Here is a 72,089-nt window from a genome sequence, read left to right on the forward strand (position 1 = left end):
ATGAACAGTGGCATTTGCTGATATGAACTAGCGATCATTTAACTTTCGGCAACATGGGAATCAGCCATCTGCCATTTGACATTCCCATGTTTGCAGAACCTCCGTTCAACATTTTTACTGTAAACCATATATATATATATATAAAAAATCTCTCTCTCTCTCTCTCTCTATATATATATATATATATATATATATATATATATATATATCTATATATATATATATTTAACGAAAACCCACTTACCCGAAAACAAAATCGAAGAGATGAGATTACCGAAACCTGATTTGAATGAATGACAGTGTTGCCAAACCTTTTCTCAGGGTAAGTATCCAGTCGTCCAACATTTAAAAACAAACACACTACGCTATCTCCAACCCCCTCCCCAACTGAATATACCAACTCTGAGATTGCATTGCAGTGGGGAAAAGAGCAAATTTCCCCATGTTGGATGACTGGATACTTAGCCTAGCTAAAGTTTCGGCAATCTAGTCATTTGTTAAACTAAGGTTTTAGCAGTCTCGTCTTGGAGAGTTCGTCTTTGGGTAAGTGGGTTTTCGTTAATTTGAAGTAGACCCATATGTATATATATATATATATATATATATATATATATATATATATATATGTATATATGGTTTCACTTCATATCGTCGAAAGCTCATTTCATCGAATTTCAAAACAGCGAGACCAAATCGTCGAAAACTCAAATTGTCAAAAACTCATAATGTTGAATCTCAAATCACTGAAAACTACAAAGCAACTAGAAATAACATCCCAGACACTGTTTACTACATTAATGCAGGGAGGGCAAGCCCCCCTGCACCCCCCACATCCCCCGAAAATTAAATATACCAACTCCAAGGTCGCACTACAGTGGGTGTACTTGGAGTTGGTATATTTAATGTACGGGGTGTGTGGGGGATGCAGGGGGGGCTTGCATAAACGTAGTAAAAACTCTGTGGGATGTTATTTCTAGTTGCTTTGTAGTTTTCAGTGATTTGAGATTCGATGCTATTAGTTTTCGACGATTTGAGTTTTCGACAATTTGGTCTCGCTGTTTTTAAATTCAATTAAATGAGCTTTCGACGATATGAAGTGAAACCATATATATATATATATATATATATATATATATATATATTTATATATATATATATATCATGATAGGGAGTTGATATCATTGGAAATCAGTACCATATGTTGTTTTATTTGGAAATAACTCCATTGAATAAAGCGGATGGCAGAAAACTAGAGATACATTGTTTATAAGTAGAGTTTACAGGTGTTTAGTTTCTGTCAGAAGCTGAATAATATTTAAAAAGAGTTAACATAAAGAAAGAAACTAAAGAGTTAAAACTGATAATGCTCACTGATACCATGTGTTCACTACATGGTACAAGGTGTGCAGCCATTGAATAAGAATAAGTACTACCTGTGGAAGGACTTGATGAAATGTGAACTATTTCAGCTGGCAATGTGTGACAGCTAGCAGTCACAAAACATACAAAAAATGTAAAAAATCCAGAGTTGCCCACATCCTAGATAGTTAAAAGTAAATTAGGATTGGGTTATTCAAGTTATTTTCAGTTTATGAAGAGACAAGTTTAAAAGCAAACTACTTTTTCTTGAAACCTTGCAAGGACTCATATAACTAATATGCCTTTAGAGTTTATAACAGATTAAGGGCAGATTTTACTCAGCTTAATATTTTTCTTTTATGTAATATGTTCCCTGTTCCATTATAAAGTACTTTACTGTTGACATTTTACAACAAAAAGAAATAAAATTAGCTCTATACTAATCCAGGCACTCACCACCCTCTCTCTTTACCCTGTCTCCCTTCCTTTATCTACTAGATAAGGTAAGTAAACTAAGAATAAAGGAAGTTTTACTATTTTATATCAAGGGTAACTTATCATATCTGCAATCACATAGCTACTTTAATTTCCTGTAACTACGTTGTGTTAAGATTACTTGGTGCATACCAAGATGCAATTAAGTTTTGTTTAACCATTTACTGTTGAGGCATTGTTAAATACAGTAGAGACTGGCATAATGGTTAAGGTATTTACCTTCCAAATACAAGGTGCAGTGTTTGATTTTCCCATGGGGTAAATTGCTAGGCTTAAAATGTGCCTGAAGGGCAGTTAGTCTAGTACAAGTCTATGAACTACTCCTGATTAACTCTGCTGAAATTTCTTTCAATTTATCACAGACTTGCTAACTGCATTTGTCATCCTATTGTAATTCATAGTGAGAATGGCGTACAAGACTGTTGCCCTTTTGTTTCAAAAGAAAACCTTAATGATAATAATACTAACATGAGATTAAGCTAAGTAACCTTAGAAGTAATAATACTGTGACAAACATAAATGTTCCCTTTGTTTGGCAACAGTGGGCTGGATTCATAAATGACTTATTTCCACTCAGCTATCATGTGCGCATCGCAACTCAACACGCACATGATAACATGCCATTTTATATTTATTAAATGGATCTACACAATGTGTAGATCCTCCAAACAAAGGTAAACAGTACAGTATGCTAATTAAAGCATAAGCAGCTCAATTACATGCAAGTTAACTAATCCAATATGGCAGAGCCATTCAAGAAGCTGTAAAGTAACCATGAAGTGATGGTATAGTTATTGGTTATGAACACCAAAACCTACTGGAATACAGCCACCATCACACTTAAAAAAAATGTTAGGGACTGCTGCTGCTGTCTTGCATGTGTATGTGCAACAGGCTTAAAATCTATGCTGCTGATGTTGCAGATAAACCTTGTCCAAGGGGAAGAAGGGTGTTCAGACCCCAAATGACATATCATGGACTGCATGATATTGAAATAGTAGAGTGATATAAGGCTGACAGGGAAACATGACAGGAAATCTGCAATCTCTGTCACCCCCACTTTAGACCCATGGAAATCGAGGAGAACCTATACCAGTGGAAGCTAAGGTATGTATAGCATTAAGGATATTAGCAACTGGTACATTCCAGAGACCCACTGGGTAAATACTAGGCCTCAGTTTTCAGAATATTTCACCAGTATCTAAAGTCTGTGCTACAACATGCAAGAGAGTACATCTATTTTCCACACATCAATGGAGTGAGCAAGAAAAATGCAGGAATTCTGTGCTGTAACACACTTCCCTGAAGTTCTGGGAGCCATAGACTTCACTCATATAGAAATAAAAGCACCACTTGGTGAACAGGGAAAGGCATACATCAACAGGAAAGGGTCCCACTCAGTCAGATGCCAGGTTGTCTGTAATGTCCAAGAGATCATCCTCAATGTCTGAATAGGCTACCCCGGCAGTTATCATGACCTCACATGTGTGGCACACCTTACGCCTATACACAAGGTTTCATAGAGGTGATATTCCACATGACCAACTACCGGGTGTCACAGGTTATGCACTGGAACTGTGGCTCTTGATATCCATCAGAAATGTACACACACTCACAAAAGGATACAACGATGCCCATGCTCAAACTAGAACATCATAAAGCATGTGTTTCGGATGCTGATGTCACATTTCTATTGCCTAGATGCATCAGGGGGTGCCCTGCAGTATAACCCATGCACCTTTGCAGAAATTCTTACACTCTGTGCCATGTTGCACAATATCATCTTGAGGAAACAGCTACAACAGGGACAGCAAGGGCCAGGACAACACATATTACTGAATCTCAGGCAGGGCCAGAACCTAATGCACATACAGATGAGGAATCTGAGGGGAAACCTCCAGGTGTAGAGGTAGCTGGTAGACATAGGTGTGCACAATATGTCCTTAACTTGGCTAAGAAGCAAAGGATAGCACACACACTTATCACCTAAGACTCAAAGATCAGCGCACAGACCTAGCAACTAAGAGGCAAATGATGGCACAGACACTCTTCAGTGAAGGAATACAAATAACAACCTAAGCACATTTAATTTAATTTTTAATTTTAACATTTGTTTACCAGGAAAGTCTGACTTGGAACAAAGCCAATTTTCAGTGGTGGCCCAGGGAGAAATGCTCCAGATGAATGTCTTTGTAACATGGGAGGAAACAGGAGTACCTGGAGAAAACCCACATGAACGCAGGGAGGACATGTAGACTCTGCACAGAAGGCACTCCAGCCGAGAATCGAACCAGAAAACCATTTCCTGTGAGGTGGCAACCCTACTGCTGCACCACTGTGTGTCATCTCATGCTCATATATGTTACTTACCCATGTGATGTCTGTGTATGAATAGCATCAGACAGAGATGACCCAAAGCACATGACTCAACTGCAGTAATGTCAAGGTTAATCTGGAACCTATAGTAGATGAACAAATGTGTAAAACGATAAACTCCCTACATATTAGCAGTCTCCTACCTATCTACTCTATTCATCACATTGCATATACAACCTTAAGACAAACAGAAATGAAGAAAGCTCATGGCACAATTATCATTATTCTCAAAGAGTGGGGGGTGCACTAAGAACCACCATGTGCGCAGTATAACAGCATTGAAATTTCAGAATTGCATACATCACAAATTGTTTTCCAATGTGTATTAAAATATATTTAAAATGTGAATATGTAAGAACTAGCTCAGTGATTTGTAGAAGAATCTCCTCCAAGTAACTATTACCAATGCTCTGTATCCAATCAGACTCCCCTCCTTCCACTTCCATAACTACACCATTACCTTCCTATACTGTAGATTCAGCCCTCTGAGCACTGTGAAGATGCAAATGAAGTGTGAAATCATTAGCATTCCTGAATACCAAAAATACTTGGGGTAGGGGAAGTAAACATGGTGTAGGTAGCTACACAACTGCATGCACACACCCTACAACTGCAGGGAGGAGCAATAACAATTGTTAGCTGCTCATAGCTTGCAACTGTTTTTGATTGCTCTGACAACAACATCAAGCAATACTGAAGTGACTGGTTTCACTGGAGTGTTTGTATCATCTACAGTAGACCTACAAAAAAAGAGTAAGCACCTTTTGAGCTATGGGGGCAACTTAACAACACTGACATCCTTGTAGTAAGAGAACACTGTCCATACTCTGCTTAAAATTTGTCTGAAATGCTGATCAGCTAAATTACATACTAAAACAAATATGGAAATAAATGACTATGACATTGCATTTTTGTAGTTAAGCTGAGAGGAGGGGAGGATGGTCAGAAAATAAAGAGAAGAAGTAGCTAACAGTGTTGGCAACCTGACATTAAAATGGTGTGGACCATTATTACTATAAAGTATTAGTCAATATGACATTGATCTACACATGTTTAAGCAAATGAGAAATCAACATTTTTCTAGTTCTGTGTTGGCAGCAAAGATGGATAAGAATCACAACTGACTGCATGTTGTTATTGCACTGAGTTAAGGGTTCAATTCCAGATAGTGTGGTGTCTGACAGAATTAATGAATTAATGCATATTGTCTGAGCATATGATCAGGTTTTACCACACACAGACCTAGGAAACTTCTCTGCCTTTTCATATGTATTATCCTACATGTGCTAATAGTGACAATTGTCTATTACTTATTTTTTATGTGTTCCTCGTTTGCGTGCATTTTTGCAGAATGCACTGACTGGCAGTGTTTTGTTCACTGTTTAAGGTAAAAACTGTGAAATGTAAGTGGTCTTGCCATAATATTGCATTACACATTTGCACGTGTGCTTTGATACAGCATTCTGAACAGCAGTAAGATGAACGTGTGTGGAATATAAATTGTTACATGTATTCTTTTGCCTGTGCAATGTCAGTGCTGCTTAGAAGAGCACAAACAGGTCTCACAATTGAAAGTAACAAATAATTTAATTTCTGTAATCTTTATTAGCACAAACATGTTTGGCACTAATGTGTGGTATTTCTAATGCTTGACTAATATGGATGAAAGTGTAAATGCACTGACTTTGGCCCCTTTGTACAGTTTTTTCTGGGATTCAAATTCATACAGTTTGAAGTGATTGCAGAAATTATTACTCCAGATTTAGTAATCACTGTCATCATAGCTTTATATGCTTTTTATTACTGTTTTTGCCTTGTGCACTTGCTCGCTGCTGAGCATTGCATAATAAAGCTTAAGGAAAAAAGATGAAAATGTTATTTGTGCAGCGTTCTGTAGCACAAACAGGATTAGTAGCAATGTGCGGTTGTCATCACTCTGGACAGTACTTGGTAGAGAAAGTCCACTGGCTAACTTAGCTTTCTCTGTGGCATAAGATATAAGTGCCTTGTCTTTAGAAATACCACACAGTTGATCCATAGCTCAAATCCAGATAGCCTTTTTTAAATAGGGTATCAGAATACAGTTTCTAACAATACTTTGATTAGGAAGACAACACTACATACAAATGGCTATCATAATTATGTTTCTTGCAAGAAATGTCTCATTAATGCTTTGATAGATAAATTTGTCTAAGCAGCATATCTCATAACTGAGTCATTTATAAAACACAGTTGAATGTGTGTGTAATTGTTTAAGCAGGATAATTAAGATAATGAATTAATGATCCACTTGCATATCTATGATGGGCAGAATACTTAAGTTAAAAATCATCTCTCATCAATAGGCAGTTTGTCTGTAATAAAGAAGGGTGAAAGTGATTGCTTCTGTAGCACTGCCAAATAATCACCTTGTTGAAAATGTATGCATTAGATATTCCTTAGGTTTGAATCCCACATGTGTCATCCATCTTTTTTGCAGTGTGTAGTTCTAGAAAGTTATGTATCAAGGCACCCTATTTAACCTCCATAACGCCAATCATAACAACTCAAGCTGACCGTCTGAAAAAGTGTGAATATGTTCCGCATCACACATGACAAATCTTGCTGCCATGTCTCATACCTTCTTTGCTGTCTGATACAATACCTTCTGCCTTACTCACAAATGTTTCTTTATACTTGCCATTACACAAATGTAGTTGGCGTGGCTGTGCATGTTTGTGCACTAGCCATTAAATGAAAGATTGGAATTTGCTGCCAATTCAGACTTAAAGTTGCTGTTTGACTTCTGCAGGCATGACTGGTGTGAGAGATGATGGTGCCAAATTTTGAACACAGACATGGGGTGTGGAGCAGTTCAGGATTTTTGTGGCACTCCTTATGAAGTGCTACAGCTCTAGGCTACTTCAGCAAGACTATACTGGATCTCAGGATAAGACTGTGGCTTGGAACAGAGTAGCCAAGGCCATCTCCTGTGCAACTGGCATCCTATGGAGAGAACTGCTGTCACCAATATAGTGACCTAAAACAGCCAAAGAAGGACCTCCTTAGCCATTGGGAAGATGAATTTAGGATTGCTGACATCCCACAGTTGTGTAAGTATACTGACCTGTCAGAATTAAATGATATGGAATACACTAACCAGGTAAGACTGTTATTCAATATGCTTTCATGTCTTTTCTTGTCTTCTTCTGCTTTGTATGGCTGCAGAAAACATTGCAGAAAACTGTGAGGCACACCAACGGAGAATAACTCACCTTAAGACAAACAACAACACAGGCATGGGGTATGTATGCATCAGGTCTTAATGCCTATTAACAATTGTACTTGTGTGTAGTATGGCAATACTGTAATAAATAGTATTTATGATATCATACAGTACAATTGATTAGTGGTAACACCTTCTCATCATACCTGGAAGTGGCAAAGGACTGTATAATAGTAACTGTTCATTGCTTGTATTATATAGTCACATGATATACCATGGCTCTAATTCTATCGCTTTGTTTTTATCTCACCCCACCACTTCTCTCTCTCTCTCTCTCTCTCTCTTTTTCTTTTTTTTTTTTGTGGTGGGAGGAATATTTTATATGTTCTATTGTCATACATTTCTTCTTACAAAGCCTCACATGTAGACTAACCACTGCAGATCAGCCTGCTATCCCTCCACAGGTTGCAACACTGACTCCCAGCACTTCTGGGTCCCACACTGTCAGTGCTGCCTTCACAACCCCTGCCCTACCTGGCCTATCTGCATCAGGTAGCTCTGCCCTGGCAATTGATAAACTGGTACCTTCCAGCAGTAGTATTATTAGAGGTAGTGATTTTGTCATCTGGCAAGAGCAGACAGGGCTGGTGGAGGGTATTATGGATAGGGGCCTTGGTGCCTGAATCAACCATGTTGAATAGGTGCTTCATCACATTATGAAGATTATGCCACGTCAAGCACTGATACAGGAAACAGAGACAGGAGGCAGTGATGACACTTATGAGGGTGAGGATTAGATCCTCACCATTTTCAAGCTTGACATGGATGTGCCTCTGATGCCCCCTACCTATCCTGAATCATGCTGTCCCTCAACCTTTTGTGTAAGCTAGGTGGATTTCCTCCACTAACTACTGTCCAGAGTGTTGACAGCCACACATTGCTATTAAGCCTGTTTGCTCTGTAGAAGGCACACAACATTTAGTGTTTCACTGTTTCCTTCAGCAGAGAACTGTGTTTGCTCACAGTGTACCTTTGCACAAATGGGGAAGGCAAGCAGAACACTTCATTTCTGAACTGAATTTGGAGCTAACATGGAAAGGTATAATACAACATATGGAGCACCACTGAACACCACTAAACACTGGGACTTCACAGTCCCATTTCAACCCATCAAAGTATCATCATGCATGTGCTAACATTTTGTCAACCTCCATGCAAATACATTTCTCAGCATTGTACTTTAGGAAGTGATTTGGAACAAAAATAAGTATTGCTACTGGATGATACTACTTCATTGCCTGAAACTGTGTAACATACTGATATGGAATGTGGTGAACTGTGAGTTAACTGGTCACTGCATTCTGGACAGTTGGCTCTGCACTGCAACAGTAACACTTACAAATGATAGACAATCACATACAGCCTTGATGTACAGAAATCATCATGTTTTATCCCTCCTGCACTGGAACATTAAGTATTGCTTGGTATTGACAGACCACATTGCCCATGCATGAGCACATACCATAGCTAATATCAGTAGCATTCATTAAGGTTTACATGTCATCATCATCATCATAACCAGATTTCTGAGTGATTCATTGTCCATCCTATGTATCACAAGTGCATGTGTCTGATATACACACGACTGGTAGGAACATGTCACTGGTAGTTCTGTATGTATACATTAATGACAGCACAGCTGACATAAGTCCACAGTGTGAATGTATTATTAAGCATAACATTGACCTTACTCCATCATCTCAACAAATATGGATTTGCACAAAACCTTCAACATCACAATATTATCTTTGACACAAAATGAGATGCTAATCCTATCTACACTGCACTATCAGACTGTAAAGTGAGATTGATTTCTGCAGTTAAATGGTGTGTGTGTGTGTGTGTGTGTGTGTGTGTGTGTGTGTGTGTGTGTGTGGGGTGTGTGTGTGTGTGTGTGTGCGTGTGTGTGTGTGTGTGTGTGTGTGCATGTGTGTGCGTGTGTGTGTGTGTGTGTGTGTGTGTGTGTGTGTGTGTGTGTGTGTGTGTCTTGGCCAGCAATCAAGGAGCCTGAATCCTTACCACTGACACTAGGGAAGGATGTGCACTTGGAACAAAAATGGTTACACCCAGTATTTCCAGATTCAGCTCTCTGCATTAACAATAGTTTCCCTTAAGAGCATACTGTCCGGAGCTGTTTTCTCTCTCTCTCTCTCTCTCCACATCCCCAGTAAGACTCTCTACTGGCACAGCTGTAGAGTTGAGTCCTCAGTCAAGTGTCCAAGCCAAGTCCTCCAGCAATCTCTCTGTGTGAAGCCAGTGCTTCGTGTCCCTGCTCCAAGCAGCTGACATACACACACACACACACACACACACACACACACACACACACACACACACACACACACACACACACACACACCTGGGAAAGATTGCCACAGATTTACTAGCTATGTCCCCTTCTGTCCTGTTCTATAAGGTAGTTACTGCCACCAGACACTCCAATCCCAGATACTCTAAGGCTCTTACAAGGGAACCTGATTATACTGAGTGAAATTAATATTAATACAAATGGTAGTTTGACCAACAGCAAGGCTTTCAGGAACGACCAGAGCTGTCAGCAGATATATCCAAGTACTTTCAGAGATTAAAATATTCTGTAAAAGACCAGCCACAATGAAAGGTTTAAATATATTTAATAATGAATAATAAAAGAACATGAAAATACCAAGTATCTATTTATATCAAACACCAAAGTTTCAATCACAGGAATATTAAAATAACACAGATGAATAGATTCACACAGACACAGAAAAACAGTACTTAACTAATCTCGCTGTATTTTCCTGACTGATGTAAATAATTACTATTCCCTGGTTTACATTTTAGAGCAAGGCAAGATGAAATAGGTGAGTGGTCTTTCCTTGTCAGGTTCCAAAAGCAGACTGCTCTGAGACTTCAGTCTCACATAATATTAAAACATCATTTTTAGTGATGGATTACAGACTGATATCACATACATCTGGTCATCTGACTTCTGGTTCCCAAGCTACCCCTTTGGCTATAAGCTGCCAGGATTTAGCATGTGTGTCAATAATACATATAGAGAGCTTGCTAAGTTCTGTTGCAGCTTCTGGACATCATAAAACAATTTTAAACCTCCACCCTTCCAGAGTAGCAATTAGTTCACCCCAAAGACAATACAGAAAGCTTCCTAGTGCAAACCTTTTGTCTCTGGCTGCATTAAGAACTGTAAGATACAACCTTTATAGCCTAAGCCATGTAATTTAATTTCAAACTATTTTTAAAGTTAGCTGGACTGAGATTAACCTCTTCTCTTCCAGTATCCTTTGTTACAATATATACATTTTACCAGTTACAATAATACATGTATATTTCTTCCTCTGTCCAGAAGGACACACTGTTGGTACATTATTAACACAAGCAACTTTACAAATACATTTTCAACACAAGCATCTGTACAAATCAGTTTAGTATACAAATGGCATATAATTCTTTACAAAGTTCCATCTAGTTGTGCTGGCATATGTTACACATCCACTGCCTTACTTCTCCTGGCATAGCTGGCAATACCTCACATTGTCACATCTCTCCCCCTTTGAAGACTTAAGCTAGTTTTTCAAGTGCCCTTTGAGAAACATGGCTTGAGAGGAATGAGCCTGTCTGGGATTGCATCAATCCATACCCTGTCTTGAGAACTCATCTATATTGGCATTGCTGATCCCACTACAGTGCTGCACTGTCATGACTTATGCCTGCAACCACAGGCTCCATCTTAGTAACTTGGTATTTTGCTGGCTGGCTCAATGTAGCCATAGATCTTGCTCAGACTCCTTCTGCCTCCTACTGCAAATAATAAGCACAAGGGCCTCCCTATCATGGTATGGTTTCATCTTGTTAACATGGTACAGTTTGTGTCCCTACCTCCTGCCTAACAGGTCTATAACATCACTGACCTTCCTTACCACTTTTAAGGGTACCTCCCAAGCTGCCTGCAGTTTATTGTGTCTGACAAAAATGAGAACCATAACCTACAGTCCTGCAGCATGCTCTCAGGCTCGACCATTCCTATCATAACAGACCTTTTTCTGCTGTTGGGCTCCTGTCAGGTTTTCCAGGAGCAAGCCCATGAGCTCCCTAAGCCTTGTCCTGAGGTTTGGACATATATCACAACAGACTCCTTGTGGGATTCACAGTCACCCTCCTACTCATCACAAATCAATTCTAAAGGCCCCCTCACACTATGCCCATACAACAACTCAAATGGTGAAAAACCTGTGGATTCCTGGAGTACCTCTCTGTATTCACCAGCAGATGGGGCAAATATTTCTCCCACTCTCTCTTAAACTAATATGCAAATGCTTGTAGCATGGTCTTTAGTGTAGAGTTTAACCTCTTCACAAGACCATTAGTCTGGGGGTGATATGGGGTGGTCTTTAGGTACTTCACCCCACAGGTCTTCCACAGACAAGCCAGCAGGTCTGACATAAAATTGGCACCTCTGTCAGTCAGTATTTCCTTCACGAAACCTACCCTGCTGAAAATTTCTAACAAAGCATTTGCCAACTTCTCTGCCTCAGTGGAGGACAGAGGCACCAGCTCTGGGTACCTAGTAGGACAATTTATTACCACCAGGATATACTTCTTTCCTGTGGAGCTTGTGGTACTCAGAGGCCCCACAATATCCATAGCTACCCTCTGAAATGTCTCCTCAATCACAGGCAAAGGCATCTCAGAAGCTTTGACCTTGTCTCCTACCTTGCCTACTTTTTGGCAGTGCTCACAGGTCCTGCAGTACCTTGTTACATCCATTGCAATCCCAGGCTAATACAATTTCTGCATAATATGTCTCTTGATACATTTTATGCCCATATGACCTACAAAGGAAATGTAATGTGCTATGTCTAGAGGTTCTACACAGTAGGCTGTAGACAGTACCAACTGCTGTATTACCTCACCCTCTAGCCCTCCCTCGGGAGTCCACTCTATACAGTAACCCTTTGTTCCAGTATACAGATTCCACTTTTTCTTGAGAATCAGGTGTTCCCCTAGTGACCTCCCTCAAGCCTCTTAGTGTAGGGTCAGAGAGCTGAGGCTGTCTCAACTCTATCTTTGTAATTCTTCCCAGCACCCCTTTCACAGGAAGTCTGGTATTCTCTGACAGCGGTGCCTCATTGCCAGCCTGGTTACTACCACTCACTTCTGCCCTTGCAGTCACTCTGTCCAAGGGAGCAACAGTACCTACCAGCAGCTGTGTCTGACCTTTGGACTCACTGCTACAAGGTAGCTCCCTCCCTGAAATAACTATCTCATCAGCCCTGGCTTCAGGTGTGGGGTCTGTCTGGATCTCCCCCAGGCTACCAGACCCACATGCCTATCTCCTAGCCTAACTGCATGTAACTGCATGCACAGAAGAGTAACTGCATTATCAAAATCATTCCCTATCAAGACATTTGCAGGGATATTCCTCAAGCATACCTACTTGCGTTTTTCCTTTTCCACCCTCCCAGTCAAGTTGAACCCTAGCCAAAGGCATTTGGAATTGAGTGCCTCCTAAAGTTCTGACTTGAGTGAATTGCCCAAGTAAGTACTGCTCCTCGTTAACCACTGCAGGCTTCCATATGGTTATTCAGAGGGTGTGTCTCACTTAGCAGTGGCCCGTTTTCCATCCACTAAGATGATATATAAACTCTGGTGATAGTTTGGTACCCCTGTTGTCTCCAGACAACGTACGAGTGGCATACTGTTATTCCCACTTGCTGGCTCCCCCACATTTTGTTCCCCACATTGCCTCTATGGACATCTATATGATACATGGCCCCACTGGTTGCATTTAAAACATTTAACCCTTGATCCTGGCTGTGTACTTGAACTAGTGGCTCCCCCTGTTACTGGTGGACTCTGTTGGCATGGTTTAGGCTGCCCAGCATGGGTTCTCTTATATCCATGTTTAACACTGGGTATCGGCTTCTTGTGCAATGATGCCCTGCTTGCTAAGTAGAGATCCTCTTTTTTCTCCAGGTCATCTCTAGAATTACATTCTTGGTCTGCCAACCATATTCTCATGTCCTCAGGCAAAGTGCTATGGGCTTGTTCCCTCACCAAAAGTTCTCCGATCCCTTCAAAAGTGGTGACATGACACCCACTCACCCACCTATGAAAACAAGTGTTTAGCTCAGTAATATAATCATGCACACTTTCATCTGCCTTGCATCTATGCTCACAAAACTTTTTTTCTGTAAGCTCTGGGTGTTAAGTTAAAACATTCATGTAAACATTTCCTTACTTTATCATAGTTTAAACAATCAATATCAGACAATTTAGAAACAGCAGTTACAGCTTTACCATGGAGTAAGGGGGTCAGGAACTGTACCCAGAGCCATTGGTCAACATTATACTGTTTACATACTCCTTCAAATGTATGAATAAAAGTATCAAAATTATCGCTCTCTGTAAATTGTGCTAGAAATTTACTGACCTTTATTGCTGATCAGGTTCAATTATTCCCTTCCCCATTACCTCCATGACACTGCTGAAGAGTCAGCATCACCCTCTCATGTTGATGCTGCTTCTCATTTTCTTTGGCCACCAAATAGCACAGTCTGTTATTTCTTCAGCTTCCAAAGGCTGCACTCTCTGTGCTGATTCTAATTCCAAATGTTTAGTTTCCAGCTCAAGTCTCTTTAAGTCCAGACAGGTTTTTAAGTCATTTGAGGAAAAGGTGAACTGTCCTGTTTCTGATGACTGCAAATCCCCATCACCAGGGTTGTTATCCTCTTGATTGCTGGTGTGAGCTGTGACTAAAGCTATAATCATTTCCTCTTTAGTTAGGTTGGCATGCACCAGTCCTTTGGTTGACATACGTTGGGCAACTGTTTTTTTGTCAACTTGCCATAATCCTCTGCTGACATCTTTGCCTGCTTTCCTTGACTAAACTATACTAACAAAAAATAAATTAAAACTGTTGTGAAAATGAAACTCTGCATGCTTACTTTGTGGCTGCTTGAGAGTACACCCACATTCAGTGACAGCTGCCCACAGGCTACAGAAGTTCAATTAATTATTCACACAACTGCCAGCTATATGTGACATATATATATATATATATATAAATATATATATATATATATATATATATATATATATATATATATATATATATATATATATATATATATATATATATATATATATATGTGTGTGTGTGTGTGTGTGTTTGTGTGTGGGGGGGCATTGTGCAGATATGGCATCAACTACTGCTATCCACAATACAGTAGTAGCCTGGAGTTAATTTTAAACTACAGGGTAAGTTCACATCAGTTTCAGACCCTTCTCCCAACATCATCTTTTCTGCTAAACCACACTGATGTCATCCTGCATAAAGTGCACTGTCACACTGTAAAAATCAGACATGAGTGATTGCACTTGCATTACGCACTGTGTCTTCTAGATTGCATGGCTGGATTGCAGGGGGTTATAATCTCATGGCAGTCAACCTGCGTATGTGTGGCTGTGTGTGTGTGTGTGTGTGTGTGTGTGTGTGTGTGTGTGTGTGTGTGTGTGTGTGTGTGTGTGTATGACATTGTGCAGCTATGACCTGAACTACTGCTGTCCGCAAAACAGTAGCAGCCTGGAGTTAATTTTAAACTTCAGGGTGAGTCCACATCAGTTTCAGACCCTTCTCCCAACACCATCTTCTCTGCTAAACGACACCAATGTCCTCCTGTGTAAAATGCACTCTCTCACTGTAGAAGTCAGACTTCTGTGGTGGCACTTGCATTAAATACTATCTTTTTATTTTTATTTTTATTTAACATTTGTTGACCGGGAATGTCCAACTAGGTTCCACAGAGCCTGTTTTCAGTGGAGGCCCGGGGAGAAATGCTCCAGATGTCTTCTAGATTATATAGTTAGATAGATAGATAGATAGATAGATAGATAGATAGATAGATAGATAGTTAGATAGATAGATAGATGGTTCTAATCAGATGGCAGGCAACTTGAGTGTGTGTGTGTGTGTGTGTGTGTGTGTGTGTGTGTGTGTGTGTGTGTGTGTGTGTGTGTGTCTTTGTGTGTGTGTGGGATTGTGCAGATATGACCTGAACTAGTACGGGCCTCATTAAAATAACAGCTTGGTGTTAATTTGACACTGCAGGGTGTGTCCACATCAGCTTCACACCAACATCATCATCTCAAAAACACAACTTTGATGCCATCCTCTATAAAGTGCATTATCACAGTGTATATTTCAGACTTGTGTGGTGGTACTTGCTTTAAGTGTTGTGCCTTCTAGGTTATATAGTTAGATAGGTAGTGGGTTCTAATCTCACAGCAATCAACTTGTATATGTGATGGTGAATCCACTGTATCAGTGGAGGATTATTTCAGCAAATGTGCTCATTTGATTCCAACTTTTGACAAACATTTACATGGTGAGATCAATCCTACATCTCATTTATACTCTGTCCACAAACACATAGTGTGTGCAAAACACTGACGAGGTCACCATTTCAGTAATGCACTCTCACACCAAAAAAGTCAGATCTCTCCTGTGGAGTATGAGTGTAATACACTTGTGTGTAGATTGGGTCAGTTGATAAGTAGGGAGTTCGAATACAGCAGTGAGAGTCTCCTGATTATGTGTGTGTGTCTGAATGTAAATTGATGCCAGAGTGTGTTATATCTCTTAATATTGACAACATTTAGAATTCCACATAGCTGTAGAAGTCATTTTTGCATACTCACCTCCTTTGCATGACACTGCTGATGTCATCCTTTCAAAGATATAGGTATCACGTGCACTCAGATTTCTCTTGTGGAGTGTGCATATAATGCACTTAGGGTGAGAGGTTGGCATAATGGTTAAGGTTTTTACCTTGCAGACAAAAGGTACATGGTTTGATTTTCATACGGGGTAATTGGCTAGGCTTAAAATGGCACACAAGGGCAATTAGCCTGGTAGTAATCTATGAACCTATTGTGTACAGGCTAAGTACAAAAGGTAGAGAGTTTGAATACTGTAATCTGTTGTTGTGTGTTTCTTCCTCTTACTGTGCAGAACAGTCTGCAAATACATATATGAGGTATACCCACACAGTGTGCTGTGCAACCATTTTTTAGTGGAAACATGAAGGTAATACTCAGTGGTGATATCCATTGAAATGTGCAATGTCCCAGTTGTGATATAAATCAGTAGTTGCCCTTGTGTTTCAGCTAAACTTCATTTGAGTGTGATGTTAAATATATAGCTAAAATCCCAACATCACTGCTTACAGTCAAAGTACATGGTGTTAACAGTGCAGTTACCCACATGTGCTATGTTCAGGTGCACATGTTCTTTCCTGTTACAAGAGTTTATTCTACATTTACTTTGGAAAGACTGTATTGAAAACTGATGCTGTCATTTGAATAGATTGTCATGTAAAGAAACAACTCCTTGGGACTATGAACACCAGATGGTATAATGTTTGTTGTTGTCTACGTAACCCATGTGTTCCAATACAAGATTTATTTTCACACTGGAAATAAATGTTATCTACCTTCACAGTGACAACAGCAGGGGGCTACAAGTGTATTTGGTTATACCTGGCATCAGGAAGTGTCTGACATACAGCAAGATTCTTTCTAAGTAATTACAGGGGCACATATTACTTGATTCATACAGATGATGTAATGCTTTCACATAACCACACATATTGACAATTAGAGATGCACTTATACCATGGCACATTCATCAATCCCACTATGGTGTTGATTTTCTCAGTGCTTAGGTAAGTGTTCAAACCAGTACTGAGTGACTGTAAGCATTTGTGTCCTTAACTGGTCTGCAGGAAAAACATACACCCTAATTATACTTTGTGTGCATAGCAGATAAAATTTATGGTCAGGTAAAGTACAGCTGATTGCATGACGTCTCATAGGTGGAGTTCAATTGCTGTGATATCTTTTCCACTGTGATGAATGTGATTAATAGCTGTTTTGTTATTTGAAAGCATTGTACAGCTTTCTGTTCAATTCTAACACAGGGATTAATTTAGTGTGAATGTACTGATGTCACACTACAACCATTACATAACATCAGTCTTGGTGAGCTGTTACTCAAAACACATGTGAACATAGCTTTGGATTTCCTGAAATTGCACATTTGTTCTGCCAATGTAATGATGAAAGTGCTACTTTGGTGCATGTGTTGAGTACTGTGGTGTATACACGTGTGCTCCAGTTCTTGCATGGTATGTATACAGACACACAGAAAAGCTACCCTTGACCAAGGAGCATTGATACAAGACTAATCAGATTTGTGTTCACATGAGCATATTCATTTAATTGCCATCAGTCTGACATGCTGATATGACATTCATCATCAGGTATCCTTTCTTAATTCACACATTCATTTCATTTATTTATCACGATACCTACTGCTACCTCCTGTGTTAAATGTTGACAATACACAGCTCTGAGGAATATATTGCATTATGGTGTGGTGTTTTAATCTATTGTTATCTGTTGGCACAATAACTGTGTCAGGCAGGGGTACCTTACACAGGAGTATTACATGTATTGCATTCTGCTCCCACATTTGTAACACCACACACACACCTACATATGGGGTGCATAACTGTTAAAATAGTGAGGTACACAATTCCCTTCAAGGGTGATCCTCCTCATATATGTGTTAGGCCTCTTTCTGTGGCATATACACTCAATATACAGGTCACTGTTGACATTGATGGCATGCATTCAATTCCTGCGAAAGGTGATATGGCTTCTGAGTCATTCCTATTTCCTACATGTTATATGGACATAATGCACACTGCAGATATCCCATTATGTATATAGTGTCCTTGCAAATTGTCATCTCATCTCAGCATGTGAATGACATTCATATGCCATGTAACTTCCCTCTGTTTCAATGTGATTTTGTGTAACTGTCACATTCTATAATAAGATGTCTGCTTTTATTTTCCTACATTTGCTCAGAAATAGTGACCACCATTATTTACTCTGACACACATACCATGAAATTTTATTACAACAAAGCTGTCTTTGTGACATAAGCACCTAAACATCAATTATCGTACTAGACATGGAATTGTTACCCTCCCCTGCCCTGACATCTTTCAATGTACATCTCTGATTTCTGTGCACATTGTCCTCAGTACACTTTTCCTCTCTGGTAGTCTATGTATTGCTGTTGCCCTTGCCATTTCATATGTTTCATTTGGGTTCCTATTACGCGATCAAGAATCCCTTTAGGCGAATACAAAGACGTTGAACCATATTGCGTGAAGTATGTAAACCCCGAATGGTCAAAACCACGAATTTCAAAATGTTGATTTGTTTTGATTGGCCCGTCTGTGGTACAGCTCCATAAGGTAAGTGTGCGATAGGTAGGACTTTAGTGTTAGGATTTGGGTTAAGGTAAGTGCATAGATAGGTACTGTATGTAAGAGTTAGTGTAGTGTTAGGTGTAGGGTTTTTTTAAGTGTATGTATGTGTATTATTTATTTTGATTAGGCATATGTCTGTAGGGGATTTGTGCAGTAGTTACAGACCTTAGGGTTAGGGAGGGGTTAAGGAGAGTGCATAGACAGTTGTATTTGTGGGGTTTAGTGTAGTGATGGAGGTAGGGTTTTGGTGCTTTTATTTTGTTTAGGTGTATGTCTGTAGGGGATGTGTGTGGTAGTTATGGACCTTAGGGTTAGGGAGGAATTAAGGAGAGTGCATAGATAGTTGTGTTTGTGGGGTTTAGTGTAGTGTTGGAGGTAGGGTTTTGGTGCTTTAGTTTAGGTTAAAAGTAGGGTTTGGTTAGTATATGTATGTGGTTTATTTATTTTGTTTGGGTAGGTAGTATGTGCATTTGCTGGGGTTGGCCGACTATGATAGTTCGATATTTTTTCGTGGTTTAGTGCGTTCGGGATTTTCACAGTTCGCGGTATAGGGGTCGATGTTTTGGTATTCGCGCATCGGTTTTACGCTTTGCTAATATAGACCCGTTTCATTTAAGTGCACAGTACATTCAGTACACTTTCCCTGCTTATGTACAGCATGCATTATTTCCCTTATGTAGCTCTTTGTGCTGCCCACATGAGCATGCTGAACAGGTTTGCCCATAGATGAACCTGTTTATTTACTGTGTGTGCTCGTGCTGCTCAGCATGGTTTCCTGGCTGCCAGCACTGTGGCTGGTCATGAAAACATGCTTGTATTCATGTTAGTGTGATGAGCAGCATGCATATGCAATTAGTCCTGCTGCTCATCTTGCTAACAAGTAAATATCACGTACACTTTCTGTGAAGCCTACTTGATTGTTCATGAATCCCAGGGAATGTGTTGGGACCAGAATGAAATACACCTGGCCATTGTTTTCTCCACCATGTTTTATTCTTTATGATCTGTTATATATAACATTAATGAAAGTTCTATTATAGTTTCTTGTTGACAGCCCAGCACAGTGTACTGTTTTACTTGAATTATGAAGACTTTTGTCTATGAATGTATTGTGGCAATTTTTAACACCAAAATAATGCAGGTTGGCTTCTTTTAATAAATCTAAATACTAGGGAGTGATTTGTGTGTACTTAACAAAGGAGGAGGCATGTATGTTTGAACCTTTATATATATATATTTTAATTACTTCAAAGGAATGTAGCCTTGTATTAATATTTCCATATCAACATTTTTGAAACCATATATATGACTGCAAATTATAGTGAAACAAATTCGTCATTCACATGGCAATGCCAAAATAATACAAATAATTATTGATGCTATAAATGCTATGACTTTGCATAAGTAGAGCTGTTTGCATTGTCATAGCAAACACAAAGTTAAAACAATTCTGAAATTTAGTTATCATTTAAAATAATAAGCTGTAGGTTATTATGTGAACATGTTAGGCTTAGGACACAAATGGAACAACTTGTTCCCAAAGCTACATTTACAATCACAGGATTGAAAAGAGAGAAAGACTTGAAAATAACATTTTATGCCAGGGTCATTCCTGCACACTCCCTGATAAACTATATTATCAACTACTATGTCACAAAATAAGATGGGAAGGGAAATACTTAGGTACTACATATTTATGTAATATATACTTATGTACTCCTAAAACTTAACTATTTCTTTTTACCTTTGTGTTGTGAAAACAGCAGAAGTGAAAGGCATTCTGTAAGACAATGGCTGAAGCTGTCTGATCTGAGGTCTTCTTTTGTAAAATATTCATATCTTGAATTAACTAATTTGACCCACAACGGTGATAGAAGTAAAAGTACATTTCGTTTTGTCAGCTCATACCTCTCTACATTTAAGCAAAAGAAATCTGGACAAAGCCAAAAATAACGAGGGAAGAAAGCCCCCAAATCAGGGACAAATTTTAAATATTGCTCTTATAAACTTAGAAAGTTGTTATAATAATAGGTGCTGTATTAGCATGCACCTCCTGTTAGGTATGAAGTCTGAAACTCAAATGTGTGGGTCATTATTTAGCAACTTCAATCCACTTCAGTCCTCAATAATTTGGCAGAAAACAAAAAAAAAAAATGTATGAGGAGCAAACTTAAAATATGAGGCAATAATCTGGATATTGTGCAAAAATCTGAACAGTTGAGAGGTATGATCAGCTCTGTTTCAAAGGCATGTACCTTGATAAGCATCTATTATCTTAGTAATAAATTCCCAAAATAAATACTTGCAAAGAAGACAGTGATCTGTCTTTGTGGAGTATCTTGTGAACGCATCACTTCAAGTAACAGTTTTATGTCTCCGTGAAAATACCTGCCTTATGTTATGGCATTAGCAAAGTTAGAAAAAAGTTAATTACCCTATATTGCCCTATATTGCACCATACTAATTAAACACATTGCATTGTAAAGGATTTTGTATTAACATATATTCTCTGGGGGATATAAAGTCTGAAACTCAGGTGTCTGTTATTATTTAGTGACGTCAGTCCTTGATGATTTGCCATAAAACCTCAAATTGTATGAAGAAGAGACAAAAAATATGAGACAAAAATCTGAACATTCTGTGAAATTCTGGAGCGTGAGAGGTATTCAAGAAGACAACAAAATAAGACAGGGAGCTAAATAAAAAAATAAAAAAATATACAAGCATAACTGTTCAGCAGAGCTTATACTAGTATGAAAATGTAAATTAATGAGAACAAAAATGAAATATCTATCATCTACCTATCTATCTATCTATCTATCTATCTATCTATCTATCTATCTATCTATCTATCATCTATCTATCTATCTACCTATCTATCTATCTATCTATCTATCTATCTATCTATCTATCCATTTATATTTCTATGACCTGTCTTAGTCCTACTGGGAAGACAGAGACAAGGAGTCCAAATGAGAAAATTTCCAGAATAATAACATTCAGAGGTGTAGCTAGGGTGGGGTGAGAGGGGCAGTTGCCCTGGGTACAAAGTGTTGGGGGGGGTCATCAGCCAGTGCCAATCTCTCTTTAATGCAATATCAGCTTTTAAAAGCCTGTATTGTATTTCTTGTCAAACATGAGTGCTATAGCACTCTATGTGTGGTCTAAACTGTAGCAACTGCTTGGTATATTGTAGCAAGCAGTTTGCTACAGCTTAAAAGTACAAAAAATATACATTTTTTTATAAAATCTGAGTGCTGCAGCATTCCGTGCAGGCTAGGTATGAACTGTAGCAACTATCTGCTACATTTGTAGCAAGCAGTTTGCTATAGTTTAAGTAGAAGAATTTTGCAGCACTCTATGCAGGCAAGGTATAAACTATAGTAACTGTTTGCCACAGTTTAAAAGAAGAATTTTTTTCTTAAATAAAATATGTTAAAGGAGGGTTGGGGACAAGGCATGGAAACAGGGCCTGAATGCTGTATGGCTAGGGCATATCATTGCCGGGTGGGGGGGGGGGGGGGGTACGTACATCTAACAAGTTTTTTTTTTTTTTTTACTCTTCATTTATGCAACTAGGACAAGAAAGCTGATTAGAATTCATGTAAAGCTGCTTGGAGTACAAAGCTATATCTGAGGTGACCACTCCTATTTCAGTAAGAGAAATACAGAAAAGACCATATTGATATGATAAAGAGATTTACCCTGTCACAGAGGTCTGCACTATTCTGTCTTACAGTGTATTTTTGACATATTGGTAAACTAAGACAGTGAATCTGTAACTTTTTTGAAATGTATACAACCAGTTATCAGTTTTATGTGAAAAGGGAGTTTCAGTCCAGTAAAAAAAAAGTGTGTGTCTTAGTGACATATCATGCTATGTAAAATGTGATTTTGTCTCTGGAGCTTTTCTCCCCAGGCCTCTTCTAAAAATGGCATATACCCATACAAACCATCCTGGTAAACAAATGTCAAATAAAATAAAAGTTGTTGAAAAATGGAGTTCTTTTGTTAAATTGTTCATAAGTTCATAGGTTCATAGGAGGTTACTAGGCTAATGGCCCTTAAGAGCTTACAAGCCTAGCCATGTTATACCCGAGTTACCCTAACTGACTTTGGTTAGATGGGTGTTAGCTGCAGAGCAAGTCTATGATCAGCATTGACTATCCCTATCCATAAGGGACATGAGCACCACCCCTGTGGTGAATTTGTGGTCTCTCATGTCCAGATTGCTCTTGAATAGGGTTCTGCATTATGTGAGTTGGGAGTCTATTCCAGAGGAGTGGCAATCTCTGGGAGATATATCTGTCTCTCCAACATGTTCTGTTAATGTCACAGGCTAGGATAAGATCCCTGGAGTAAGTGACTCTTGCTGTATTTGATTTGCAGATGTATAGCATTTCCATTAAGGCAGGGTTGGAGACTGCACTGAAGGCTAGGCACAAAATGCCTCTCAGCATTCTATAAGATACAGAGTACAGTGACATGACTTTCAGTCTATCCACTTAAGTCATGGTTTGGAGGCCCTGAATTTTCCTTGTGGGAAACCTCTATGGTCTGTCCAGCTGCTGTGGGTGTCTGGTGAGGGGCATGCAAAAGGGGGCATTGTACTCTATTAGTGATCTAATAAGGGTCAAGTACAGTGGAGTTATTACATCCTAAGACCTGGATGTGATGCCCTTACTTATGAGATGCACAGTGCAGAAGACTTTCCTAACCACTGTGGAAACATGGTGATCTTAGTTTAGATTGCTATTAGTTCTCTGTTCCCAAGTCTCACATAACTGGGTTTGAGCTTGGGGGGAGGGGGGTGCTGTCAATAATTAACAAGGAATTACTCTTTGCCAAAGGGGATGATAATGCACTTTTTTGTGTTTAGCTTTAGGCTGTGGCTTTGGCACCAATCTTTTGCCAGTGTTATCCACTTCTGTAATATGTTAACATCATTGGGGGACTTAATGACTGCACCCAATTTGCAATCTTCAGTGAACTTGGTAAGCCACATGCCATCTAATTTAGCCTGGACTTCTGAGAAATACATACCAAACAGTAAAGGTCCCAGCACAGATCCTTGTGGTATGCCACTGGTGACTGGTTTACTGGTAGAGGTGGAGTCCCCAACTTTGACAGTATGTGTTCTGTCAGTGAGCCGGTTAGTTACCCATCTAGTGACATAAGGGTTAATCCCAAGTTGGGAAAGTTTCTCAATGATACCCTGAGTGGGGGATTGTGTCAAAAGTCTTGGCTAGGTCAAGATAGGTGGTATACACTGTCTTACTGTCATCCAGGGCTTTGGTGACATTCTCAAAGAAGTTTTCCAGGTTTAACAAGCATGGTCTACACTTAATGAAGCCAAATTTGGTTGGGTCAAGAGTTTGAAGGTCACCTATGTCCTTGTTGATAAGGTCCATGATGATTTTTTCCATGGCTTTGCAAGTGAGGCTGGTTAAACTTATGGGTCTATAGGTCCCAGGGTCAGTTGATAGGTCACCTTTGTGCAAGGGAATTACTGTTGTTGTTCTCCATTCACTGGAACAAAGCCAGTTCTCCAGCTATGGTTAAAGAGAGTGCCAAGTGTTTCTGCTAAGTCTTGTTTTGGATTGTTAAGTAAGCAGCCTGAGATGTTATCTGTTCCCAATGAGGTTGTTTTTGACCTTGGAGAGTGCAAATATGACCTGCTCTCTAGAGATACTAAGCAGAGCACTAGTGTAAGGAATGCTTTGGGATATGGCTGGTGAGGACAGGGGAGTGAAGTTTGTGCCAAATCTATCAGCTAGCAGGTTGGCAATTTCCTCCAGTACAGTATAAGTGGTACCATCCTGTACTAGTTTGGTACATAGCTGGGCATTCCCTTTTAGATTTCTGACATAGCTAAAGAATTTGTAATGGTTAGCCTTAGTTAGGGATGCTATTTTAGCTTTGTAATTAGCTTTAGAAGCCTTTACAAAGTATCTGATTTGCTTGTTCAAGCTGTGGAGGGAATTCTTCTTCTGCTAAGTCAGTTCCCTCTTGTTCTTATGCATCAGTTTCTTCATCTTGTTATATAACCTAGGGTGGTTTGTTTTTTGGGGAGGACCTGGTTTTGATCCAGTCAGGTACAGTCGAGTCTATACAGTGGTTTAGGTGTTTATCCGCAGAACTTTTTATACAATTGCTTAGTAGGCTGTAGTTAGAGTTGGAAACGTTTTTGGCTTTATTGCTCCTGTGGGGATGTCAGTTCTGATAGTTACTTCGAGCCAGACTGATTTATGGTCCAACCTTGCCAGGGATGGCACCACATGGGGGGGTGCAGTGACCCCCCCCATGTTGGTGAATACTAAGGCTAGAACATTTGAGCCCCTTGTGAGAGTGCAGCCTATCTGTTCAAGGGCATTTGTATCGATAAAGTCCAGGAACCTCTGCACAATCATATATGTGCTAGTGTAAATTGCAACATTGATGCAAGGATAGCTGAAATCTTCCATGACCAAGGTGTTTGGCTGTATGGTGAGTGACTCCAGTAAGTCCAGGTAGGTGGTATGCACCTCTTAGTTTATGGTGGGGGAATTAATAGGTAATAATGTGGTAGGGTATTTTGCCTATAGTTAGTTGGACCCAGAGTAGCTCAAGATTCATACTGTTTAACCAGTCTAGAGGTGTACTTAATTTAATGAAGATGGATACACCTCCACCTTTGGTTCTTTCATGCTCATTTTGAGGTCTGAATGTGTAGAAGGCATTGTAGCCTTGAACAGCTGGGGTGCTCTCTGCAACCTTTAACCATGTATTAGTGACTGTACAGATGTCAGCATCTTCCAGGGTGAGGAGTGCTTCCAGGTAGTGCAGTTTCCTGTTTAGGCTCCTAGCATGAAGCAGTATAACCTTGAGTTTGTCTTGACTGGATTTTGTTAAGTTGGAAATTTTATTTTGACATTGCCTAAAAAAGGCACTATGGGAGGGTACAAGAGCCTTTGTCAGTATCCAAAAGCCTAGAAGAGACAGGTGCAGACTATATCTGGCAAAGCAGCGTGGTCTATCGACCTTGTCCTTCCAGGCTCACAGATACTGGACCCCCCCTGGATTGACACCAGAAGCTAAGCCAATTGTTGAAATCTATCATTTTTTTGTTTATATTGTAGCATCATCCTGGGTGAAGGTAGAATGCTGCTTAGGGCTAGGGTCATACCTGCCTGGGGCACATAATCTGAAAGTTCAGTCATGTCTATCTTTATATAGTTCAGAGAGGTATATCTCAAGTCATTCATCTCAACAAGGACAATGACAGAGTCATAACAATACTTGATGTTGAGTGACTTGAGTGCATGTGTGATTTGATGGATCCTGGCACCTGACAGGCAGCTGTCCATGACCTTATCCTTGTACAACCTAGTGAGGGGGACATCTGTGTGCTTCACTGTTGAGTCACCTATGACCAAGACATTTGGTTTTGAGGTGTTTTGCCTTAGGAGCTTATTTGCTGAGACACTGGTATGTGTGTTATTATGTGTAGTAGTTTATGTTCTCATTGCAGTGTGTGCAAGTGGTTTGCACTTTGGAGGTCCTAATATTTTGGTAGGCTTCTAGTGAGTACCTCCATGTATGTGGGTTTATGTGTCGTGACCTTATCTTGTGTGAGAGGTGAACTGTGTGTGTTCTGACAACCTTTTTGATGTCTTGTTTGTTGTTATGTGAGAGTATTGATTCCAATTTCATAGTGTAATTACATCTCTCACATATGGTATTTATTTGTTTTAGGAGTAAGTGGTTGTCAGTATACATAAGGCAATTACTACATTGTCTCAGGATGCCCATGTCAATCATGCTGGCCAGAAAAATGGTGGGAAACTGACCATCCATTTTAGTAGGTTTATGCCATAATTACTGTTAGGGAGTGGGCATGTTAGTCCAGTTTATGCTGTATGATTAACAAAGGGTCTGATTCTATTGAAGGTTCAGGATGAAAAACTGTGGCAACACTGCTCAGTGCACAGCTGAGTTGCCTGCAGTGCAGCAGGGAAGCTAGGAAGAGTTCCACTGACAGAAGTCTAGGGGAGAATTGTGTTTCCAGGCTTTTACATCTATACAGGTTATCGCTAATCCCTATTGTGTGGTGCACAACAACGTCACAATGTGAGGCTTAAATACAGGCACAATTAAGCACTTTTAAGGGTTACACTTGAAACCATCGAATGTTCAGAACATCGAAGTTGTAATCATTGAGACCAGAACATCGAAGTTCAGAACATCAAACGGTGAAAGTGTAAGTGCCAGGTAAGTAAAACTGGTAAGTTTCGGGTGTATATGCAGGGCAGCAAGGTGCCCTGCATGTTGTGTGTGTGTGTGTGTGTGTGTGTGTGTGTGTGTGTGTGTGTGCCATCTGAGTGTTGGCATTGCAGGTAGGGTATGGGAAATCTCCCATTTAGCGCTACCGCATATAGCGGTAAACAGGAGATTTCCCTTACGCCACTGTAGTGCAATCTTGGAGTTGGAATATTAAAGTAGGGTGTGTGTGTGGGGCACAGCCCCCCACATGGGGGGTGTAGGGGGGGCAAAGCCCTCCTGCATAAAATAGTTTTTGACTGTTTATTTGTTTTTTTGTGGTTCACTTTGAACCTTCGATGTTCTGAACATGGATGTTCTGGTCTAGATTATTAGAACTTCAATGTTCTGAACATTCGATGGTTTTAAGTGGAACCCTTTTAAGCTAATCTACTGATAGGAAATCATGCAATGAACCTTCTTCCAACAATACTCAACTGAGATAAGGCTGGATCTACACTTTTCTGCCACAAGGGTACAGGGGAACCCTTCTCTATCTAAGATGCTTGGTTTAGTGCTCAAGTGTAAGAAAAACAGGCTAGATTTGGCAGATCTCTAGGCTATGCCATCTAGGCTAAACTTCATTTAAAAACAATTGCAGAAAATAATGCAGTGACAGCAGTGAAATGCAGAAATAATACAGTAAACAGACACAGTGCAGTTTAAAAAGTGCAATACAAACACAAGGTATACTTATTTTCTTGATTTTTGTCCTGGATGTCTTGGATTAAAACAGAATCACTCTGGACCTCTGGGAAAAGAATCTAAACGCAGAGCAGTTCTGGTTAACTGAGCTCAAACCCAAGCAAACATGAGGCTTAAACACAGGCAAAATGAAGCTCTTTTAAGCAAATCTGCCAATAGGAAAGCACACAATGAACCTTCCTCCAGCAATCCCCAACTCAAACAAGGCTGGTTTTACAGTTGTCTGCCACAAATGTGTCAATGAATCAGATCATCCAAGTCAGGAAATAATTTTCTGTGGATAACAAAAATGTTAAACGAGTGTTGCTGCTTAACAATTCATTCATATATTTTTTTCAGAGTTTTATGATGATGACTGCCAGATAGGAAAAGAGCTACAAATCTTGGTATTTTATTGCATATTATGTTAAGAGTCTGATAATATTTACATAATGAAAAATTGAGGAGCTATACAATGTAATGCATAAGTACTGTACGTGCTAGAATGTAACGAGCTGTGAGCATCAGCTAATCTTTATCTTATGTAGTCTATTAAGTTTTTGATTAATGATTTTATTTCCAAAGTGATTATGCTCTTCAAAATTAAAATAATTTGTTGAGTACAACTGCCAGATATCTCCTGCAAGTTACCACCTTCAAATGTCCAGCTGTAGCAATTATAGTACATTGTAAAGGAACTGCAATATACTCTAGATGTTCTTTAATTAGGGAAAAGTTTACTGTCACTCAGACATCTCATTTAGGTATCATAACCAATTTGGAAGGTATTCATCAAGGACCAATGACAAATTTGGATTTAAGTATGGGTGAGATGCAAGTGTGTTTATATGATGGTGCGGTGTCTTCCACATGTGAAAAGACATGCACATTAATAAACATAAAAAAGTAAATGAAGGGCCCCTTAACAATACAAGTTAAAATGGTTAGGTTAAACTATTACTTCTTTTTAAAAGAGTAGGAACTAATGCATTAATAAGAATAATTTATTTATTTATTTATTTTATTTGCAGTTGGTTTACCAGGATAGTCCACTGGGCCAGAAAGAACCCATTTTCAATGGAGTCCTGGGGAGAAAAGCTCCAAAACAAAGATTACAAAAATATTACATTAGTTTACAATTTCAATCATTTGTAGATTAGAGACAAATCTTTAAACAGTGGTAACAAAAAGATTACAGCAGTTTAAAATTTCAGTCATTTGTGGGTTACAGAAAAAACAAAACAAAGGTTAAGCAGTTACAATGATAATTTTTGGGTTTCAGTTTGTAGGAAACTAAGATATGAGCAGATGAAATAAAGATTCTTAGGTTAAGTTTTGTATAAGAGCAAGCATTGCTGTTTTATATATATATATATATATATATATATATATATATATATATATATATATATATAGTGTCTTGAGTGGAATTGTAGGATTTGTGAAATGATAAGATGTTACAGTTGGCTTAATTTGGTGTCTAGTAATATATGATATAGTTGTTTGTAGGAGGTGGGGAATAAGCTATGAGGGGTGGGAGCAGGAGCATTCCCATGAGGATGTTAAATGTGAGTGCAGTGATTTTTTAAAGGCAGGGAGGTTGGTGGTGATACGGATATAGGAAGGAAGTGAGTTCCATATGCGTGCAAGGGCATAGGACAGGAGGTTTTGTCCTGGAGAGTGAAGGGGTTTGTACAGCTCTATTAGGTTTTGGTTATTAGATCTTAGGAGTCTTTGTGGCATGTGCATTTTAAAGGTAGAGTTGAGAGCGGGACAGAGGGAGGGGTGAAAAATTAGTTTGTGAGCAAAAGTGAGCTGAGTATAGGAGAGATAGTGAGGAAGCTCTAGCCAATTGAGTTTGTGCAGAGATGCACCGTGATGGGTAGATGATTTGTGGCTGGTGGCAAATTTGGCAATTTCATTATAACAGGAGGATAGTTTAGTTTTGAGAGATGATTGTAGGTTTGTTAGGAGAGGGGCACCATAAAGGTGAGAGGGGATGAGAAATGTAGTAGCGAGAGTGATCTTTGTAGATGTAGTGAGGACTTGATTGTTACGGTAGAGCATGCCGAGTTTTTGGTGGGTTTTTTTTATGTTTAGCAGTAGGTGGCTTTTGAATTTAAACTGGTCATCAATCTGGACTCCTAGTAGTTTGGTTTCAGATACTAGTTCGAGAGGTGTATTATTCTGGCTAGTGATGGAGAATAGTTTACTATCAAAGGTTTTGGTTTTTGAGGAGGTAAATACCATAAGTTTGTTTTTTGATGTATTGAGTGCTAGATGATTGTCCTTCATCCACTGTTCTGTGGTAGAGAAGGCGTCTTGAGTTAGTTTTAAAAGAGTGGGGATGGATCTGGCTGCACAGATAATTGTAGAATCATCTGCATATTGAATAAGTTTAGCATGGGAAATTGAGTGGCAGAAATCATTTATGAAAATATTGAAAAGGAGAGGGCCCAAGATGGAACCTTGGGGGACACCAGTGGGTGCATTAAGGAAAGAGGAGATAGCTTTTTTTCCACTTGACAGCTTGTTGTCTGTTAGAGAGATAGCTGGTGAACCAATTGAAAGAGGAAGGGGATAGGTTTAGGTTAGATAGTTTAGTTAGGAGAAGGTTGTGCGAGATAGTATCAAAAGCCTTAGAGAGGTCAAGAACGAGGGTAGATACAGTGGAGCAAGAATCTCTGTCTTTATTTACAGTTTCCAGGAAGGAAAGGAGGGCAGTCATGGTGCTGTGACCTGGTCTGAATCCGTGTTGTGTGGAAGTTAGTAAGTTATTATCTGAGAGATAGGGAAGGAGTTGAAGATGGATACATTTCTGTAGAAGTTTTGATATAGGAGAGAGGATGGCGATGGGACAAAAGTTAATAATATTGTTAATATTACCTCCTTTGTGCAGGGGAATGATGAAAGCCCTTTTCCAGAGTTTTGGTGCAAGACCTTCTTGGATAGAGCGATTGATTAGGATGCTGATGGGAAAGGCAATGGCTTCGGCGGCTATGCTGAGGAAGGATGATGGAATGTTATCAGGGGCATTGGAGCATGGTTTTAGCTTTTGAAGGAGTTTTCTTGTGGTAGAAGTAGGAATAGGTTTTAGGGAGAATGGTGGGCGTTGGGAGGCTGGAGATGAAGGGGGTGATGATAGGGAAGATACAGAAGTAGGGGGTGAGGTGTTATTAGAGAAGGATGAGGTTAGTTTGGAAATAGAGTCTATAAAAAATGAGTTGAATTAGGTAGCCAGATCTATATCTTGTGCATTTGGGTCTGGTCTTGGGTTTTCTGTTGAGCCAGGTTTTAGGAGGGTAGTGATGCCTTTCCAGAATTTTTGTGGATTGGTTTTGTGGTTGTTTTGGAGTAAGGAGAAATAATTCTGTTTATCAATTGTGATAAGCTTTTTAACTCTATTGCGAAGTGTTTTGAATTCATTGAGGGTGGTGGGAGTTTTGTTTCTTTGGTAACATGCCCATGTTTTGTCTCTGAGTCGCATAGCGGTTTTTGTGTTTTTTGTTAGCCAGGGGGTGGTTTTGTTTCTTATTCTTTTGTTTTTTGTGGGGGCAAAACTATCCAGCAGTTTTAGGAAAGTTGTAGTGAAGTGTTCAACAGCATTATCTAGGGGTAGAGTTTTTAGGGGGTTCCAGTTTATTGATTTTAGGGAGTCTGAGAAGGCTATTGGGTTGAAGTTTTTTAGGTAGCGAGTGCTGATGTAATTATGGGTTACTTGTAATGGAGATGGAAGACGTCTGGTGAAAATGGGAAGGTGGTCACTGAGGGAATTAGGAAGAGTTCCACTATCATTGTAGTTGTGAGGGTGAGAGACTAAGATCCAGTCTAGGGTACCTCCACTGGAGAAGTCTTTAGAGGGCCTAGTAGGGAGGTTGATGAGCTGAGAGTACTTATAAAGGTTGATGTTTAGGCGATGTGTAGGTGAATGAATGGAAGACCAATTAATATTTGTGTCTCCCATGATAATAGTTTCATTACTGATATTGGTAGAAAGCCAGGATAGGATATCCTCAAGTACTGAGATATTGTCTCCAGGGGGGATGTAAAGTGACGCTATGCAAATGTGTTTGTGTTTATTTAAAGAAAATAGAGCTAGAACTAATTCTGCATTGGAGAATTGAGGAATGGGTTTGTTATAGGGAGGAATGGATAGGGAGGATGAGTAGAGTAGAGCTACCCCTCCCACCTTTTTTTGTACCCTGTCTTTTCTGATGATAGAGTAGTTTGATGGTACTATTTCAGCATCTTTTATATGAGGTTTTAACCAGGTTTCCAAAATAGCTAGGATGTCAGGCTTGTTGTGGTGAAGCCAGACATGAAGATGGGGGATTTTGTTAGCTATGCTTTGGGCATTTAGAGAAGCTAATAGGATGGATTTAGATGTAGGGTAAGTGGTGTTTGGGCCTGGGTTAGGGTGTATATCTCCTGATAGAAGTATGGTTGATAGGAGTTGGATAATGTTGGTGGGGTGTTTGGATTGTCCTGTTTGTATCTTGTATGTTGTAGGGTTTGTGTGGATATAGGAGGTTAGAGAGGGGCTAAAGGGTTTATAAGTAGAGCTTAGTTTGTAGTTAAAAAATAGATGGGTCTTTATGGGATACAGTGCAGGGGAGATTGAGACAAATGAGTTTGAGTGAGTTGAAGGGAGTGAGCTGGTTGAGTGAAGTAATGGTGTGTGACTTATGGAGATGGGCTGGGTGAGGTGATGGATATAAGTAAGGTTTAGTATTAGTAGTAGTTGGATTGAAAATGATGTTAGTTTAGCAGCCATGTTGAGGCTGATAAAGTAGAATATGTAGTTTAGGTAGGAGGCTTAGGAATAGATTTTGTGTTGTTCAGTATGAAGGGTGGTATGAGGAGATGGATTATAGGGGGAGGGGGAAGATGATGCTGGTGAAAGGGGAGGATTGTGATAGGTAGAGAGGAAGTAGGTGGTGAAAGGAGTGGGGTGTAATAGGTAGACAGGAAGTAGGAGTGGTCTGGTGAGTATAAGTGTAGATGTACTGGGGGTGGGTGAGATTTGGGGGTAGGGTAGGGGAGCTGAGTGAGCCCACAGGGAGAACGGAGCGAGTAGAAATTGGCAATGGAGCAGCTGGAGGAGAAACAATCAGTCAGCAGAGTTGATCACTGAAGGTAAGGTAAGCAAGTCTAAAGTGGTAAGGAACACAGATAGGTAGGGAGTCTGTTATAGAACAGGAGAGTGTAATAAGTAAGAAAAAGGGTACAGTGTGAAGTTTTAGAGTAGTTCAGTTTAATAGAAGTATAGATTAATAATGGCAGAATATGAAACAGATAAGCAGGAGAAATATTAGATGGGATAGGGGTGCCATCTACTGGGCAAAGCTGATATTACAAGCAAATATAGTGGGGAGGGTAGGCTCTTGATAAATTAGGGAAGTGAGAAAAATTAGTAAGAGGGGTACTAAGAGGTGGTGTAGGAGATTTGTTTACAAAGGTAGCTAGTTTGGGGGGGTAAGAGGCTGCTGGCTGACCAGGTTCCGGGCGAGCTTTAAAACCCCTGAAATAACAGCGGACAGTAATACGTTTTACAGGCAGGACATAGGTAACATACTTTTATTTTATTTTACTTGAGAGAGGGAGCAGGGAGTAGAGACTGAGAGATGACACCACGGTTTATTGTTGAAAGGGTCCTTTGTTTCCAGGTAGGTAGGTTCTCAGAAAATATAGGCTGGAAGGTAGGTTCTCAGAAAAATATAGGCTGGAACAGCACAGTGTAGAGCAGGGTATTTTATTTTATTTTCCTTGAGAGAGGGAGCAGGGAGTAGAGGCTGAGAGATGACACCACGGTTTATTGTTGAAAGGGTCCTTTGTTTCCAGGTAGGTAGGTTCTCAGAAAATATAGGCTGGAAGGTAGGTTCTCAGAAAAATATAGGCTGGAACAGCACTGTGTAGAGCAGGGTATAGGAGGAAAAGACACCAGGGCAGAAGCGGACAGCTGCAGGGGCAATGCTAGGGTATTAATAAGTAGTTACCTCTGTAAAGTCAACAAATGTGATAGAAAGTAATGCTTTGAAATATTATCCTCTTGGTGTATTTCTATGAGCTATAGTGGTAATCAAAATTTAAGCAATGAGTATAGATAACAGCGGGTCACTTGACTGGAAAATGCACATCAGCTTGCAACCATTTCTGTTTCTTCTTCTCCCCTTTCAACAAACCTTTGTGCCAGATAGCATCATCCAGTGCTCTAACTTGGTAAATTAGCACTTAAAATAATATTCAGAATGGCCTCCACCCAAACTGAACTTGAAGGGCAAAAAACAAACAAACAAAAAAAATATATATGTTTGTTTCTTTGACAGTAGCAATATTATGTAGCAATGATTTAGAAAAGTCAGAAAAGCCATACAGTCATTCATTTATCTAAGCAGTCACATAAGTGTTAGCTATGAATGATTATTGGCATTAATGCCACAATGTGATACTAACTAAATGCTGTCAAAGCATTGCCTGTACTCCATGTCCTCCTGATCTGCACCGATCTTCATGCCTCTTAACAGCTTTTGCCCTAGGAATCCCCCCTTTACCCCACCCTAGGTATATTGTATCATCACCCCACTGTTTCTTGTGGTGTGGCATCGCTTAGTTTCTCCCATCACCTTGACACACCTCATTCCAAAGTTTACCTTTTAACTCTGCACTGCCTTGTTTTCTATCTATATCTTTCTTTACCTCTTTGAGAAAGGGGTATTAATCTCTCTGCAAATAATATTTTCATTGTTATGGAGCATTATTTTAATTCTGGCTCACATAGATTTCATATAAACACAGATTTCAGATATTTCTCCACAGTCTGTAGATTTAGTCATCTTTCTCCATTTCTGAAAAACTGCTGCATGTTTTAATAGATAGAAGTGAGTACAGATAATCAATGTCTTCTAAGGGCAGTCACTCTGTCATCATCACTACCCTAGAGTTATGTAAGGACACACACACACACACACACACACACACACACACACACACACACAAACAAACAAATACCCAAGTCTAGCTTTGTAACAGTGTATAGACATTTTTGCTCCTTAGCTTTAGCTCAGATCTCCCTGACCATATCTGCCTTTAAAAAATATCCACCTATAAGCAATCTTCTCTGTGTGGCTCTAAGCTATTCAGTTACATTAACTGCCTTTAAAAATATCCTTCTACAAGAAAACCACTATTTCTGGCCTGCAGACATACAACTTTATAAACCCTCAATAGTCACTCCTTTACTAACTATCCTTTATCTTTAAAAGTATTACTGATCTTCAAAACTAATTGTGCCTTCACCTGTTCTTCTCTTTCAGGTTTTCAGTTAAATGCATGTTCTGTAGAAAGACTACAAGCTAATAGTGATAGGATGCTAATAACATAAATACAAGAAATTGTGTAAAAATGAGAAACTGATGTTGCCTGTCTAAAGGTGTAGATATTTTTTTTCAAATCGCACTTTAAGCTCCTGTACTGCCGGCATACCTCTCAACTGTCCAGATTTTCGCAGACTGTCCAGATTTTTCCCTCATATTTTTGGTCTGTTCCTCAAAAAAAATGTTTTTTTCTGGAAAATCATTGTGAAGTCATTGAATATTACTAAATAATGACAGATATTTGAGTTTCACACTTCGGAAAATATGTAATAATGCAAAACCTGTTATTCTATCAACTTTCTAAGTTTATAGGAGCAATATTTAAATTCTGTCCCTATTTTTGGGCCTTTGTTCTCCCATTCTTTCTGGCTTTGTCCAGAGTTTTTGCACTGAAAGGTTGAGAGGTATGACTGCCGCCACCCACCCCTAATGGTGGCCCATTCCCTTCAGTTAGGGCCGATTGTTAGGTAAAATGAAGCCCTAGGCAAAAGGTTTCATGATGACCCCCCCCCCCCATAGCACTGTCCTCCATCTCTTCTTGTTTTAGTTTTGCTCATATCATGGCCTCCCAACACCATGCAGATGATTTATTTTTTATTATTTTTGTATTTTTTTAATTTTTCTCACACTCTCCCCCAGATTCTCTATGCCTTGCATGGCCTACAAGATCAGTGCAGGAGCTCTAGCAGGCAATATGTCTGCCGTGCGATCCAAGAACAGCCTGCAGAGGCGTGCATGAGTACTCCTGCACTAGTCCTGCATGGACTAAGCCCCTGTATGCAAATCACCCCATTTGCAGGAGAAATCCATGCAAATGATGTGATTTTGGGATCCAGGAAGCTTGCAACCAGCCGTGCAGGACTAGTGCAATCTGCAGAAATGTACTCGGTTAGTAACCAAGTACATTTCTGCAAACTCCAAAACAGAGCTGTGACAGCTCCAAATTAAGGCTGCATATCAGTTAGTAAGCATGCCAGTGGCCAAGTATAAGGCCACTGGCATTGCAAACAGGCAAAAACATAAAAAAAAATCAGCTTTTATTTTTTTTAGCCGATCTCGGCTGTTTAAGCATAGGGCTCTGGGATTCTGGGGAAAATAATAAAATAGACCTAAAATAAGCATTCTAACTAAAATCACTATTCTGCCATGCAAGTCAGTGGGAAGCAGAAGACAACACAGACAGCGAGTAGTGGTTGCTAAGGGGGGAGGCTCAGCGTGAGACATGTAACTATGCATTAGCAGGCAATCCTAGGCAAATTAGGGGAATGATAGTGAATCCCAGTTTTCCCCAGCATGCTAGTCAGGTCCCAACAGTGTAAGAGTAGGAATAGCTTGGTGCAACCCTAGGAGTTAGGTGACATCATGGGGTGTGTGTCAGGCATACTGTAAGCAAATTTAAGCTCTGTGGCTCGGGTTTGCTCCTAGCTTAGCACAGCTAAGCTAGGGGGTGTGTCTGAATCTGCCTAGCACTCTTTACATTGTCTAAGCGGGTGTGCATGCTGCGCACTTGGTTTTAAAGGAAAAAACATAAAGTTAAACCAGGAAATAGCAGCACTGTGCACATTTGAGCACTCTGTTTGTGCAGTGCACCCCTGGGCATAAACAGGAAGGCAATGGGAAGGGAAAACAGCAGAAGGAAGGTAATCAAGGAGAACTAGCATAGCTGGCAGGTGAAATGTATCAGAAGCAGCCAATTACACAGGCAGCAGACTAGCCCAGCCCAGCCCAGAACACTATTATAAACTATGCAAACACCTTCCCCTCTGGTTTTTCCCACACTCAACACCACTGGTGTAAACAAGCAGGAAGCATTTAACACACACAACAGCAAAATGATAGGGGCTGCAATAGCTATCATACAACAACTTGTGGAAGAGGCTGAGGGTGGTGAGGATGTGAATGCTGTCAACCAACCTACAGTGAGGAGACAGAAGAGTGTACAGACCCAGGGTAACCTACCAGGGGCTACATGAGCTGGAGATAGTGGAGCTCTATAGGGTGGACAGGGACCTCCTACAGCAGATTGTTGAGCTGTGCCGGCTACGCCTCACACACAGAACGAACAGAGGGGAACCCATCCCAATGGATACCAAGGTATGTGTAGGCCTAAGAATACTAGCTACAGGTACATTCCAAAGGCCAACTGGGGATATGATGGGAATCTTACAGGCATCAGCATCCAGGGTACTCCACCAGTTCCTGGATGCCATGTCAGCACATGTTGGTGAGCATGTACATTTCCCCAACACTCATGATGCATTGGCCAGCAATATGCAACTCTGAGGTAGTGGGTGCTATAGACTGCATGCACATATGCATCAAAGCACCACCCGGTGAGCAGGGTAGGGTCAACATCAACCGTAAGGGCTTCCCCTCCATCAACTACCAAGTCACGTGTGATGCCCAGGACATAATAATGAATGTGGGTGCTGGCTGCCCTGGAAGCTATCACAATTCCCACATCTGACATCTGACACAGCTGTAACAGAGATTTGCCATTGGGGGACATCCCTCACGGTCACCTAGTGGGGGATGCTGGATATGCACTGGAGCCATGCCTGATGACACCAATCAGAAATGCACACACACCCGAACAAGAACTCCATAATGAGGCACATGCACAGACCAGAATTATATTAGAGCATGTGTTTGGGATTCTCAAGTCATGGTTCCGGTGCTTGGACACATCCGTTGGAGCCTTGCAGTACTCACCAGTTACATGTACCCAGATTGTCCTTGTATGTGCCATGCTACACAATATGATCCTGTGAAAACAGCTGCAGCAGGAAAAACATGGGGCAGGCCACACAGCCCCCCACCATTGCCAAGGCCTGCTCAGGCACAGAGTGACTCAGAGGAGGAACAACCCAGTAGGCAGAAGGAGGTGTGCCCAGTATGCCCTGACTTTGGCAAAGAGGCAACACATAGCACATGCACTATCACAGGATAAACCCAGGGAATAACACCTCTCTCTGACTCTCACATACAGTAAAAGGGATGCCAAACATTACACTACCTATGCTCAACCATGTGTAGGGAGTGTACTATGTGCATCTGACATAGGCAGCCCTGCAGCACCACCCTCAATACTGGGACACCAACAACATAAGTGACTCACACATGCTAGTCAGGGGGGTTCACATACCCAGCAACAGTCACAGCCAGCAGGACCTGTGTTGAGAAACACAAACAAATAGGCTGTGCTATGGCCACTGATTGAGGCCTATGGGTAACCTCCCCCCAAGGCCTACACAGACAGACTACAGCAGGTCAGGCAGTGGGACGTCAGTTCTGACAGGTAGGAAGTCAGAAACTAATATGTAGGTAAATAAAGTCTAAGATCTGTAGTACACTGGTATGCCTCTAGTCAGCATGATAGGTAACACTGCAGAATGAAATGGAGCACCTGACATACCAGTACAGTCATAGCAAATGTGTGCAAGTGTCAGGTGTGCCCACCCCAATCCTGTGTATAAATGTAGACTGAGTCAGGTGTGCCCCCCATCCTATGTAGTAATGTAATAACGGTCAGGTGTCCCCCCAATCCTGTGCAGAAATGTAGAAATAGTCAGGTGTGCCCCCCCATCCTATGTAAAAATGTAGTAACAGTCAGGTGTGCACCCCCAATCCTATGTAGAAATGTAGAAATAGTCAGGTGTGCCCACCCATCCTATGCAGAAATGTAGTAACAGTCAATGCCAAATGATCGACGGATACCCTGCAGACATAGCATGCTACCTGTAAGTGTACAACACAAACATCAGCACTGCAGTACAAACTACCTGGACTCAATCCACACATTCACTACAGACGGGCATACTGGGCATGCTCACACACTTAAACACATGAAGGCCATGTCTACAAACACCAGTAGACCAGACATATCTGGCAGTCACAGATGTTAGTGCAGACGCTCCTCAGTATGCACCACTCATGCTTTGCACACACAGTGGATAGGAATACAGACATATATGTAAGGACAACACACTATAATATGCCAAAGGTAGACGTACATAGATGTGTGGAAGAGGGTGACTGTGACAAGGGGCCATCCATGCCTGTCCCACCCAGCACACAGCCAAAGGGCCATAACCACATGAGGTTCAGATGTCACCCACTGCAGATACTAGCCACCAGTATCTGTCAGCATTACAGACTATGTGGTGCACATGCCAGCTGTGCAACATGACTGTACAAGGAAATAGTCATCTAGCAGCTGTATACACATACCTGTGAAATATGACCCTGTGTGTGCCCGCATGTGGCGTGTCAGTCTCTAGATGCATGGGTTATGGCCCATGCACACATACTGCCCACTCCATAGCCCCACTATGACAAGCCTGCTGAGGTCATCCACTGTGAAATAGACCTTTGGGAGGGTTGTAGCCCAGTAATCTCCATGGTGCATCCCATAGCTAGGTACTGCTGTAGTTTGGTAAACTAAGTAGGTAGGAGTTCCAATCGCAGACATGGCAACTGTGTGTTTGTGTGTGTGTGTGTGTGTGTGTGTGTGTGTGTGTGTGTGTGTGTCTGTGTAGAGAGCAATGCTTTTTAGGGTAGTCACACTCCCTACATTTGAAATGCTGTACTTTGGTAAGGCTGCTGATGTCATCCACTTAGAAATACAATTAGGGGAAGGTTGTAGCCCAGTAATCTCTGTAGCATGTGCCATAACTGTGTACTGCTGTAGTGTGATAAATTAGTTAGGTAGGAGTTGTAATCCCAGACTTGGCAAGTGTGTGTGTGTCTGTGTATGTGTTTCCTGTGTGTGTCTGTCTGTCTGACTATGTCTGTGTAGAGAGCAATGCTTTTTAGGGTAGTCACACTCCCTACAATTCAAATGCTTTACTTTGGTAAGGTTGCTGATGTCATCCACCTAGAAATACAACTTTGGGAAGGTTTTAGCCCAGTAAACTCTGTAGCATGTGCCATAACTGTGTACTGCTGTAGTGTGATAAATTAGTTAGGTAGGAGTTCTAATCCCAGACTTAGCAAGTGTGTGTGTGTTTGTGTATGTCTCTGACTCTGTCTGTATAGAGAGCAATGATTTTTAGGGTAGTCGCACTCCCTACAATTCAAATGCTCTATTTTGGCAAGGCTGCTGATGTCATCCACCTGGAAATACACCTCTGGGAAAGTAGTAGCCCCGTAATCCCTGTAGAGCATCCTATAACTGTGTACTGCTGTAGTATGATAAATCAGTTAGGTAGGAGTTCTAATCCCAGACTTGGTAAATGTGTGTCTGTCTGACTCTGTGTAGAAAGCAATGCTTTTTAGGGTAGTCACACTCCATACAATTAAAATGCTGTACATTGGTAAGGCTGCTGATTTCATCCATCTAGAAATATACCTCTGGGAAGGCTGTAGCCCAGTAATCTCGGTAGTGTGCGCCATAACTGCATACTGCTGTAGTTTGATATAGACCTCTGTTAAGGATTCTATACCCATACATGTCAGTTGTGGATGTTTTGTGTGTGTTTCAATGTCTGTGTAGGGAGCAATGCATTTTAGCCTAGCCACACTCAATTCCAATGCCCTACTTTTAAAACACTATAGCTGCACAAACTAGTAAAAAACAAAAAACGACCAGGCGATTTAAAAGAATGTAACTCCGGTATATTTAGACAACAGTTAAAAATACTTTAAGCGCTTTTCATCTGGTTATATACAGACTTCCTCAGAAGATAAAAAAAACATGGAATAAGCCTTATTTAAATACTCAGTAGCTGAAAAAGTGCAGGAAAATTACTAACATCAATTAGTTCAAGTACATGTACTCAAACTTGAATCTTGATTTTAAAGTAAAGTACTATTGTATTAAATAGCCCATATTTAATTAAGTACACTCTAATTCAAAACTATTTTCAGATAACAAATAAACAAAATGACATTGCACTCAAAAGCAAGTAAAACAAAGCAATATAAAATATAAAATGTAATGTGATTGTACTCATAAGTACTATGTGTCAAATGAACGACTATCTTTGCAAGCTTTTAAGCTTTAATTAAAAGTTGTTATAAAACTACATTTAAAATGTTCTTCTTTTCGAGTTAAATGTTCGATAGAAGATACATTTAATTCAGAATCTAGCAAACTTTTCACGATTATTAGGTAGAAGTTTAACTATTAACATGGGTTTCAGTAAAGATGTTTCTCTTTTATGTGTAACTTCCTCTATCAAAGACTCTAAAAGGTCTTTAGGATAGCCTCGATGTATAAACATATTCTTCAAGAAGTCACATTCTTCAAAGAAGTCCGAATTCAAAGTTGAAATTCCTGAAGCTCTCACCAATTGCTCTTTGACTATGGACCTCTTTTGGTAAAAGGGGTGGCAGCTTAAAAAATGCAAGAAAGAGTTAGAATAAGTTGGTTTACGAAAGATTTTTGCTGTGTAAGATCGTAACTCTTTGTTTTTGACTAGCCAAATATCCAAATAGGAAATGACTTCAGAATTAAAGCTGTGTGTAAACTGCAAAAAGTCTGTTGAAGAATTTAATCTTTTGACTAGTTCAGTTGTTTTTACTTCATCTCCATTAAATAATTCAAAGATGTCGTCCAAAAATCTAGTATAGTATAAAATACTTTCTGATAGAATTCTATCATTAAATATGTAATTAGTTTCCCAGTGGGCCATAACTAAGTTGGCCACACTGGCTCCACAAGGGGAACCCATTGCCAATCCTACTTTCTGTAAGAAGAAACTATTATCAAACATGAAGTAATTATTTGTTAAAATCAGATCTATGAATCCCTGGTGATTTGGTCAAACTATTGGCAAAGAGTCACACCTACATCCCACGTCAACGTATGGACATAGCCAAATCTATTATGGAACTCAAAATGTACACAAGGAAACTGAACTTTCAGTTACAATTTATAAATACTGTGGATACAACGAGTGACATTATGTTCAGAATTCCTAGTACATTTAACCCTCCGTTACACCCTTTACTTCAAACATTCGAACAACTGTGTGACTTAGATTTCAGGCATATAGCGACCTCTAAGAATAAATTTTCTAGCCTTGATGTTGACTATGTTAGTGGACTAGAACTTGTCAAGTATATACAAACACAGGATGTACGGGTCTGTAAACCTGATAAAGGTGGAGGGCTGGTAGTATTCAACCAGGTAGACTACTCTAATCGTATGTATTGTTTGCTGAATAGTGATACTTACCAACAAAGTTCTAGATCAGAAGCAAACAGGGCTTATAACATGATAAAAAGTTGTTTGAATGATTTGTTTATAGAGGGACGTATTGATTTAGCAGTTCTTAATTACATGACTATGTTATTTCCTAGTCCCTGTTTGGAATCCCTAAATTGCATAAAGATTTAAATAACCCACCTATGAGACCATTGGTTGACAGTAGAGGTTCCCCTACATATGCATGTTCAAAAGTCATTGACACTATGTTACAAAAGTTTGTAGTGTTAGAAAAACAAATATGCAAGGACTCTTGATCTTTTCTGTCTAGTATTAACAACATGGAATTTAGGCATGACTCAAATTTTTTGACAATAGATGTCAGGGATTTATGTACATGCATTCCCCATACAGTCAGTATTGACGCAGCACTAATGCATAAGCATGGAGCACCTAACAGGGATATAGCCTTGATCACTGAATTGCTAGATCTGATTTTAACAAATAATGACTTCATTTAACTCGAAAAGGAGAACATTTTAAATGCAGTTTTATAACAACTTTTAATGTTCAGAGTAGTTACATTGTTAGAATCCTACATAAAAACTGGGATTTATTTAAAATTAACCATGTTTTGTTTGAATGCCTTGGTTCTAAACCATCTATAGTATATAAGAGAGGAAGTAATTTAAAAGCACTTCTAGAAAGACGTCAATCAAAAGTGCCTAGAGTTACAGGTACATTAAAATGTGAAAACTGTAACTACTGTAAATTCATAGACGTCACTAACTCTTTTGAGATTGATGGACATAAATACAAGGTGAAAGCTAGATATAATTGTAACACCAAGTTCATTGTTTACTTAGCTAGATGTGTAGTGTGCCCAGCATTTTATGTGGGCAAAACGGAACGTAGATTCCGTGAGAGAATTTATGAACATATCTATGCTATTAATCACAATAAAACTGAAAATGCTCTAGCAAAACATGCTCACTCATATCCCCAGCATCAGTTTAAATTCATGGTTATAGACCAGTTTGTGAATGATATTAGGGGTGGACCAGCTTCTTTTAAACTAGAAGAACTGTAACTATTGTTGCAGCTTAAATTAAATGTATTAAACTATCCTGACCTTAATGAATCATCCTCAGTTATGAGCATATTAAAACTTAAAAGCTTGCAAAGATAGTCATTCATTTGACACATTGTACTTATGAGTACAATCACATTACATTTTATATGTTATATTGCTTTGTTTTACTTGCTTTTGAGTGCAATGTCATTTTGTTTATTTATCTGAAAATAGTTTTGAATTAGAGTGCACTTAATTAAATATGGGCTATTTAATACAATAGTACTTTTTACTTTAAGATCATGGTTCAAGGTTGAGTACATGTAGTTGAACTAATTGATGTTAGTAATTTTCCCACACTTTTTCAGCTGCTGAGTATTTAAATAAGGCGTATTCTATGTTTTTGTATCTTCTGAGGAAGTCTGTATATAACCAGATGAAAAGCGCTTAAAGTATTTTTAACTGTTGTCTAAATAAAACGGAGTTACATTCTTTTAAATCGCCTGGTTGTTTTTTGTTTTTTATCAATGCCCTACTTTGGCAATCCTGCTGATGTCATTCATTGTGAAATACACCTTTGGAGAAGGGGTTCTTCAGTAATCCCCATGGTTCACCCTGTAATAGTTTCTTGCTGTAGTGTGATATAGCCCTCTGTTGGGGGTTTTATACCCACACATGTCTGTTGTGGATGTTTTGTGGTGTTGCAATGTCTGGGTTGGGAGCAATGCATTTTAGCCTAGCCACACTCACTGCCCTACTTTAGCATCCTGCTGATGTCATCCAGTGTGAAATACACCTTTGGGGAAGGAGTACTCCAATAATCTCCATGGCGCTTCCTATAACTGCATAGTGCTGTAGTGTAATAAACTAGTTAGGTAGGAGTTCTAATCCCGGACATGACAGGTGTGTGTTTGTCTGTGTTTGTAACATGTATCCTGTATGGAGGTGGTTGTTAGTGTGTAACATCTGTACCCAATGTGGAGCGGGATTTGCAAATTTCTTATATGGTGGCCCTAGTATATATCACAATGTCCACCATACAGGGATAACAGATGTGAAATAGCTGAGAGGCTGGGGTACAAATCCATACCCATACATGTGACATCAAGGCCAGGCAAACAAAGTTAGCAACCTTAGTATTACCCCGAGAACACTCCCAACCCATGTCTCATACACACACACATACTTGCCTAGGCAACAGCTACTATGTTGGTAGTACACTGCATATTTCCCACAGATAGTAACTATGGAGTGATTGCAGTGGGCTACAGACGGCATGGCACCCTGTCCATCTGTCCAATATGCACATACATGCAGACAGTGCACCTTCCCCATTTTCCCCACTGGACACCTGCAACACCTGTGGTGCCATCAAATGTGAACCACAAAGGACATACCATACCTGAAAACATGCTCTGTATGGACAGATGCCACTGTCACCAGGGAACACTGTTAGTATGCTATCAATGTAGGTGCAGGGTAAACCTGCTGTCCATTACCACTTCCCACCACATAAGGCCAGGACTGGCACATCTGATGATAATCTGTGTACACAACATGGGCCAGACACCTCAGGTATAGTTCCACATGTCACTGTACATGCATGTGGGAGGTGTGCACATCACAGACACCGTCCATGTCATGGATGAAGGTACACATACATGGCAAGCAATACACAGCATTGGCCACAGGCAATAGTCACCCAGGTGATTGGATGGTGATTACAATACCCACCTGTGTGAACAACTCCAGAAACTACACCCCTGAGCCACAATGCAGATCATTGTCATGTGGCCTGCTGCCAAGGTATACCCATCACCTAGCCATGTATAGCCGTCTGGCACAGTTAACCACTACAAACCTGTGAATCAATGCACCCATGCATGTCACTACTGGCACTTTGTGTGTGTGTGTGTGTGTTTGTGTGTGTGTTGTATGATGCATATGATTGCATTCACACTCACTACAACCCCCCATTGGCATACTGAAGCATGCTGTCTGATGTCAAACACCTCCCCATACCCTTTGCCCATATAACCTCCATATGACCTCCTGTGGTGCATGTGATACCTACACAGTAATGTGTTATGGCAGTCGCACTAGTGATGAGTTGTATTCCTGGCCCTGCCAAGTGTGGCAATGTGTGCACGTCCCTATGAGAATGTGGCTGTGTTGACATCTGTTCATGCGGGCAGGCACGGGTATTACACCTACCACATAGCTACTATATCCCTGTTGCAGATGTCACTCGCCATCACATGTTCATTTTGGGGCTCCCCATCATATAACCTATGTGGTGCATCCAATAACTGCATGGACATGTGATAGCACTGCATAGTCATTGGGTGTTTGATATACTGTACCGGTAGGTGTGTGACACAGACATGTGCAAGTTTTACTCTCCCACCCCTCCCTGGCTTTTCTGTGCCTCTCTCTGCTCCTCTTACTCCCTCTCTGGTGGATGTAAAGACCTACATCTGCTTTGCTTAGGCAGCAGCATGTGTATTTGAAGTGATGCTCAGGATCAGCTGATGGTCTCTGCATGTATTGCAGCCCTCCTCCAGCTGATTACTTGTGGAACAGCTGTGGTAACATTCCCATAGCCAATTGCATGGAAACACACACCAGTATCTAGGAACATCATGTTGCTGTTGGGCCTTTAATTCACTGTGAGCAGGAACTCAATCTGTTGTTTTGCAAACACCATCTCAGATGGATTGGGGTGTACCTCTAACAACATACACTCTGGAAGCAGGCCAACACACAGGAGGGGGATGTGCCTGACCTGACTACAGACTGTAAGTGCTGCTATACTACATTTGGAGTAGTGTTGGTTTAACAGGATGTGTGTGGATATGGCTGTCCTACATGTTTACATACCTGCCATGTCAGTACTATGTTAATGAGGGAACACCCATCTGTAGGGCCCATCTGCAGACTGGTCAGTGCGTGGTACCTTTTGTTTCAGGTGTTACCCACTGAGCACCTATCTGTGAACTGCAGAAGGTAGTGTGAGGACTGCAGTCTGTAGATGGTGACAGCTGTGAGAGTTACTGACTTCATATCCCTCATAGGACATATGGTGCAACACACCCTGTTACAACAGTAACTGTATGAGGTTATCACAGCAACATGTCACTATTGGCTCTGTGTATGTGCCTCCAGCCACAACCCTGACAACCTTTGTACATATGTCATGCAGTAAGGGGTGCATATGTACTGTACACCATAATTAGTGACATCATATCTGGTAACAAGCCAGTGAGATATCAGACTGCTACACATGTAATGTATAGTAGGGGCTATATTTGATGACATAACCTGGAAATTCTGTGGTTTTATGTACAGTACTGAAGTCTCTGTACTTATGGTGATTGTCGGCAGTGTGTGTATTGTTAATATGTACCTTGGTCTTTGTACAGAGTGTAGTATATGTCATTGTTCTTGGTCCTGTTCTATCTGATATTACATGCTGCTCCACTGTCTGTTACCCTATTGGCTTACATGGTTGTAGGGCCATACACGCACATGTCCCATACCACAGACAGGCAGCAGACCACACTGTGTAGCGGCCCAGTATATGTAGGGTTAGCGTGTGGGTGGCACATATGAGGTTGGTGTTGAACAGATAGTCCATATACTGTAATAATATGCTAGCATGGCATATGTAGCTGTGGCTGTGTTCACATTGGTTGTGGTGATGCACTTACACACAGGTGTATGTTACTCTGTGCTGTGGCATGCCTGTACAGCCTGCTATGCCATACAGACCGTGCTGTTTGTCAGTGTGCTTGTGATGGTATCAGTTGTGCCTTGTTATGTAACAGTTACATCCCAGTGTGTCAACTGAGGTCTTTACCCCTTAGGGATTGTCTACAGAGTGTAGATAGGGGGTGCTGAACTATACACCTGCATTACTTACCATTGATTGTTTGGTATCCTGTGGCCCAGTCTGTCTTTATTATTGTACTACTTGATGGCCTTGGTCTGGACAGGAGCATTTGTTAACATTTCCAGACTACTGTATTAGTATACCCATTTCACAGTTGCATTACTCAGCTGATATGGATGTCCATGTCTAAACAGCTATATGACATGCCATATACAACTGTAATAGTACACAATTAAAGGTTTCCCATTTATGCACACCTGTGTGTGATGTTATAGCCTTTGATATCTCTGTGGGTATATGCTGCAGGCAACAAATGTTATTTGTATGGGTGGCTCATACAGTCTCCAGTTGGTAAGGTGGTGACTGTAGGAGTAGTGGCTGCTCCATATTGTGTGCATGTACTACATATGTAATTTCATGTACATATCTCTGCATGTGTATGTGTAGTTATATATATATATATATATATATATATATATATATATATATATATATACACACACATATATATATATATCTGTATATCTGTATCTGCATATACATGTCTGTGTATATGTATCCTAGGGATGCCCGTGTCATGTCTGGACCTGGTTATGGGATCTGCAACACTTGGTAGTGTACTGGAGGGGGGACGTGTTTGGCTGTGGGGGGTATACCTATTCGTACAAGACGTATATTGTTTGGTCCCGCCCAACCCCATTAACGTTACATGTGGACATATATGTTTTTGTTATTTCCCTATTTTTATCTACAGATGTATGTCCTATATATATCTGCTGACATATATAAAACCTGCCATATATATCTAGACGTATAGATGTAGACATACATATGTTGTAGCTGTTTAGATATTAATATATTTACACACACACATACATCTAAATGTTGGAATACATTCTCTGTACTGTTTAATGACTGGGCTAGTTGATATTTTTTTGAAAACGTTATGGTCATGTATATCCGGCATGGCTTAATGGTAAATCACTTTGTCTATGGTGTGCAGGGTCCTAGGTTCGAGCCTTGCAGAGGCTGTTTATTTTGTTGCTGGGCAGAACATGGGCCATTGGATACAGAGTGATTAAGGCACTTTAAAGCAGTTGTAAGCAGGTTTACATGGAGGAAAGCAATGCTAACTTCCGGTTACATTTTCTCATACTTTATTAGCTTCTGTATTGCTTAACCTGTGTAGGCATTGCTTATCCCAGCTCAAACAGACTTAAACCCGCTTACTGCTGCTTAAAAGTGCTTACTCACACTTACCCCATGCTAATTTCTTTAAAAGAAAAGAAAAAGGGGTTGATAAGAAAGTGGTGAAAAAAGGGGCACAAAGAAGGAATGACAGTAGGCAAAATAGCCAGGGATGTGCAGGAAGGGTGTAGGGAGGGTCCATAGCTGGCCATTTCTTCTACAGCAACAGCTGTGCATTTACACTGAATTTGGGGATAGATTTGGGGTTTCACTTCATAATCTTGAATTACTGAAATCCCGAATTTAAGTAACCCGAAACTATAAAGTCAAACCATTCACAATACCAAAACCCACAATCCTGAATCACACAATCACAAACATACATACACCAGACACCACATAACACACACACCATTCCCCCCACAGCACACAAACCACACAACCCTACACTACATATAAACAGGGGGGGCAAGCCACCCTGCACCCCCCATGTGGGGGGCTGCAGCCCCCACCCCTACTTATATATACCAACTCCGAGATCGCACATAACATAAAAAAAAAACCCTCACACCACGGCATCCTCCACTCATTCGCACACAAATACGCATCACACACAAAAACGCCAACAAATCCAACACTCACACTCACACTTACACCTCCCTATCCTTACCCACACATACAATGCACAAAAACACACACAAACACTCACTCACCTGCAATTTCAGGCAGCATAACACTACACGCAACGTAACGGAAATGCATAAGCGCAAATTCAAGATATTTGAATTCGCTCTTATGCAATTTCGGCATTTTGTTTTTCAGCTTCATGGTCTCAGGTTACTGAAATTCGGGATTTCAGTAATTCGAGATTATGAAGTGTAACAAGATTTGGACACTCAAACCCTTGGCAGAGGGGTGAGGACAAGAATAATAAGCTGTGAGGCCAATTAGACTGAATTACATGTGTCCAATGGACACGTGTGAAATGGACAGCTATGTATGGGACGAGATTTTTTTGTGGGAACAGATTTCCCTTTTTTGTTTTTTTCAGGAGACAGTGTGATGTTAGGGAGGGGTAGTAGGTATATTTGGGGAGGTAGGTTGGGTAGGTTAACAGACAAGACAAACAAGACACATACAGGGGAGGTATATGACACATGTAGGGGATAAACACCGTGATGGGGAGAGGTCTTGGGATATTGGAAGCCCACAAGTCTCCTAGTGGTAAAAGTGGGACTGAGGTCCCCACCCATGGGCAGTCACCACTGCCTTCACAGCCCCAAAGGTGGCTGTGCTTGGGGATGAGTCACAGAGCCAGGCTGACTCTAATCACAACACGCAGCCCTCGAGCTGGCATAGAAGATCACCAACCTGCTGGTCGATCACTCTACGCACCATGGCCTAGACCTGGTGATGGGTGACACGTGCCTGTCTGTGCCCACTCCCAAGGGGGAGCTTGCCCCATCCCCTGAGGTGGTTCTACCCAAAGTTGGTGCAGGACCAATGGACAGGGAGGTTGGGGGTTGGGCCCCAGACATGCTGGTGCCTGGTGCCATGGCCAGCTAAGGTGGGACAGGTGGGTCCGCTGGCACCGACCTTCCCAAGCATACTATAGTGTTTAGATTTCATCATCATATATGGGTTAGTAATAGTCAACACATTCCAGGGTTAGGTATAACAGCATGCACAGATATTCCCATTAACCCAGACACCAAATACGGAACAGTTGCATAGCAAACAGAACACATGCATATATGGGACCACAGTGGTAATATGAACAGCATGCAGGTACATTGATGACACCATTCCATAAATGTCAGGGTAATTTAATATAGCACATGCATGGGAACCATTAAAATATTTATCAAACAATTGGACATTATCAGAGTCATTACATACCAGTTGGGGTGGGTATGTTGATTATTGTTGGAGATATGGTGGGGGGAGAGAAAGATGTCAATTAATAACTAGCATATTCCTGTAGTCCACATTACTTTCCTAGTCAGTGCTTTTATCTGTACCTTACAAGTCTTACTACACTACTCTATAGCCTTAGTTTGGACAGTGATATGGCTGTCGTCATCGTTACACATGAACCAGTTTTACCTGCAGTATACCCCTCTTACCTGGTATACATGTGAAGGGAATGTTTGTTAGCACTAACTAACTGTTTCTACACATACTCCCAGATTCCAGGTTGCTGTTTTGCATATAGCTATCCAACTCTTTCTGCACAGACTCTGGCCATGTGCTGACCACATGCTGGTGTGCCGGGGCATATATAGAATATTGCCCTCTTCCACCTTTAGTGACCTGACACAGACATATACATGCTTTCCTACACAGTTATATTATGTAGCACAGTGTGGGTGACAGTGACCAGTGATACTTTATTATTCAGAGAAACTGCAACACTCACAATTCCCTACAATACCAGAGTGAACAGTACCAGTACAGGTAATGGTCTGTATTTCTCAGCACAGTGTTCGTATCCAATGTACCTGTGGGAGCAATGTTTCTTAGCACTACCTGGCTGTTGGCACACAAAGTTCCAGATTACACATTAGTATTATGCACATACATCTCACTCTGTTACTGTACAAACTCTGGTCACAGCTTGACAACATGGGAGTGTAGATAGGACATACTTGAAATATTACTCTCCTAACAGTTTTGGGGGTTGCTACAGTGACAGGTGTGTTCTCATGATGTTTGACAATCACTTGTATTCCCTGTTTGCTGGCTAAACATCTGGGATCATCCCGCAGACTTACCAGGGGGACAGGGGGACAGGCAGCAGATATGGGCACATGTACTGGACATTTTGGCCTCATCTGTAGAGTTGTGAAGTATGAATCTGTATGCAGCTTAATTCCACTCCCAGTATTCGGACCATGGCTGTGTCTGCTGCAACGTAAACACTGTCCATCACAGTTGTGTCTGCTATATAGATATTGCATATATCTCCTATCTGCTTTCTGTCTTATTAATCCCCTGTGCTTTTACATTTTGACCTTGCATTACAACACTCATATACATATTTCCTAGACAGTTATATGTTGTAGGACTGCGTGGGTGACAGTAATGTGTAATACCGCATTATTCAGAACAACTGCATATCATTCTTGTATTTTTGGGCACAGTGTTGGTATCTGATAGACCTATGGGAGGATTGTTTATTAGCACTACCTGAATGTTCCCACACACAGTACCAGATTCCACATTACTATTATGCACATACATCTCGCTCTGTTACTGTACATACTCTGACCACAGCTTGACAAGTCGGGGTGTAAATGGGACATATGTGGCTTCTTAGTCAAATAAGGTATTGGGGAGTTGCTAGGGTGCCAGCTTTGTTCTCATAGCTGTGTGGCAGTTATATTTCCTGTTTGCTGCCTATACGTTTGGGATCATCCCACTGATTTCCCAGGAGGACAGGTTGATAGGCAACAGATATGCACCACTTTAATAGACATTCTGGACATTTCTGTACAGTTGTGGGGTATGATTCTGTATGCAGACTACTACCACTAGCAGGATTCAAACCGTGGCTGTGTGTGCTACAAAAACAGCAGTTCACATCTCAGTTGCATGTGCTATTCAGTTTTTGCTGTCTGCGTTTTCCCTGTTTACTGTCTATGTGTCTCTCACTTGTACTAATTGGCCTCTGGGGATTACACCTGTCATATACTGGCATTCCTACACATTCAATTTATGGTGCATGGTGTGGGTAACAGTGCTTAATACTACAGTACTATTACATGATTGCATATTTACATTACCGTATGATACCAGGATATACACATGCAGTCCAGCAGTTAGATCTGTTTTGTCAGGCTATTACACTTTTATTGACTTACAAGCAATATGAGACTCTTCTTGCCATATTCTCTAGTACATGCAGTACTTGCCTTGAACAATACAGGTTTTATACATGCAATTAATTTACTACTACTTTTATTTTTATTTCCCATGACAGTAAATGCGTGAGTATTACTGACCTGCCTCATGTCGCAACCTCACCAGGCAACTGATGTGGGCCTCCTGGTTCGTGGCTCGCTTACTTGCAGCTGTGGAGGACATAAGAGGAATATTTTACCATACCCTATCCATGATATACCTGAGCTGGCAATTATTACACACATACTGGGGTGATACTTACACATGACTGGAACATCCCCTGCTACTCTATGCCTCTTGGAGCCACTCCTCCAAGTGGTCCTTCTTGCACCACTTCAGGTCGGCATAGTGATGCCTGATATGCTCACCAGTTCGGGGTATGCCAGTGACACTGGTGAGGTCACGAGTGAGACAGTCCCAGGCCTCCACCTTATATTGGAGCCCTGGTACTGGCCCTGCAGCAGCCTCTGATCATGGTCTTTAACTAGGGGTCCTGCCATGACCTTGGACTCCTGGATGCACCAGCACTGTGCCCGAAAGCGCACACCTTCTCCCCTTACTGCCATAGTGCCTGCAAGAGAAGCTACAACCAGTTATGAGATGTATTCCCACCTCTTGGGTTTAAGTAGGGCCGATTTCCTGCACTTTTCCATGATTGGCCAGTTTTGAAATGGCTAAACTATGGGTAAACCTGCTTACCTAAAGTTGGCATTGTTTAAAGGTGTATACCACTGGGCATAATGAGTTAGCTGGTCTACACATTGCTTACACTTCCTAAGCTGGTCTGTGTGATGCTTAGCATTGCTTACATTAGACTTTGCATGATATTTCCTTTTTGGCATTGATTTCTTATTCATTGCATCTTATATATCTGCCTGGTATCCACGATTAATGTGTACATACACTCTATGGGGTCCTTGTCTTTTATTGGGGACTTCAACACTCAATTACAATTACATCTCACTTTTGGGCCTACTGCTATACTCCAGTTCACATATTTATGTTATGTAGTGGGTTATGGAACATATGAGTGTATACTGATTCCTTTCACAGGTTCTGTTTTGTTTTACTATGGTGAGGACTTGTTTGCTGATACCTCATTCTTCTGCACTTCTGTGATGGCTTGGTGGTTAACTACTGTGACTATCATGTTATAGGGTCCTGGGTTCGAGATCTGCATGGTTGTTCATTTTGCTGATGAACTTGTAAAAATGTAAACACTGCAAGAAATTCCAAAAACGCCAAAGCAGTGCAAGTCAAATCGCCCAAAACACAACTTCTTTCCACACAGATGCAGGAAACAATTTTATTAAGCTTTAACAATGCTTTTCGCTGTTTACAAAAAACAACTTCTTCAAATAAAAACATTTTAAAACACTGGGGTTTAAATTCCCTCCTTCCTATCACATGTTTAAAAACAGTAATATGAGTGGCTGTCCATTTCTTGCCTAGAAAGCAAAGTCCACCTCCCTTCAAATAAAACAAATGATTCTACTATATTGTAAACATCAAGGAACATTAAGTTGCATACATAAGCCTACCTAATAAATAAATAAAAACATTTCTAAAAAATATTTACAAAAAAATATTTTCTTTAAAAATATTGTACTGTGAATTGTATATTTATATACATCTGTACAAAATGTGTTTTAAAGCATGTGTTTGTATGTATCCAAGCAGTATAAAAAATATTAATGAAAATAAAAAGAAAATTTTTTTTTTTTATTTTAGAGAAAAATGAACTTATGTGGCAATTCGGGCTGGACGCTTGTCATTACCCAGGGATAAATGAACAAGTTCCATTATGTGTATTTTAAAACTAAGAAGCTTAAATTGGTAGTAAAAAAAAAAAAATTTCTTTTTATTTTCATTAATATTTTTTATACTGCTTGGATACATACAAACACATGCTTTAAAACATATTTTGTACAGATGTATATAAATATATGCTTCACAGTACAATATTTTTAAAGAAAATGTTTTTTTTGTAAACATTTTTTAGAAATGTTTTTATTTATTTATTAGGTAGGCTTATGTATGCAACTTAATGTTCCTTGATGTTTACAATATAGTAGAACTGTTTGTTTTATTTGAAGGGAGGTGGAGTTTGCTTTCTAAGCAAGAAATGGACAGTCACTCATATTACTGTTTTTAAACATGTGATAGGAAGGAGGGGAATTTAAACCCCAGTATTTTAATATGTTTTTATCTGAAGAAGTTGTTTTTTGTAAACAATGAAAAGCATTGTTAAAGCTTAATAAAATTGTTTCCTGCATCTGTGTGGAAAGAGGTCATGTTTTGGGCAATTTGACTTGCACTGCTTTGGCATTTTTGGAATACTTTGTTGAGGGGCAGAACAAGGGTCATTGGATACAGAATGATTAAGGCCCTTTTGAGCATTTGTAAGCAGGTGTGCATGAGTTTGCACGGCAGTAAGCACTGTTAACCTGCCATTACATCTGCTTACAGAGAGTTAGCTTTATAATTGCTTAACCAGTGTAGGCATTGCTTACCACTACACAAATGGGGTTATACTCGCTTACTAGTGCTTAAATATGCTTAATACTGCTTATTGGTGCTTAAACCTGCTTACTAGTGCCTTATTCATTATGACACTGATACCTCAAATGTGCATTTACTGCAGTATTCCAGTTCATTTAGTGGGTTATGCAACATAAATATTACTCATAACATGCTTTGCAATGGAAAATGGAATATGCTGCAGTGGGACTCGAACTGGGAATGCCTGCTCATAAGGCGAATGCTCTGCCCACTGCACTATTGCTATGCTGCTTCATTTGCATATATCCTCCTTGTTATCCTCTTCAGCCATTTAAGCTGCATTAACCATAGCTAAGCGGTGGGCATACCCGCACACCTACAGTTAGCTTTAATGGGATTTGTAAAAAAAAAAATAAAACGGTTTGTTCATTTTATTTATGTGTGCTTTTGTTGCTGTTATACACATGGGGACTGTTGGTGGGGATATGCGGATGCCTATGAGTGGTCTTGCTCATTTCTGACCCCTTTCTGCTGTTCTTCATTGCTGGGGCATGTATTTTCTGAGAGGTCTGCTCTCAGACATGCCCCCTGCACTCTTACAGGCTCCGTGTAAGCCTAGAAACTCTGGCCGAGTGCCTCATTATTATGCATAGCATGCTGCCGTCCTGCTCCTAAACAGCCACCTCCGTGCGGGACTAAGCTAGTTCTGCATGGAGGAATAGTGAATCTGGAGGTCTGTCTTTCTCTTACTCTTTATCTTTTTTCTGCATCCTTTCAACGCACCATAACTGGTCCAAACAGCACTATAACAACTGCGTAGGAAATAATAAAATTAAGCCAGGGGTCTGGGGGCTGTTAATTCCCTAGAAGCCATGGGGTACAAGATGATCTGAGGTCTATTTTAGAATTTTCTCCCAATCTTTTAATCTAATGATGGCCTGAACAAAAATTATAATTAAGGAAAGAAATTCAGTCTTTTTTCTCTTTTAAAGAAGAAACTAGTTGTGCACCAGGATTAATATTCAAATCTGTCAAAACGGTAGTCCTCAGTAAACAGAGCAGAGAAATGCATGGGAGGATAAGTAAATTATATCTAGGAATAGCATCTGTGCCCCCTCCCAAATCACTTTTTGTGTATTCCACTGGTGTTAAATTATGACGAAAGTGAATGAATAACTAGACAACGTGATATATTTTAGCTTGCTGCTGTCATACATATACACTGCAAACTTACTCATTATTCCCCTCCCCACCAAAAAACAGCAACTTTACTTTGTGTTTACCCCACTGATGTCAGATCAGAACAGAAGAGAAAGACAAGCTGATCACAGTAATGTTTTCAATTTGCTGCTCTCAGACATATATATATATATATATATATATATATATATATGTGTGCGTGTGTGTGTGTGTGTGTGTGTGTGTATATATATATATATATATATATATATATATATATATATATATATATATATATATACAGTATGCCTCCTTATCCCTGCCACCAATGATAGCCACTTGCATACATATCTTCATAGGTCCAGAGGTTCATAGGTTTATACTAGGCTATTGAGCCACAGAGAGGACCATTAGTAGCCTAGCCATAATATCCAAAATAGTAGTCACCTAATGACATGACAAATGTATACCTAGTTTAGACCCTTTTCATTGAGGGTTTGAAGGGCAAGATCTGGAGTGTTCTTACAACTACCAATCCATTTGCCCTGGTTATGCTTAAAGAGGGGCAGGGAGCTACTGTGCTTTATATTCAAAGGAAGTCTATTCCATAAAAGAGGGATTCTCTGTAGTGTACATATATATCACCAGAAGGTCCTGTTATGTTTCTGTTTAAGTTATGATCAGTATAGTGGGGGTTGGGGTGTTATTAGTTTGCAGATGTGCAGGAGGTTGCATAGGAGAGGTTCCTCCAAAGCTCTGAAGGTTAGTTAGAGGTGACCTCTCAAGACTCTGTAGGAAGCAGAAAAGAGAGCTAGAATATTTTAAGGTAGTCTAGGTAGCTCAACAAAGACATGTTCTTGATTATCTTAGTGAGGAAACACTACTGTCTCTCAAGCTGAGTCATATGCTTAAAAAAGTGCATAGTAAAGGGACCATTATACTGTTATGGGCAAGATGATAGAGGAGCAGAGAGGGATAATAATTTTCTTAGATCTGGAAGAAATACCCCTGGTAATTAGTCTGGCTAGGCAAAACGATTTCTTAACAACAGTAGGTAAATGGTAATTAAAGGACAGTTCATTGTGAATGAAAGTGCCCAGGTCCCTAATGGCTGAGTCAACTTTCAAAGGGGTATGACCTATGTGGTAAGCACAAGGGATACAATACTGCATTTCTTAGCATCAAGTTTTAGGCCATGGTTCTCACACCAGTTATTGGTGTATATTAGTCATTCCTGAAGAATCTATAAGTCAGATGGGGAGTTAATGACAGCTCCAAATTTGCAGTCATCTGCAAACATGGTCAGTCATAGGCTATTTATGTCAGCCTTGGCATCAGAGAAGTAAATGGCAAAGAGAAATGGTCCTAGGACCAGTCCAATGGGGACACCGCTGGTAACTATTGTTTCTGAAGACAGCATGCCTCCCACACTAATAGACTGGATTATGTCAATTAACCAGTTTGCTATCCAGTGGGTAACATAGGGGTTTACATTTAGTCTGATTAACATATTGATAATGTCAGAATATGGAATGTGGAATGTGGTAAACAGTGTGAAACAATTTGCCTCAGTATATTGCATTAGTGACATAATCAAAGAAACCCAACAGGTTCAGGATGCTGAATCTGCCTTTAGCAAACCAGACTGGCTTGGGTCAAGGGCTTGTAGACTGCCTTATTTCCTTGTTAATAAGTTCCATAATGACATGCTCCATTGCTTTACAAATAAGGCTGGAGAGACTTATAGGTCTGTAGTTTCTAGGATCAGTAGTGAATCTCATTTTGGAGTGGGATGACTATCACATTTCTCCATTTCCCCTGGTATGAATCCATTTGGAGGGGTTGACACTGAATGGGCTTATTAGCAAGTCTAACAGACAGTATCTGGTGCTGACAAGAAGGCAGCCATGGAGCTACTGCTTTTTGTGTTGGAAAGAGCATTCAGGATTTGCTCAGTGGTGATCAGAAGAGGTGGTGTGCATATGATAATAAGTTGTTGAAGGTTATGGGGAGATAGAAGAGCAAAGCCAGAACACAATTTGTCTGCTAGTATGTTGGTTATACCTTCAGGGAATGAGTAAGTGTTGTTACTATGTATTAGCTGTGAACATTTTGGGTATTACCTCTAAGGTTTCGGACATAGCTGAAGAAGGCTTTACAGTTGTCTTTATCACAGGTATCACTTCTTGATTAATACTTAGTTTTGGAGGACTTGATTTTGTTTCTGAATTCTTTGTTGATCTTTATGAGTTCATCTCTAGATGTTGGGATATTATGTTTGCTTTTATGGGTTAGGAGATTCTTTCTGTTATTGTACAGTTTGTTTATAGGTTCATAGGTTCACAGCTAAACACCAGGTAGCTGCCCTTGCTAACCATTTCAAGCCTAGCCAGTGTCCCTTTTTGTGCTCGAATTAACCTGAGTTGATTAGAGATTGGCTTTACCCATCCCGTTGTTGATGATTATATATTACCCCTAATCAGAATAAATGGGATCACATCATAGATAATCTGAAGGGACACATGTAGAGATGTACATGTTCCTCCAAACCCATTCTGTTGATGTTGCACAAGGGTTTTAAGATCCCTAAAATGAGTATTTCTGATGCTATTTGGCTTGATGATATGAAGTAAATCCATTACTACTGGGTCGGAGGGTGCCTTGTATGCCAGACACAGTCATCTCTTAGTAGTCTACAGGATACCGAGTGCAGTAAGAGGATTTTTAGTCGATCCATGTAGGACATGTTGTATAGGCCTTATATTTTTTAATATGTTTATCTTTTTAGTTTATACTAGGGTTCCGCTTAGAGGGGTTTATTCCTGCATTTGGCATTGTATTTATATGTTATGGGGACAAATACCTCAATGCATGCTTTGAAGTGGGCATAGAAATTATTCACAAATATGACAGTGTGTGTCATATGGAGTCATCGAGGTAAAAAAGGGTGCTTAAATTAATTAAGGTAATCAAATAGTTGGATTAGGTTTGCCTTACTGCAGTCTCTAAAGGCAGAAGGGTTTTGTGAAATTCAGGTTTTATCCTCATAGTAAGTATTACCAAACAGTGATTAGATTTGATTTGATCAGTGACATGGTAACTGTAGGTGTTGACCATATGGTGGTAAGATTGGTTTGAACTAGCTGCAATATTTTTGAACCAATAGTTAGGACTTGAACTGGTTGGTCTAGACAGCTAGCTTTAATGAATGAGAGTTGAAGTCTCCCAAGAGACCAGTGTTAGGCTTGATAAGAATGGAAAGGATGTCAGAGTGTTTAAAAATGCCTCATGGGCTGTGGGTGGCATGGAAGGGATACTGTAGTTGGCTATGATCTGATATAGAGTTCTATTTACCATGAAAAGGAAATGAAGAAAGTTAAGTCAAGGTTGGTCTCCTAGATTAAGAGTTTGGAAATGGAAGGGTGGGACTGAAAGATTGGCAGGATTTTAAACCCTGCACAAGGGGGAATTATCACTGTTCTAAAACCATATCCCTCTATATTTTCAAGATTTAAGAATGCCAGTTAAAAGTACAACTTCTTGTTTAGGCATCTAGCTTTGAGTACTGAGTTTGATTAGTCATGAAGATATTTCAGGAGAAGGACCTTGCTTAGAAAAGACACTATAGGGAAGAAAAGGTCCTGGACAATATACAAAAGGCGTGAGGAGAGAGGTACAGGCCATCCATTGTAAAGCCATCATGGTTGTCAATCATCTTCTCCTAGGCTGATATATATATTTGGATCCGTATAGGATGACATCAGTAGCTAAGTCTATAACTGAAGTCAGTTTCCTTTTGTTTGTATTGTGGCATAATTCTTGTCAGTGGTAGGATACAACTCAATACTAGTGTCACACCAATTTCAAATGCATATTCTGAGCGCTCCATCATGTCCCTTTTCATATGATCCAAGGAGGCATGTCTCATGTCAGCCACTCCCACATGCACAATGACCTTGTCACATGTGTACTTAGGATGTAGGGACCGGAGGTCCCTAATGATACTGCACATCCTGGCACCTGAGAGGCAGCTATCATCACTCTGTCTTTGCTCAGCCTGGTGAGTGGTGCATCCGTGTTGCTATAGAGTTACCTAGTACTAAGGCATTATTACATGCCCTGCCTTGGCCTTGCCACCTTAAAATCTTCTGCCTGTAACTTAAGTGACACCTTTTTGTAGTTGTGTTTTCTGTAGTGTCTGTATGTTGTTTGCCTGCTAGTGTGATGCTGAGTGTCCAGTACACCAAACCTTTATCTAGGAGGCCTTTGTGGTTTAAGCAGGGACTTGTTGAATACCTCAGAGTAAGAAGGCTTATTTGTGTATCTATGATATGGTGGGAATGGTTGTGTAAGTTTAGTGTCAGAACTGACAACATGTTGGGTACAGTATACTGTCTTTGAAAAGAGCTTGGCCTGCACTGTTAGCAAACACATATACCTCTCATATTCAAAATAGTCTATAGGAAGACTCAAACAGTTAGCAATGAGAATAAGGCAGTTCTTGCATCACCTCAGTGCTCCTATTGCTATCAGTCTGGCAACTGACAGTGAGCTAAACTGTAAATTTGCAACATTTAGAGCCTGGTAATTAGGGGCAACTAATGAGTGTTGAAATGAATTTGTAGGAAGGATATATATATATATATATATATATATATATATATATATATATATATATATATATATATATGTATTAGAGCACTAGAATGAAAAATGAACCAAAGCACTAGATTTCCAATTATTTCTGTATAATGAAAAGTGTAGCAACAAAAGACATATATGAATCAGTGACTACCAACGTGGCTCATTGCCACAACATCTTGGTACAAGTGATTTGATTTGGTTGTCACAACAAATGCTTAGTATGAATGATTTAGCTTGGGTGCCACCATACAAGTTTAGTACAATGATGACAGAATCAGTAATTTACAACTATAACTGGACTCAGTGACAGAATGCCTACAGCAGACAGCAAATGATAAGTGCAAAAGGCAGGAAAGGCAACCATAGTAAGTGATGGATTCTTGAAGAAAGAGAATTATAAATTGCTCTAAATGTGACAGTTTTAGTACAAATTTACAGATCACAGCAAGAATTAGATATAGGCTCAGAATGTCTATGGCTGGCAAAAGTAGTAGAAGAGGAATCACAGCCTTAAGTGATATGTCTCTCTGGAAGTGTTCATAGGTGCATACAGGTGTCCCCGTGCATCTGCGACTATATGCAGCTGACCTCAGTCATCCACAGGAGTATGCAAGAATGTGCTGATATGCCAGATTGGATACTGTTATACATTTCGTACAGCACTTAATATGTAAGTGTCAGAGGTGACACTACTTCAATGGTTTCTTTAACAGAGCGAGACAGTGTGAAATCATGGAATTGCCCTGCTGAGGAATATGCAGCACCTCCCAAATTCAGCAGATTTTGTTCTGATGTCAAGTTCGATGAAATATCCTCAAGTGTCATAATGCAGTTTCAGTCCAGTAGAGCAGACCAATGATGTATGCAGACACAATGAGTCTAAGCACCAAATCAGAGCACACAGACTAATAAAATCTCCCACTGCCCTTGCAACTAGTAGCAAATTTCACTCAGAGCAATAGCAGCATCTCCTTTCCTCACCAGGAGATAACTTGATAAACCAATAATAAATGTAGAAATCTATTATAGCATAAAACATACAGTATAATATTTGAAATCAACACTAGCACACTCTAATTTAAGTGTAGAAACAGAAACTTATACTTTCATATGCTGTAATATTTGGTTCTGAGGTGACGTTTGATTATGTATCCTCAGGCATTTTCATGTGGTCACATCATCCCTGGATAGTCATATTATCCTCATATAGACACATTACCATCATGTAGTCATAACTAAACATCTGATGTTTGTGTGAAAAGTGAAAAAAATCACAACAACTTGTAATCTATTCCTACTTGTTGCTCCATAAAAAAATTGCTGCCATTAGACAAGATATGGTGACCTTCTGTGCACATCTCTGAGGTTTGATTGTGAGCAATATTAAATAAATAATGCCTACACTGTCCTCAGCCACCCATACAAGCTATAGTGATACTTCTGTGCACATGTTGAAATTCATCTATACAACCTGGGATGTTCTGTGATGCATTTTAATCCTTATTTTTGAAAGATAATGACTCGTTTACTGATTTTTACTGCACCCCTGAAGAGCTATATCTGTGTGTATCAATGCTGTGTATTTTCACAGATAAAACATTGTGAATTGTGTTATTTTTTCACACAGACACATATGCAAGCATCACACACACACAAGCACACACACACACACACACACACACACACACACACACACACACACACACACACACACACGCACACACACACACTCACACTCCCTGCCCCTATCAAGTCAAGTCTTTCAAAAAATAAAACATCGCATGCTTACCTATAGGCAAGTTGATGGGATATCTTCTGAATATTGGAAAATCCAGACCATTTGATAAACCTGCACAGAGACAGAGAGGGCATGCAGATATTATATAGAAGCAGTCACAGCCAAGAAATCAACCAGAGAAACAAGCTTTATGAGGTAGTGACTCAATGTACCACAGTGTTAGTGATGAATTACTTTCATGTAATGCAGCCACAATATGCCACATTGTTTATATTTTAATTCTTTGGCTGGGCACTAGCTTCATCCACAGACATCTCCCCCAACCAGAATTTATAGCCAGTTTTGTTGACTGTGTATATCTTAGACAATCACAGTAGCTGCAATTTACTGCATTTTTATGTTTAAATTCTTTTGTTGGCAGCTACCTTCATCCAAAGATAGTCCCCAACTAGCCTTTTTCATCACTTTTCTTGACTGAGTACACCTCAGATAGCTGATTTTTGACAATAAATAATGGCTGTGAAAATGCATTTTAACTGTTTCACACAAGCAATGTGAAAGATATTGCAGTTTGCTTCACACAAATCACAGTACTCCTGCAAAGCTAGAATAATGAGCAGATAATGCTAATAATTTTTTAAACACCTTTATTGAATTATCACTTGCGACACAGGCAAACTTACATTTATATGAAAGCAATCAAACCTTAACAAGTTTATAGTTGCAAGCATTGTACATCATATATATTGTTATATATCATATAATCTAAACAACTATAAGTATTCAGTGACTGCCCTCTCTTAAACCTTATTTCTTCTCCAAACCATTTTCTGCATGAAATGTTCCAAGAATTTCCACCTTTTAAAACAAGAAACATCTTTATTAAATTGTCGTTTATGACAAGACAATCATGCATTTAAATAAATATAAACAAACCATATTGACATATTTTAGTTGCAAGCATTATACATCACTTATACTCTATCTAGCCATTTTCAATCAAACATTATGTAGCTCATTCAAATTCTGCTTTCTTTTAAACCTCAGAAAAATATTTTCATGAGCAGTGGAGGGTTAATATATTTCATTATTTGCTAAACAAAAATACACTGCTGCATATAATCCATGCAGAAAAACAAGTAAGTGATTCCATGCAAAGGTGTAGACAGAAATATATATTTTGTACTCATGCATTGTATTGTTCTTCTCACCTAAAATAAAAACATATACACATATCTCTGTAAATGTTGCACCTATAGACACATAAATGCATACATCAGCTTTTAGCTGTTGCTCCCTACAGCCACAAACGGCTGTCATTTGATCAGAATTCCTAACACTACGCTTGCAGTATGCTTCTATATGTGTTGTAGGCATTAGTTTAGACAACTCTTGATGTTCTGGGTTTTAGGAGCCATATTTTTCTGAAACTTGGTTAGAAAAAAAAAGTACTCATTTGGGTATACTATGTTTATATGGCTACACTCAAGGACACTTTGTTTGACTTCCAGCTTCACTTTACCTCTAGCAAGAGATCTAATTCTAGAAGGCCAAGTATATAGTATCCTCACCTCCGTAACTCTGTAATGGTGTAAAAGTTAGCAAAATAACTTTTTGTTTCTCTCATCATTATATAAACACCCAAGCAATGTTAGTATTGCTGCCTCATAGCACTTGGTTATCCAGTATTCTTTTTGGCAGAAGTGCCTTCTGTCCATGATCTGCATGCCATGCATGTGTGTGTGTTTTTGATGGGTGCTCTGTTTCTGCCTACATCCAGAAGACCTATTGTAGGTTGATTGACAATCTTATGAATTGATTCAAGTGACTGTAGATGTTGTTCCATGAGTGATTTTGTGCTTGTGTGTGTGTGTGTGTGTGTGTGTGTGTGTGTGTGTGTGGGTGGGGGAGTTCCTGCAACAGACTTCCTTCCTTTCCATAAATATGGTGTGTGTGTGTGTGTGTGTGTGTGTGTGTGTGTGTGTGTGTGTGTGTGTGTGTGTGTGTGCATGAGCACAAGTTCATGTAACATGTTTAAAATCAAGGACATTTTTAATAAACATTGGTCCCCTTTGTTAAGAGACATTTTTTTGAAAGACAAGTTCTAATTTAGTTACAGAAGAGCCAACATTTAAAGGAATGTTTTCAGCATTTAAATGTTGCATGCCATCATTATAGATAGGCTCATAGATTAATACTAGGCTAACTGCCCTTGTGGGTCATTTAATGCCTAGCCGATTACCCCATGTGAGAATCAAACCTTGCACCTGAAAGGTAAGCACCTTGCCCATTATGCCATCGTGCTGGCATTGCCCATTTTGCATATATGTGATCAAAATAGATGTTTATACATCTAAAATACTGCAAAACACAATGTTATTTATCAGTACATCAAGTGTGACACCACACATAATTTATCTGGCACAGTATTCATGCTGTGTCTTTTGTGTGAGACACACTAGGTCCATGTTTAAGAACAGGATTTGTGACCATTTGAGACCCATTAGATGTGAACAAAACTAAAATGCTCTTTTAAAGCATAATGAATCACAATGGGGGAAATTTGATGCTTATAGGCATTGTTAGAGCTGATACTGGTGCCATATATTTTTGTATGACAAAGAAAAGAAAAGAAATTGATTGAATTATTAGGAGCACTTTTTGCACCAGGGCTAAATGAACTATTTGAATATACAGTATATTATTTTGAAGTATTTGCCCTATGTTTATAGCATCTGTTTGTAGGTAAAGTACAGAAGTGATATTGGGTTTTTACATTTGTTATAAAATAATTGTATTACTTTTATTCTTATTTGTTGTACATGGTTTCAGATGATGAATCATGTGATTACAAAGAGGTTACAGTATAAATGTATTTGTGAGCTTCCTCTTCATTGCATCAATGAGTCTCACTTAGTCAATTGAAACTGGTTTGCTGTTTTTCTTTCAGATGGGCTGCTGATAAAATTTTCTCCCACAGGGTTGGCTTCTTTCTGCATCTTACCAGCTAAAGTGAAATGCTACCACTACTACCTATTACCATACCCAACAGATGTCTACATGCTAATATTTTGTTTGACATGAATGATAAGGGTTCAGTTAGGTTTTACTTGATTCTGTATCAGAAATTCGAAGTTATGTTGTCTGATCCTATGACACTTGTGTTTCAAGTTGTAGTTGTGGGAGCACTTATCATATATACAGTTATATCAGGGGTAGCTCCATTTTCCTCTAATTTACTATATGCTTTTGCTTATTGTGATGCTTGCACTACATTTTCCTATAAGGATGTTTGTTAGGCCTTGGCAGTTAACCTCAGGGGCTTAAGGATACCTGTTGTAATCAGGTTTATCCTTTATTCTCGGGTTTGATTCCCCTCATTTTCTACTTTCATGTAGTATGAATCTAAATAAGTCAGTTAACCAGACAGTGCTCACGGATCACCCTGAAAATGGATACTTTTGCCTTGTAGGCTTTCCTGGTTGACAAGTAAAAATAAATGATTTGGCCTACATACTGTGTAATCATTTTATTCTTTATTGATAATGAGTTACATTGAAAATGCTCCATTCCAGTTGTCTGAAATAACTGATTTTTTTTTTGTATTTAGCCTTACCTTTGAGACCAAACTGAGTTCAGTCTTAGAGCTGAAAACTTTGCTAAATATAAATAGATTCTAAGTTTTGTTTTCATGACTTTAGTAATTTCTGAATTTATTTATTTATTTCATTTTCCAGATGGGAAAAGACCCCAAATTGCTGTAAATGATACTTGTTATATGTTATAACTGGAAGAAAAAGTCTAGATGATGATACTTATTATATATTATATATATTGTAGAAAACATACTATTTTACAAGTGTATACAAAGCCTAGTAAATAAACATATTTTGTAAAAGTTTATACATTCAATAGTAGTTTGAAAAGTCAGAATAATAATGGAGTCATTTCAGATAGTACAAAAAGGAATGGGTAGAGGTTATTATTTTGAGTATCGGAAGATGAGAAGTATAATTGAATATACAGACATAACCTTCAGTGGACCATTACCACTGTATACTTCAGTAAGCAATTTCACAATAAAGACATAAAACAGATATACAGTTGTATAAATGCAGCATCCGTTTAAACTTTAGGGGTTTTATTTGCTAGTCAGCAGCTAGTATAGTAGGCTAAGGACTGATCGAAGAAGGAAAAGGACTAGAAATGATTAAAGTGTGAAAGAGGAGGAGATGGAGGGGAAAAATATTCTATCAGTGAATTTAAGAAAGATAAAGTGAGTAGGAAAGTGGAGAGGGTAGTGGCTAGTTATGGTGAGTGACTGAGTGTAGAGAGGAGAAAGGAGAGATAAGCAGTTGAAGGGCAGGAAGAAGTGTGAAATTATGGTTTAGTGTAGGAGTCCTACCCAGGGTTAGTGAAGGGGCACAGCCAGAGATTCTGCAGATGTGACCTTAGCTTCTGTTTAAAATGTTTGAGATGTTGTTCTATTTTTAGAGAGAGAGAGGTATGGTGTTCCATGTTTTGGTGATGTTGCTGTTTTATTGTTGGATTTAGTGAGGTGGAGGAACAGTATTTGGGTTGAGAAAAGGGGATCTACCTGATCTGTATAGCTGGATTAGAGCTGACAGAGAAGAACAGTTTGTAGATTTATAGATGAGGTTATGAGTAGTCATAAGTTGGGAGTAAGATCGTAAATGGGTAGTTCAAGCAAGTTCATTTCTTTGAGTGCTAGACAGTGGTGGGATTTTTGTGGGTGATTTATTACACACTTTGCTACTTTGTGATGGTATTTGTTAAGCTTAGAGAGTAGAGAGACCTGTAAGTTGGTGAAAATAGGGTCTGAAAAAGAAGTATTGAGAGGAGTATTAGGGTATAGATGGAGTGATTTCTGGTTTAGTCAGTGAGGAAACTTTTGACTCTGTATAGGGAACCTAATTTCTATTGAGTTTTCTTTACTGTATGTTGGACGTGGTAGTCAAATTTTAAGCTGTTGTCAATGTAGATGCCAAGCAGCTTAGTATTTGAGATGATTTCAGTTTTAGTGATTTTGCTGACAGAATATCAGTGGAGGTTTTCCCGATTTGATGTATCTTGGGGTAAACAGAATAAGTAATATGTCTTTTTCCCATTGTATAACTGGTATGTGTGCATGAATGATGTGGGTAAAACCATAGACATCACTTACAATATCCTAAACAGATTTATGTGGCTCACTGAAAATGTCTCACTCTGTTTTTATAAGTATTAATTTATAGCTTACTATTTTCTCAATTAATAAGGCAGAGAATACTTATCATGAGCTCATCTTTAATTCTTTTATATTCTCAGTGATTATTTCAGGGTGTAGTTTATTCAATAAATGCAATTCGCAGCTTTTACGTTGCTTATGAAGTAAATGCAGTTTTAACATTTTTCATATTTGGCCATCTGTATAAAGAACAAAGTTAAATTACCTCTGAGTTTTTTTCTGGCTTACTGTAATTACTAAACTAGACCCAGGTGCATTGGATCCTAAGCATATATCATTACATTTTGTGAGCTCTACTTTATAACCTGGAATGGAAGTTATCAGTTCACAAAACTATATCTGTATAAATCACATACTGATATTTGATTTATCTCTCTCTCTCTCTCTCTCTATATATATATATATATATATGTACACACATGGGTTTATATCATAAGATCTAAATGTGATAACACAGAATACGAGAACATCGAACTCATAACCGCGAAAACTTAAAACTCTGAAAGATGAGAACAGCGATTTTTTTTTCCCAGGGAAAAAAAAATCACTGTTCCAGCACAAAATACGAAACACACAAACACTACAAACTATGTCTAATGTGGGGGGCTTTGCCCCACTCCACACCCCCCCAACATAGGGGGCTGTGCCCCCACACCCCCCTACTTAAATATAGCAACTCTGAAATTGCACCACAGTGGAGGAAATAGCAAAGCAGCGGATACAGCCCACCAAATTCTTTCCGTGGGAAAGAATTTGATATTCCGCGGCTTCGCTGTTTTCAGTCTTCGAGGTTTTGGGTTCAATATCATAACATTCAAAGTTTTGCGGCTTCGATGTTATGATATAGACCATATGTACGCGCGCACACACACGCACACACACACACACACAAACACACTCACACACACACACACACACACACACACACACACACACACACACACACACACACACATACATACACATACCATATACATACATATATATATATATATATATATATATATATATATATATATATATATTTATAGATGCACACACACACACACATATATATATATATATATATATATACGCTCTGTTTCATGTCTTTGATGATTAGACTAATTAGACTGTTTACATTTAAAAAGATACATTTGTAATCACCTGTTCCCTTTTTGCTTTTATTTTTTTCTTTCATCATCCTCTTTTTATAGTTTACTCTTTTGCCAATAGAGTTTTCCCTTTAAAAACTTGCCATCTAAACCTTTATTCTTAGCTTTCTCTGTTACTATCTTTCTTGGTTTTTTTTTTTTTTCATAAAATGTACCTTTTCCTCTTTGTTTTCAGTATGGGAAACCTTCTTACCCACTGTTTTATTTATTTCCCCCATTTCTTCCTGTTTAAGTTCTGTCTCATAACTGCTTTGGTCATTTATTTGTACATCACACCTAATATATTCTTCATTACAATCCATCCATGCGTGTTCCGCCTTTTTATATTTATAACATTCTACTTTACAATTTTTACTATCATGTCCTTTCTCAACACATAACTTGCATCTCCTCTGATCACATCTTTTTCTAATAAATGTTCATGTGACCTGCAAAACACATGATTTAGGTTGTCTTGTATGTGCTCTGTTTCATGTCTTTGATGGTTATAACATACTTTAGCAATAAAAATCCTTTCAGAAACATTGATGTACCTTTCACAATCATTAAACTAGCATTCTTCCTCTGAAGAAAAACAGTTTCATTAAAACAATTTATTGTGATAGAGATTATATGAGATCATTACAACTGACTCACTAGTCTTACTTTTCTACATATCATTGTTTTTGTAGTTTGTAGGTCGTATATTCCATGGGGAAGAGCATACTATTGTTGATCTAGTTATGTGTCTTTTTTTTTTTTTTTTTAATCTTACAATATCAGAAACTGAAAAATACTAGTTCTTAATGCAAATATTATATAAAGCCAAAAACACAGCATCCATGGGACCGGACAACATCCCAGGCTGCGTTTTACATGAACTTCAGAATGAACTGGCTCCCCACTTAAGCACCATGTTCAATAATAGCCTCGCATCAGGCTTTGTGCCCACTGAATGGCGCACAGCAACAGTTATCCCACTCCACAAAGGGGGAGCCACCACTGATCCCGGGAACTATAGACCTATTTGCCTGATGAGCCTGGTCTGCAAAGTCATGGAACGTATCATCATGGAACTCATAAACAAAGATATTGATAACCTCCAAACTCTGGATCCCACCCAGTTCGGGTTTGTGAAACGCAGATCATGCCTCCTAAACCTGATCGACTTCTTTGAGGCAGTCACCAAAGCCATGGATGAGGGTAAAGTGGTTCACACAGCCTATCTTGACCTCGCCAAGGCTTTCAACACCATCGCCCATTCTGGAATTATAGCTAAACTCAATAAACTATGCATAAATGCCTATGTCACAAGATGGGTTGCCAACTGGCTCACTGACAGAACCCACACTGTAAAAGTTGCAGACTCCAAATCTGACCTCAAACCAGTGACAAGTGGAGTACCACAGGGTTCCATCCTGGGACCGCTCCTATTTGGTATCTACGTCTCTGAAGTACAGGCTAACACAGAAGGCCTCTGGCTAATGAAGTTTGCAGATGACTGCAAACTAGGAGCCATAGTCAAGTCCCCAAATGATGTGAATATCCTACAGAAGGGCCTTTCTGAGACAGATGCCTAGTGTCAGAGCCATGGCCTCAACCTCAATGCCAAAACGTGCAGTGTCATCCCCTTTGATAAAAACTCTGTACCCATGAACTACCACATAGGCAGCAATCTTCTTAACACCAAATGCTTGATAAGAGACCTTGGGACCCAGGTGGACAGTAGTCTCTCCTTTGATAGTCACATCGCCACAGTAGTCAGGAAGTCCTTCTACATGGCACACCTCATCATAAAAGGGTTCTCGTCCAGGAAAAAAGAGGTCATCGTTGCCCTCTACTCATCACTCATTAGACCCATTATAGAGTACAATGCCCCTTTTGGAATGTACCTCACAAGACATCTGCAGCAGCTGGAAAGGACACAGAAGTACCTCACAAAGAGGATTACTGGACTCAGACAAATGCCCTACACTGGCCACCTCAAAAAACTCCAGCTTTACTCCATAGCATATTGCCTACTCAGAGGTGATCTCTGCCTAACATGTAAAGCTATGTCAAACCCAGAGCTGTTGGACATGCTACACCTAAAGAAATCCCAATCCCTCCGAGCTACACGCTCTAGGGATCTAAACCTTGTCACCATAATAAACAGGACATGCTGGAGGGATAGATTCCTATCCCAGAGACTTCCCATACTCTGGAACAGGCTACTCATCTATGTCAAGCAAAGTTCTTCATTAGCACTCTTCAAGAAAAATCTTGATGAGTGGATGGGAAATAGGAAATACACCCCGGGGATCACTTCTGTGTCTCTGCTCGTCAGTGGCACAGGAAAATAACTTTCTTGGGTGGCGTAAGCAAGGGAACCTTGTTGTCTAGGCTTGCGTAGGCCCTTGGGCCAATAGCCTAGTACTTACCTATGAACCTATGAACCTATAAGAACTATTTTACTAATGCTCAAATTAATTACATCATGATGCATTAATGTGTACAACATTTTATATTCTGGACTCCAGATTATTAAGCATTAATAGAGCAGAGATAAAGGATTACAAAAAGGTCTTTATATTACTGAAATGACACTTTTGTTCAATATATGCTGTCTTTATTTTGAACAATAATGACTTAAAAAGGCAAAGCAGTACAATGCATACTCACTCCCCCATTCCTAGATCACATGCCGTTCTGATTCTAAAGCTCTATGTCAAATTAGATATGGTATAAAAGTAGTTTGTTCTCAGAGGTAAGTGCTATAGAAAAGCACTAGGTAACTAATTTTCTTGCCAAAGAACCGCTTGTTGCTGTCCCATTTTGCTAGAACATGTATAACCTACACCACATCTGCCGGACTTCAAGCTAGGTTATATTAAATAGGAGGGTACAGTAGTGAAGGGTGATTTACCCACACATCTCTCACAGCCATTGTTCTTTTGTTTTTATTTGTTTTTCAAACCCTGCTTTTATTGAAATGTGACATCACTGAACAGGGCTTTGATTTCATGTGGCGTATGTTGAAAAATGAGTTGCTCACTTTTATGGTAAATGAAATGTTAATCATCTCTAAATGTAGGTTTATTTTTCTCTAACAACAACAGTAGTTCATCAGAAATAATGAAGTGTCATAATGCCATTTTTTAACAATCATACCTTATTGATTTTTTCAGTTGCTTCAATTAAAAAAAACAGAGGTAAAATAAAAAGCCCTAACTCCTTCAAAACTGCACAGTAGTGAACCTATA

This window comes from Protopterus annectens, chromosome 2.part2 (assembly GCF_019279795.1).
Source record: "Protopterus annectens isolate FY-2018-M chromosome 2.part2, PAN1.0, whole genome shotgun sequence".
Taxonomy (NCBI): Eukaryota; Metazoa; Chordata; order Ceratodontiformes; family Protopteridae; genus Protopterus; species Protopterus annectens.